This window comes from Somniosus microcephalus, chromosome 3, assembly GCF_052327205.1.
Source record: "Somniosus microcephalus isolate GS21.2 chromosome 3, FLI_Smic_1.0, whole genome shotgun sequence".
NCBI lineage: Eukaryota > Metazoa > Chordata > Chondrichthyes > Squaliformes > Somniosidae > Somniosus > Somniosus microcephalus.
The window spans coordinates 133,010,756-133,082,844 of NC_140989.1; positions in this window are offsets into that span (position 1 = coordinate 133,010,756).

The window sequence follows — 72,089 nt, forward strand, 5'->3', positions numbered from 1 at the left end:
AATAAGGGTGCCTGTCGAATACAACGGCAAGGAAATACAGAAATTGTATCTGTACATACTGCAAGATGGTGGCCCACCGTTACTGGGACGTGAATGGATCAGAAAGATAAGTTTAGACTGGCACTCCATTCAGGCACTGACTGTGGCTGGTAAAAAGAATGACGACGTCACACCTGGATGATTGTCAAAATTCTTAGCTAACGCTAAACAGGTATTTCAACAAGGACTGGGAACTCTTAAAGGCGTAACCGCCTTGATAAAAATAGAAGAGAATGCAATTCCCAAGTTTTTCAAAGCAAGACTGGTACCGTATGCAATTCGCCCAGCCGTCGAGGCAGAGCTGGAGAATCTGGAGAATGCAGGCGTGTTATCTAAGGTAGACTGGAGCGAGTGGGCGACACCCATCATTCCTGTCATGAAGAAAACGTTAAACAATAAGTCTGAGGAGCCAAGGAAGGTTCGCATCTGTGGGGACTTCAAGGTGACTGTGAACCCAATCCTTCACACAGTACAGTATCCTCTTCCGAGGATAGAAGATATTTTCGCCTCACTATCTGGAGGGAAACGTTTTACAAAAATTGACCTAGCGCAAGCATATTTGCAGATGGAGGTTGAAGAATCCTGTAGGAAATATCTCACGATAAACACTCACAAAGGTCTTTACCAGTATAATTGACTGGTATTCGGAGTAGCATCAGCTCCGGCTATATGGCAAAGAGCGATGGAACAAGTTCTGCAAGGGATTCCGGGGACTCAGTGTTACTTGGACGACATCCTAGTGACAGGTGAAAATGACAGTGAACGCCTTGCCAACCTAGAGCAGGTGCTCACTAGACTAAGAGAACATGGGCTACGAGCCAATCGCCCCAAGTGCGAGTTTTTTAAGAAACAAATATTGTATTGTGGCCATGTGATTGATGAAGAGGGGTTACATAAGTCCCCTGACAAAATTGAAACGGTAGTTAAGGCTCCAGTGCCTGAAAATGTGTCGCAACTGAGGTCATTCCTCGGATTGGTGAATTACTACCATAAGTTTTTGCCGAATTTGTCCACAATTCTGCACCCACTGAACACCCTGCTACAAACTGGAGTAGCATGGAAATGGATCGATGAATGTAAGCGGGCCTTTCAGAAGTGTAAAGGCCTGATCACTTCAAGAGAAGTATTGGCTCACTACAACCCATCACTACCGATAAGACTGGCATGTGATGCGTCTCCCTACGGCGTTGGAGCGGTACTGTCACATAAATCCCTTGATGGCTCAGAGAGGCCGATAGCTTTTGCATCACGCTCGTTAACTTCAGCCGAGCGTAACTACGCCCAGATTGACAGAGAGGCCCTCAGCCTGGTGTGGGGGGTGAAGAAGTTCAATCACTACCTGCACGGACAGAAATTTACTCTACTAACTGATCATCAACCTCTTGTCTCCATTTTCAACCCTAAGAAGGGCGTCCCGATAATGACAGCACAACGGCTACAGAGGTGGTCCCTTTTCCTAGGGGCACACCAATATGACATCGAGTACAAAGGAACTAAACAGCATGGGAATGCTGATGGATTGTTGCGCCTACCGTTGCCGACGGTGGAAGAAGCACCTGCAGTGGATCCTGTGGAGATATTCCACTCGACCATAGTCGAATGTCTACCTGTGACGAATGCAAACATAGAAAAGGAAACACGAAATGACCCGACACGCTCCAGGGTCTATGATTTAACGGTGAAGGGAAGGCCAGCACATGGCGAACCACTGTTGCCAGCATTCTTGCCGAGAATAGAACAGCTGTCAGTTTGCCGAGGAACCTTGATGTGTGGATCCAGAGTAGTAATTCCACCCAAATTGAAGGATAGAGTGCTCAATGAGCTTCATGAGGGTCATCTGGGAGGGGTAAAAATGAAGAACTTAGCCAGAGCGTTTGTGTGGTGGCCGGGAATCGATAGGGAAATCGAAGAGATGACCAAGAGCTGTACAGGATGCCAGAAGGTCCAAAATGCCCCACCACAAGCCCCTCTACATCCATGGGAGTGGCCCTCATCTCCATGGCAAAGGGTACACGTTGATTTTGCTGGTCCATTTATGGACTCGATGTTTTTAATTGCGGTGGATGCACATTCAAAGTGGCCAGAGGTAATAAAAATGTCCTCAACCACCACAGAAAAAACTATCACAGTCTTACGAACCATATTCGCCAGAAATGGGCTGCCTGAACAGATTTGCTCCGACAATGGACCATAGTTTGTGTCTGAAGAGTTCCGGAGGTTCTTAAAGAACAATGGTGTTAAGCATTACACATCCGCCCCATATCATCCAGCCACCAATGGATTGGCTGAGAGGTTCATTCAAACATTCAAGAAGGCTATCAATGCAATGTGTAATGAAGACATACCCCTACAACACAAGGTGGATAACTTCTTGTTTGCCTACCGGAATGCGACACATGCGGTTACCAACCAAACTCCAGCCATGATGTTCTTCAATCGAAGACTACGATATCGCTTGGATTTGGTTAAGCCAAACATCAGAAGAGATGTGGAGAACAGGCAGTTTCAGAATATGAATGAAAGGCCAACCAGGAGTTTCAAGATAGGTCAACCAGTTTTGGCCCGGGGCTACCGCACAGAGAAATGGCAGCCAGGAACGATCTGCACACGGCAAGGACCTCTAATGTATACCGTGGACGTTGGAGAGAGCATTGTAAGACGCCATGCTGACCAGATTCTAGAGTCACTGGAAAACGTCAAATCTACACCACGATCCTATACACCTGGTGATGAAACCGAAGTACCAATTGCATCGACCTCAGAATCGGTGATATTGGAAGCAGACGAACCAAACAACGACATTGATCCCGAATCAACTTTGCCAGAAGAACCTGATACCCCAAAGAGGCGTTATCCAGACAGAATCAGGAAGCCTCCTCAAAGACTGAATTTATAATTGATTAACTTCCGCTAATGTATATAGCAACTGTAATTGTAAATATGTTATTTAATTATTAATCGAATGTTATGTACTGTTTAGCTAAAAGGGGAGGAATTGTAGTGTATGTACCTTGAAGAAGGAACTATATTCTGCAGCCCCTGTATACTGCAGTACCAGTAGTGACCACCCCTGTATATAAGCCTGTGTAGTAACTTTGTATAGTAGTTCCAGTTTTGTCTCCATTCAGTAAACACCTGTTATAACCAACTTCTGCAGTCCGTGTCTCAATTACACACGGACATTACAGAGAGGATATTTCCACTTGTGGGCGAGGCCAGAATAAACATAAGATAGTCACTGACAAATCCAATTGAGAATTCAGGAGAAACATCTTTACGCAAGAGTGGTAAGAATGTGGAATTCACTACCACAGGGAGTAGTTGAGGCAAATAGCATAGATGCATTTAAGGGGAAGCTAGAGAAACACATGAAAGAAAAAAAAGACCTGCATTTATATAGCACCTTTCACGACCACCAGATGTCGCAAAGCGCTTTACAGCCAATTAAGTACTTTTGGAGTGTAGTCACTGTTGTAATGTAGAAAACGCAGCAGCCAATTTGCGCACAGCAAGCTCCCACAAACAGCAATGTGATAATGACCAGATAATCTGTTTTTGTTATGTTGATTGAGGGATAAATATTGGCCAGGACACCAGGGATAACTCCCCTGCTCTTATTCAAAATAATGCCATAGGATCTTTTACGTCCACCCGAGAGAGCAGTTTGGTTTAACATCTCATCCAAAAGACGGCACCTCCAACAGTGCAACACTCCCTCAGTACTGCACTGGAGTGTCAGCCTAAATTATGTGCTCACGTCCCTGGAATGAGATTTGAACCCACAACCTTCCGACTCAAAGGTGAGAGTGCTACCCACTTTTTATTTTTTTTATTATATTATACTTTATTGAACATTAAGAACATTTACAACATCGTGATCATTACATTGTATGATACAAATCAATTCCACCACTCTGCACAGCCATTCCGCCACCACCTTTTAACATCAAAACCTGAAGTTTAATTTGTCACCTGCAACATATATTAATCGATTGTACTTTAAAAATTGGTTGTAAAATACTGTCCTTAAATTCCTTTCTGAATAAAACATCCACAGAGCCTTATAATGATCTTTTAGCTTATATTTAAAATACTCTTTTCGATTGATTCTCCTCCCCTTAAAAAACAGAGCATTCCTTCTTTGCACAATCACGAAACTAGCCAAACTGAACATTAAATTAATTGCTGCTCCGCTAGACTCTGGCAGACTCTCCTGCAATCCCCATCTCAAAATTGAGTCCCACGGAATTCCCATTCTCGCTCTTCAGTCCCCACCCAGCAAAAAAGCTTCACACAACTGTCGAACATAGTACTTAAAGTCATTTAACTGCGGACATAACACCAGTAAATGGGACAGAGTCTCATCCTGTGTCCCACACATTGGGCAAGTTGCCGCCTCCACTCGTCCAACTTGCACAAGACCGTCATGGTAAAAATCCGGTTATGAGCCAATTTGAAGTCCAGTTCAATCCATTCTGGGCATTTAAAATTCGCCCACACTCCCTTCCAGATCCTGTTGAAGTCCAGCTGTGGGTATATACTCTGCCAAAACTCCTGACCAGCAGGTGTCTTGAATCTCCATTCTCTGAATACCTCATAGAAATCTTGAGTATTGCAGTTGTCAAATTGAACCAACTCTCCCTTTTTCTCCAGTACAAAGCTTGGAAAAGCAGGACGCATTTTACTTCCTTTGGAGATTTCCGAATTTATTTCTTCCATCCAATCCTGTGGCATTGCCCTCACAATCTTCTCATACATGGTTCCTATTGCTTTTCCTTCTACCTCCTGATCCTCCTCCCACACCATATCCCTCACTATCGCTTCCGGCAACCAACCTGGAATCACCTCGTATAATACATCTTTCACAGATATAATCCCAGCTTTTATAAAAGCTTGATTAAATAAAACCTCTCCTTCGATGTTGACCCACCTATTCAAAAATAAGGGTTGTTCTAAAAATTCCTCAGCCTCCTTGGGCATAAACTGCACACTTTTTAAAAATTGAGCCCAAGTCTCTACAACCCCCTTATAAAACCTAGGGAGAAGTTTAATCGATTTCAAAAGCATATTATTGTATTCCATATACAATATCCCCTGCCCTCCTATCCCACTTCATTTAAAAAAATGCTCAAAACAACTCTTCCAAAAACTTGTATTTGACTTCTGAAGAAATCTCTTCACCCATTTGATTCTAAAGGATTTTTTCTTCAAATCAATATCTGGGAAATTGAGTCCTCCCTGATTTCTCCGTCCAATGATGGTATTGTAAGCCACCAAGGCTGGTTTCCCTTCCCATAAAAACCTCACACAAGCCTCTCGGATGGACTTTTCTGCCCACTCAGGAATATCCTCCACCGTTAATAAGTACCATAGCTTAGATAGCAGGAGAGCAGACACCACTGTCGCTCTTCCTTGCACTTTCAACCACCTTCTTTCCCACCTTCCCAAAATCTTTTTAATTTTCATAACCTTCGGTTCCCAATTTAATCGATCCACTTCTTCCCTATCTTTCTTGCACCCCATGTGCACCCCCAGAACTTCCAAAACCTCCACCACCTTAAAGGGACATACCCCCAACCATTCCCCCCTACCCCTCCCTGCAACCAGGCATTGGGACTTACTATAATTCACTCTGGCACCTGAAGACCTACAATATTCCTCCACTACCTCCATAGCTTTCCTCACTGACTCCCCATTTCTCAATGTTAAGGTTGTGTCATCTGCATATTGGTGTATCACCGACACCAGCCCAGAACTGGGTACCACAATCCCAACTACACCTTGTTTCTTTCGCATCATGTAACCTAATGGTTCTGCTACCAATGTGTACAGCAATGGGGACAGGGGACAACCCTGTCTCACTGATCTCTGTATTGGAAAATACTTGGATAAAAAACCATTATATTTAACACAGCTAAATATGTTTGAATAAAAAATCCTTATCCACTGAATGAAATTTTCCTTGAAACCAAATGCTTCCAAAACCTTCAATAAAAACTCATGAGAGACCCTATCAAAGGCTTTCTCTTGATCTATCTTTAATACATAAGCCTCCCTCCCACTCTCTTCCATGAGCTCTATCGCATCTCGGGTTGAGACCACAGAGTCTGCGATGTCCCGGCCTATGACTCCATAGGACTGAGAGGGCCAAACTATCTCCGGTAACACCTCCTTCAAACGATTTGCCATAACCCGCGCCAAGATCTTATAATCCACATTTAATAGTGTGATTGGCCTCCAATTCTTCAGATCCCGTCTATCCCCTTTATTTTTATAAGCTAAGCTTATGATACCTCTCCTCATAGATGGGGCCAGGCTTCCCTCAATATTAATTTCCTTAAAAATTTCTAAGAGCAATGGACTTAAAATCTCAAAAAATTCCTTATAAAATTCTGCACTTAGTCCATCAGACCCTGGGCTTTCTCCCCCCTTCATTCCACTTATTGCTATTTTTATTTCCGCTAATCCTACTTCTTTATCACACATGCTTCTCTCATCCTCCTTTAAACCCTTTTCAATAAAAGCAGTAACCTTCTCCATCTCCAAATTGGAAATATCTTCTTTTGTATATAGCTCTTGATAAAAGCTGCTAGCCGCCTCCAAAATCTCCTCACTTTCATGAATGATCTTCTCCTCAACCTTCAACTCTTCAATTAACGATAATCTCTGTCGCAGCTTCTCTTGCTCCAGAAAATATCTAGTGCATCTTTCGCCCTCCAATGCATCTCTAGCCTTTGCACGGAGAATGGCCCCCTTGCATTTTTCAGCTTGCAATAATTCCCACTCTTCCTTTAGCACCCGGAACTTAGTCTCAGCTCCCTTATCCCCTCCGTCAACTGCTTTACAGACATCCGTAAACCTTTTGTTTATATTCTCTTCTCAATGCCGGTTAGCTGCCGCCCTCTTTTTCCCATAATGTACCGAAAAAACTTTTACCTCATATTTGAAATTGTCCCACCAAACTCTTCTTTCTTTCAAGAACAAAAGTTCCTTCCGAGCATTCTTTATTATATTTATAATCCCTTCTTTATAAGCACTTTCTTTCAGGTATTGATTGTTTAAAATCCACACCCCTGAACCGGTCTTAACTCTGCTGTTCCTAATTCTAAGAACCAAAGCCGAGTGATCACTAAAAAATACTTTTTTATAATGGCCCAGTAATTCGGGTCCCAACGCGTGGGTACCGACGGGGTACTCACGCGTGGGCCCGATGGAATTGCCGGTTTTCAGCATGCGCAGCGCATGTGCGGAAAACCAGCATTTCCTTTCCTCTGAGCCAAGGGGTTCAGAGGTCGAACGCGTGCGCGCAGGAGTCTGCGCGTGCGCGCTGAAATTCCTTTATTTTTAAAGGTTTGCCCGTGCGTGAAGGCCTCAACTTTTTACGAATGAAAAAAGCAGACGTAAGGACTTAGTTTTCAAAGGTAAGTGGTCTAATAAAGTTAGAATTTTTTTTCCACAGGTTTATTATTTTTAAAGACTTTACAGTAAGGTAAGTGTATTTTTAGACCCGATTTCTTAAAAAAAAAAAATTTCCGAAATTTGAATAATTGTTTAAAATAGTTTTTTTACAGTTATTATTGGTTCATTTAATTAGTGGGATTTTTAAAAACTTTTATTTGAAGTTTAAGTACTGTTTTGGGCGCCCGGAGTTTTCATGAGTTTGACAGTTCTTACTATCAAACTCATGAATGAACTTTTGCAACCTCCAATTGGTTGCCCAGTGCTCACGTGATCCCAGCCGGCTCATCGAACTAACTACACCGCTGGATCACGCAAGCACAGCGCGCCGGGAGCTGAATCGGGCCACAGAGAGGAAATGCACGCAGGCCCAGGCTTCAAATGTTGGCGCGCTAGGTAAGTGTAGGACGGGGGCTTGCACCCGCGGGAAGCCCCCAACACCAATTTCTGGGCCAATAATTCTCCATCACCTCAGAACTTAACCCTTCCCGCATTAACACAAAATCTATTCGGCTCTGTTTTAAAACATCACCCACCCAACCTGCTCTGGAGAACTCCCTTTTTATGGGGTTCCGGTCCCTCCATAAGTCTCTCAAATTTAAATTTGCCATCATTTTTACAATCATCCCTCTGGAGTTATCATCTTTAAAGGTCATCTGGGCTGAAATGTCCATCCAAGATAAAAATACATTAAAATCCCCCACTATACAAGGATTTTCCACCTCTGCCACTTCAGTAAATAACCCCCGAAAAAACTCGCGACGCTTGCAATGGTCGTTCGGTGCATAGATATCAAAGATATTAAATCCCTCCAATTTTACCCTTAGCCATAAAAATCTCCCCTCAGTGTCCTTGTCCACCAAGGCAACGTTCTCTTCTATGGACGGACTCACCAAAACAGCCACCCCTCTACGGTTATTGTTTGCACAACTTGCAAACACCTCTCCCTTCCAGACCTTCTGAACTCCTTCTAGAATATCCTCATCCCAAAAGGTTTCTTGCAGACACAACAAGTCCATGCCTTTAAAACCCTGCAACAACTGCTGCAATTTCTTCTCACCCCTCAGTCCGTTCACATTAATCGAGACCAATGTAATCATGGCTCCAAAGAAGGGAAGTAGGCCCAATAATCTCCCCATCATTTAATCTCTGGCTCTTCCCTCCTCTCATGCTCCTTCTCAACTTTTTGGGCAGCTGTTGCTTTTTCTTGCAGCCTCCGGCTCTTTTTCACCTCCTGTTTAACCCCGCCCCGTTGTTTCAGCCTCTTCCTTGCCTTAAGTTTGGACTCAGGAGCTGCTCTTTCTCCCTCCTTCTGCCCCTCACTAACCTTTCCCTTTCCACATGATGCCACCCCATCCCCGACTTCCATGTCTCTGTCCCCCTCTAATTCCTCACACTCAAGCTCTTCTGCAACCCCCTGTGCCTGCTCCCCATCAGATACATAATCCTGCTCCCCGTCAGATACTTCATCTCCCATAGAGAGTCTTCCTGCTATCGCAGTTTCTCCCACTGTGCCGCCTCCTTCGACCACGTCTCTACCTCTGACCCTTGCACCTTGTTCCCTCACTCCATGGGACAATGGCGCACCTAAATTGTTCCCTTCTGACGGCTCTATCTCGCCGATCCCAACCTGCTGTCCCTTTAAGGCTCCTGCCTCTTGCACCCTCTCCCCGCCCTGCCCCCTCCCGCTCACCAAAATATCCGACTCCCCATCTCTCCCCGGAGCACTCACTTCCACCACACACCCCGCTCCTGCCTCCTCTCCACCCGCAGGCACCAGACTCCCCAGGGGGAGCTGAACTGCACTAAGGCTCGAGTCTGCACTCGACCCTCGCTGCCCGCTGCTGTCTTTTTTCCCCTCCACAGCCCTCGCCGTGTTTTCTGCCATCTCCATCTCGATCTCCGCTCCGCCATCCTCAGCCTCTTCCTGTGCTCCTTTTTCCTTCATTTTACCGGCTGTGTCCTCCGACTGCACCGCACCGCCAGCCATTCCACACTCCTCTCCCGCTCCTTCTCCCATCTCCTCATCACTCATTTCGTTCCCTTCTGCCACACACTCACAGCGGGTGGGGCCTTTACGACACACCCCACAGCTCTCCACCTTGCAGCTCCGCACGATATGTCCCGACTCACCGCAATTGTAACAATACAAATCAGGACAGTTTCTTACGAGATGGTCATGTCCCAGACAATAGTAACACACCTTTACTTGGTTATCGTGCAGCACACGAAAGTACTGCACTCCTTCCAGTGTCTCGAACTTCATACTGTACGGCAAAGGCCTTACCCCCTCTGGGAACCGCACCTTTACATACCGGGTTCCGTCTGCTACCCGTGTTCCCGGATAGTACCTCCTCTTTATTTCGGAACAGATTTTAATGTCCCACAACTCCAACTTTTTGCTCAGCACTTCGTCCTCGATGTACACAGGCAAGTTCAAAAATTAAACCACCACCTCCTCTGAATATAGCAGAGTCACCTCCAAGAATTTCTCCCCAACTTTCAGACTGAGCAGCAGTTTTTCCACCTCCTCACGGCCACTGACCGTCACCTCAAATCCCACATTTGGTTTTGGTCGGCAGGCAAAACAGCTTCCCTCACCACAGTCCTCATGAACCGCCTGGATTATATCCCAGGCTCGAATCTTCTTATCTTCACATTGCACCACCACCGTATTTTCTTTACCAAACCTCCTGAGGTCCCAGCCCAAATCTTTGGGCCTTTTTTTCCCCCTTCCCACCACAGTTTATTCCCTAATAAAATTCCTCTCGGGAATATTGTCCTCTGAGGGGCCCAGCACTCCGGACCCCTCAGCAGACATCTGGCTGTTTTTTGTGGACCAAAAAGGCCCTAAAACCTGAAAACAACACCCCAAAACCCTCCACCAACTTTTTACAAAACTCCCTCCAACACCCAGCTGCAATTAGGCAACCAGTCACACCTGGCTCACTCCTAGCCCCTCCCACCTAGAGAGTGCTACCTACTGAGCCACAAGGATATGTTGATGGGGTGAGATGAAGAGGGGTGGGACAAGGCTCGTGTGAAGCAAAAACGCCTACATGGACCTGTTGGGCCAAATTCCCTGTTTCTGTGCTGTAAATACTTTGTAATACTTTGCAGTTTTGACAGATATTCAGAATTGCCAAGTTTCATTGGTAGCTAACTGTTAGTTTTCTAATTGGCCATTTTAGAACTAGTGAATGTCGTTAGGTTAATTTTCCAAAATAGCTCCCATTTAGGCATCACTTTATCTTGCATTTTGAACCAAGGAACACAGGGCCTAACACCCCAGGTGCACTCCCAGCATAACCCTCAAGTCAATGTGACAGAAAGATGTGCTCATTGTGCCTGGACCTGGAGATGCTGGGTCCTGACCTTGCCCCACAGTTTCTGTCTAGTCTTGTTGGGGCAGAGCCATTGACTATCCCTAACAAGGTCATTGACACAGGAGGGGAAGAGACTGGTTGGGGGGGGGAAAAGACTCTCTAATTCAAGAGTTCCCGCATCATCAGCCTCTGAGAGATCTCTTGGAGCTTCAGAAAACACTGAAACTACGCAAACAGTGTGGCAAATGTGGGGCCACCTTGGGAAGTTCAGGTCAGGGACGTAACTTGGACCCCAAAGAAAGGGGCCCAGTTTCTAAGCTGAACAATGTTTAGGCAGCCCCCTCACAAAGGAGGTCATATCAGCAAGCTTTGATGTTCTGTTGGTGGGTTTGAGGGGGAACCCAGCACGTCATTGATTGGCAACCTTCAGCCGGAATCTCAGGCCTGTGCAACATGGCGGGCACACTAGACAGAGATGTGGAAGCAAAGGTGGCCACCATTCCGAGGACACCCTCCATCGTGTTGTGCAGCACTGACACTGTGCTAAGTGGGATAGATTAAGAACAGATCTAGCAGCACGGTGGCATAGTGGTTAGCACTGTTGCCTCACAGCGCCAGGGACCCGGGTTCGAATCCGGCCTCGGGTGACTGTCTGTGTGGAGTTTGCACATTCTCCCTGTGTTTGCGTGGGTTTCCTCCGGGTGCTCCGGTTTCCTCCCACAGTCCAAAGATGTGCAGGTTAGGTTGATTGGCTATGATAAAAATTGACCCTTAGTGCTAGGGGGATTAAATACATGGGGTTACTGGGATATGTGTTGGGGTAGGGATTACGGGGATCGGGTGGGATATGTGTCGGTGCAGGCTCGATGGGCCGAAATGGCCTCTATCTGCACTGTGGGGTTTCTGTGAAAAAAAAAGCAGTTCAAAACTGGGCATTCATGAGGCACTGTGAGCGATCAGCAGCAGCAGAATTGAACTGTAACCTCATGGCCCAGCATATCCCTCACTCTGCCATTACCATCAAGCCAGGCGGCCAACCCTGGTTCAATTGAAGAGCATGTCAAGAGTAGCAGCAGGCGTACCTGAAAATGAGGTGTCAACCTGGTGCAGCTACAACACAGGTCAACATGCATGCTAAATAGTGGAAGCAGCATGCTATAGACAGACCTAAGCGATCCCACAATCAATGGATCAGATTAAAGCTCTGCAGTCCTATCACATCCAGTTGTGAATAGTAATTGACAATTAAACAACTAACGGGAGGAGGAGGCTCCATGAACATCCCCATCCTCAATGATGGCGGAGCCCAACACATGAGTGCAAAAGTCAAGGCTGAAGCGTTTTCAACTATCTTCAGCCAGAAGTGCTGACTAGATGATCCTTCTCTGCATCCTCCTGAAGTTCCCACCATCACAGATGCCAGTGTTCAGCCATTTCAATTAATTCCACGTAATAACAAGTAATGGCTGAGCGCACTGGATACAGCAAAGGCTACGGGTCCCGACAAAATCCCGGCTGCAGTGCTGAAGACCTGTACTCCAGAATTAGCCATGCCTGTAGCCAAGCTGTTCCAGTACAGCTCTTCTTCTTAGGCAGTCCCTCGGAACCGAGGATGACTTGCTTCCACACTAAAAATGAGTTCTCAGGTGACTGATGAGTCCAATGCGGGACCTATAGTCTCTGTCATAGGTGGGGCAGACGGTGGTTGAGGGGGCGGGTGGGTGGGGTGCTTGGGTTGACGTGCACTCCTTCCGCTATTTGCACTTGGCTTCCACTTGCTCCCGGTGAAGAGACTCGAGGTATTCGGCGCCTTCCTGGATGCTTCTTCTCCACTTTGTGGTCAAACGTGGTCAAAGCTTCGATGCTGGGGATGTTGGCCTGAGCGAGGACACTGACGTTGGTACGCCTATCCTGCCAATGGATTTGCAGGATCTTGCGGAGGCAGTGTTGGTGGTACCTCTTCAGTGCTTTGAGGTACCTGCTGTACATGGTCCATGTCTCTGAAGCATACAGGTGGGCGGGCATCACTACTGCTCTGTAGACCATGAGCTTGGTGCTGAATTTGAGGTCCTGGTCTTCAAACACTCTCTTCCTCAGGCGACAGAAGGCTGCACTGGCACACTGAAGGCGGGGTTGGACTTTGTCACCGATGTCTGCCCTTGTTGACAGTAGGCTCCCTTGGTATGGAAAGTGGTCCACTATGTCCAAAGCCTCGTCATGGATTTTGATAATCGGGATGCAGTACTGTGTGGTGGGGGCAGGTTGATAGAGGACCTTTGTCTTACGGATGTTTAGTGTAAGGCCAATGCTCTCGTATGCTTTGGTGAAGGTTTTGACGATGGTTTGGAGTTCAACCTCAGAGTGTGCACATACGCAAGCGTCGTCTGCATACTATAATTCGATGACAGAGGATGGGATGACCTTGGATCTGGACTGGAGGTTGAACAGTTTCCCATTTGTTCTGTAGATTAGCTCCACTCCAGCAGGGAGTTTACTGAGGGAGAGATGCAGCATTGCAGCAAGGAAGATCGAGAAGAGCATTGGTGCAATGACACAGCCTTTCTTGACCCCGGTCCATACGTGAATTGGGTCTGTGGTGGATCCGTTGATCAGGATCACGGCTTGCATGTCGTCGTGAAGCAGGCAGAGGATGGTGACAAACTTTTGAGGGCAGCCAAATTTGAGGAGGACACTCCATAATCCCTCACAGTTGATGGTGTTGAAGGCCTTTGTGAGGTCAAAGAAGGCCATGTACAGCAGTTGGTGCTGTTCCCTGCATTTCTCTTGTAATTGAAGCTCGGTGAAGATCATGTCCATTGTGCCCCTTAGTGGGCGGAATCCGCATTGAGACTCTGGGAGGAGCTCTTCAGCCACTGGGAGAAGGCGATTGAGGAGGATTCTTGCAATGACTTTCCCTGTGGCAGACAGCAGGGAGACTCCTCTGTAATTACCGCAATCAGACTTGTCACCTTTCTTGAAGATGGTCATGATTACGTCATCTCTGAGATCCCCTGGCATGCTCTCCTCCTTCCAAATAAGAGAAGTGAGTTCATGTATTTGCACCAATTGTGCTTCTCCACCAAGTTTTAGCACCTCGGCGGGGATTCTATCTGCTCCTGAGGCCTTGTTGTTCTTCAGTTGGCGAATGGCCTTTTCAACCTCATGCCGGGCTGGGGTTGTGCTGAGGTGATGGCAGGTAGCATGCTGCGGGATGGAGTTGAGGACACTCGTGCCGAAGACAGAGTCTCGGTTAAGGAGATCTTCGAAGAGCTCCTTCCAGCGGGCACTGACTGCCTCTCTGTCCTTGATGAGTACCTCTCCGTTCTTGGCCCGCAGTGGGTTAGGACCTTGGGTGCTTGGGCCGTAGGTGGTCTTGACTGCGCTAAAGAATCCACGCACGTCATGATTGTGAGCTAGCTGCTGGATCTCCTGCGCTTTCTCCACCCACCATCTCTTCATTAGGTCGCGAGTTTTTTGTTGGACCTCGGCCTTCAGGCATCTGTAGAGCTGCTTTCTTGCTCTCGAGTTCTGTTGCTGTTTCCAGAACAGGAATGTCTTGCGCTTGCGGCTTATTAGCTCCTGGATCTCCTGGTCGTTCTCGTCGAACCAACCTTGGTGTTTCCTAGTCGAGTGACCGAGCATCTCTTCACAGGTGCTGATTATGGCGGCCTTGAGTGCAGACCAGGCGCTGTGGACACTCTGTGTCTCTGAATCAATGGGAGTCATCAGGTTGGTTGTGAGGCGCAGGCTAAATAGGGCTTTCTTAGCAGGGCCTTTGAGTGCTCCAGCATTGATTTTCCTGCGGCATTGTTTCTGTTGTTGCTGCTGTTTTGGGGCTACGTTGATGGAGGTGACAGAGTGGATTAGGCGGTGGTCTGTCCAGCAGTCGTCAGCTCCTGTTATAGCGCGAGTGATGCGGACGTCCTTGCAGTACCTCACTCGAACGACGACATAGTCCAGCAGATGCCAGTGCTTGGAGCGAGGGTGTTGCCACGAAGCCTTGTACTTGTCTCTCTGACAGAACAAGGTATTGGTTATGACTAGGCCATGTTCTAAGCTTTTCGTCAGGAGGAGGGTACCATTGGGGTTGGCTTTCCCTACCCCCTCTCTGCCGATCACAGCTCCCCAGAGGTCTGTCTCCTTTCCAACTCTGGCATTAAAGTCACCAAGAAGGATCAGCTTGTCACCCATTGGTACTCGGGACAGGGATTGCTCGAGGCTGGAGTAGAATTTCTCTTTGGTCTCGTCTGTGGCTTCCAGTGTTGGGGCGTACGCACTGATGACCGTAGCGCACTGACTCCGGGCTCGGGTGAGCCGTAGAGTCATGAGGCGTTCGTTTATTCCACAAGGGGAGTCTCTGAGACGTTCAACTATCTCATTTTTTATGGTGAAGCCGACCCCATGGAGGCGGCGTTCTTCAGGTTTGCCTTTCCAGAAGGAGGTGTAACCACTGCCTTGCTCCTTGAGCTGGCCTTCCCCTGCTCGCCGGGTCTCGCTTAGGGTGGTGATGTCTATGTCGAAATGTCTGAGCTCCCAGGCAACGATAGCAGTACGGCGTTCAGGTCTGACGCTGTTGGGGTTGTCCATGAGGGTCCTGACGTTCCAGGTCCCGAACTTCATTTTAAAGGGCGGAAGATGCCTGTGCGTGAATTCTTTTAGCGTGGGGTGGCTGTTGCACACCAGCTACCACACGGGCTTGACAGAGCAAGGTCTTGGTCCAATGCCAAGGGAATCCAAGATGATTGGAGACTAGGCTCTGCTACACCGGCCTAGCACACACACACAAACATACTCTGACTGTTCTCCTCCCTCCTTCCCACAGGTCCTCTCTGCCTGGGTTTCATAGGCTGCAGTGTGGTCCTCCCGACCCCGCTGCTGGTCCATGCTGCGCCACTCCTGGGCCTCGACCTTGCTGATGGGCTCGTCCTCACTCCAGGGCCTTGTCCTCACCCCTGGGCCTCGTCCTCACTCCTGGGTCCCGACCTCGCCCCTGGGCCTTGACCCAGGAGTGAGGACGGGGCCCAGGAGCGAGGTCGAGGCCCAAGAGCGAGGACGGGACCCAGGAGCGAGGTCGGGGCCCCGAAGCGAGGTCGGGACCCAGGAGCGAGGTCCAGTACAGCTGCAATACTGTTATCTACCTGGCAGAGTGGAAAACTGCCCAGGTATGTCCTGTCCACAATAAGCAGGACAGATCGAACCCAACCAATTACCACCCAATCATCCTACTCTCAATCATCAGCAAAGTGATGGAAGGCAGTTGTCAGCAGTGCTATCAAGCAGCACTTACTCACCAATAACCTGCTCACCGATGCTCAGTTTGGGTTCTGCCAGGACCACTCGGCTCCAGGCCTCATTACAGCCTTGGTACAAACATGGACAAAAGAGCTGAATTCCAAAGGTGAGGTGAGAGTGACTGCCTTTGACATCAAGGCAGCATTTGACCGAGTGTGGCATCAAGGAGCTCTAGTAAAACTGAAGTCAATGGGGAGCAAGGGGAAAACTCTCCACTGGCTGGAGTCATACCTAGCACAAAGGAAGATGGTGCAACTAGCATTAATTTTAAAGTTTTCAACGTATTAGCCCATCCCTCATATCATTATACCAATGGCTGCACTAGCAGCAGGAGCAGTGGCTTTCCTATGGTGCTGACGTGCTGTACATCTACATAAGCAATTAGAATATTAATCACAATACAACCAGACAACCAACAAATATAAAGGGCTGCAGTTCTTTAGTTCGCAGTATTAAAAAAGAACGGAACAAAAACAGGTATCCGTATTTTCAACTTCAATCACTTCCATTAATAAACGTTGGCTTCTTGACCCCCCGCCATGTAACATGTCAGAAATGCAGCACCTATTCGTAAGTGCAGAAAAACACATACACACTTTACATCACCGAATTAAAAACAAAAAGCAGGAAAAGCTACGATTTAACAGAAATAAACATTCATCTTTCTTCCTGGACAGGAGAACCAGACTGACTTGGAAATGCTTACTAATATGGTGATGTAAAGATGTTAATTTACGAATTTCGCTTCTAATGTTTTTCGCTCAAACATTCTCCACAATATTAATCCCTGCTCTTATCACGAAAAGTGTCAAATTATTTTAGGTACTTCACAATTAAATAGCGAGGAACAAACTTCATTGTACTCTCAATTTTTAATCTCCTATTTCAAACATTTATACCAAATCGAAATTGTACATTATCGGTTTAATCAAGTATTTTCTATGTCTTTTTCAATAAACAAAGTAGCTTCCTGCAATTTTTACACATCAATACATAACTTTTCTTTCTATTAACACTCCACTAAATGTTTAAGAGGAAATCTGTATTTATATTATTCCTGGGACTTGTTAGGACTATAGAACAACAGACAAAATAAAATTATTTATGTCTTCCTGTTTTTTGGTTCTCTTCCTAAACGGCTTCATGACATATTTAAAAAAAGTAATATGTAACTCCTACAAATCTTCCCCTCCCCCCACCTTCCTCAACAGCATGGTTGTATGTTTGTGTAAAGCTACTCACTTCACTCGATCGCTCAAAATCAAAGATTGAGAAATTTCAATTTTAAAATGTTTTAAGTATTTCAGAGCCTCATTAAAAGCGCTTGGGCTTCAAAACCTGTTTAGATAAGGGGAAAATTGATTTTTGCTTAATTCTTCCAGAATCATATTTGAAACTTAGGGGAAAAAAATGTTTTTAACACTCATTTTTTGTGAAAAGTTCATTAAAAATCTTTAAAATTCTTAAATGGGTACCATAGTGCCTCCCGTTGGCGCCTCTGGGGGGTGCTAACGGGACGCAAATTATTTTCCACCCGGGCACGGCGGCACTAATGACTCCCGCTAAATTCAGCGGGAGTTTAGCGGCGGCGGTTACCGGTAGCGCCCCGTTCCACTGCGCAGGTGATAACGACGACATCATCATGCGCAGTGCCACGTTTTCACCCCGCCTGCAAAATTGGCCCGTGCCCCCTGAATCTGCACTGGGCGATGACAGCGACTGATTCAGGGGGCGGAAAGGGAGCGGCAGAAGGCTCGTGGGGCGCTTTATAAAGGTGGCGGGCAGGGAAAAAAAAATCAGCCGATTTACTTGTCGTGGCCCATTGCGTTTTTGAATGCGGGGTCCATGCAGTGATCTGGCAGCCTGGCACTCCTCTTGGGGTGCTAAAACTGAATTTCGCAGTCGCTGGTGGTAATTAGCGCCGAGCGCTAAAGTTAACACCCAGGCGATGTTATCACTCCAAAATTGTCGCGACCGAATTTTTCCCTAGTCTCATTGCAGCTTTGACAGAAGCAGTTGCTCCAAATTTCTCTTTCCCGCTTCAACGCTGTCGTTAAACATACAACAAAAAAATAATAAAATAAACTCTAATTCCAAACGGAGCTCAAATAAGGAAGTGATTAAAGTGATTAAACTCCCCAATCCCCAGCCTTGGTGATGAGTTAGGATCAGCTTTGGAGAAGTTGTTTCCTTTTTTTCTCCTGCCGTTCGCTCTATCTCTTACAGACTCTGTGGTACAAATAGGGGCACAAACCTTTTCCCCCTCTCTCACATGATTTAAATAACCCTGATGAGCTCTTTCAAAAAGGGGGCAACACATTGCAAAATTTAACTGGAACTTACTGCGGGGACATTTAACATCAATTTCCCATATTTTTTTCCCAGTTTTAAACAATTTTCTGAATTTTTACATTTTTTATCTCATGTTTTTGTTTCACTGGGGGCCTAAACATTGTTTGCTTTAGCCTCCTTCCAGCAGCCATTGTACATGTGTTGCACCTCCACCTGTGTTGTTCCAAAGTACGGCCGCCGTTCAGTCCCCGGGAACGGATTACACGCGCCTCCACAGAAAAAAGTTACTGACTGAATCCTGAGACAATGCACGTCGGGTTCCAGGGCTCTGTATCTTAGCAAATGCTGTTCCAGTTCGGATCGGCTTTGAGATCACAAGCGAATCTCTGTGAGGATTCCCGGGCCGGGCCTAGAAATTGCCCTATGCCTGCTTGCATCAGCTGTAACACTTATGTGGGCAATTGCTGGCTGGTCGCTGGGCAAATAGCCCAACTCTGCGCCAGTGATTGCTTTTTCATGGCACAATAGCACGAGGGCGCCATGGTACAGTGGGCTTCTTGGATCAATCAGACACCTCCAGGACCTGAGTTTCATTCATAAGCCAGTCATACCCAGTACTGGATGGTGTAATCTTGTTTCAAGTGTATAATCCTTAAAACATCTTAGATACCCAGATAGGCTTATACAGCTGGCTGTATATACTTTAAAGAAACGCAACTCATGGGCAATTTGATCAATAAAATAATGAAGGAACTAGCTTGTATCCACGCTGATTAATTAAATAGGTTGGGAAGGACCAGGGGTTACTTTGAAAAGTTACACAGGTTCGATGTTAGACGGTTGTTCTTTTCCCAGAGAACAGTAGATCTCTGCAACAAGTTGCCTGCTTGTACAGTAAGTGCTCATTTGCTGTATACCTTCAAAAGAGAGCTGGACCACTTCCTAGCTAGGACAGAGATCACATCATACAAGAGGTAGCTACCAAGTAATATAAGTCGTGACCAATGTAGTCTCCTGCACTAGTTTCAATCACCTTGGGGGGGTGGGGTTGGGGGGGGCGGTGGTCGGAGATTAATTTCCCAGATTTCTTTTTCCATTTGGCCTTGGATTTTTATTTGGGTTTTAAACTCTCCCAGGAGATTATATGGGCCTGGGTGGGTAGAGAGTAGCGTAATCGTGAAGCATAAAAAGTCACGACTGTATGGGGCGGGCTGGATGTATCACCTGGTCTTTTCCTTTCTCATTTTTTATATGCTCGTATGTAACAGGCTAGAACGGATTATGGACAGGATAATACACACACTGGAGTGGATTATGGACAGGATAATATACAGACTGGAGTGGATTATGGACAGGATGATTCACAAACCGGAGTGGATTATGGACAGGATAATTTACAGACTGAAGTGGATTATGGACAGGATAATTCACAGACTGAAGTGGATTATGGACAGGATGATTCACAAACTGGAGTGGATTATGGACAGGATAATTCACAAACTGGAGTGGAATATGGACAGGATAATTCACAAACTGGAGTGGATTCTGGACAGAATAATATACAGACTGAAGTGGATTATGAACAGGATAATATACAGACTGGAGTGGATTATGGACAGGATAAAATGCAGACTGGAGTGGATTATGGACAAGATAATGTACAGACTGGAGTGGATTATGGACAGGATAATATGCAGACTGGAGTGGATTATGGACAGGATAATATACAGACTGGAGTGGATTATGGGCATGATAATATACAGACTGGAGTGGATTATGGACAGGATAATACACAGACTGGAGTGGATTATGGACAGGATAATATACAGACTGGAGTGGATTATGGACAGAATAATATACAGACTGGCGTGGATTATGGACAGAATAATGTACAGAATGGAGTGGATTATAGACAGGATAATATAAAGACTGGAGTGGATTATGGACAGAATAATACACAGACTGGAGTGGATTATGGAAAGGATAATACACAGACTGGAGTGGATTATGGACAGGATAATATACAGACTGGAGTGGATTATGGACAGAATAATATACAGACTGAAGTGAATTATTGACAGGATAATATACAGACTGGAGTGGATTATGGTCAGAAAAATATACAGACTGGAGTGGATTATGGACAGGATAATTCACAAACTGGAGTGGATTATGGACAGGATAATTCACAAACTGGAGTAGATTATGGACAGGATAATTCACAAACTGGAGTAGATTATGGACAGGATAATTCACAAACTGCAGTGGATTATGGACAGGATAATTCACAAACTGGAGTGGATTATGGACAGAATAATATACAGACTGGAGTGGATTATGGACAGGATAATTCACAAAGTGCAGTGGATTATGGACAGGATAATATATAGACTGGAGTGGATTATGGACAGGATAATTCACAAACTGGAGTGGATTATGGACAAGATAATTCACAAACTGGAGTGGATTATGGGCAGAATAATATAAAGACTGGAGTGGATTATGGACAGCATAATACACAGACTGGAGTGGATTATGGACAGGATAATTCACAACCTGGAGTGGATTATGGGCAGAATAATTCACAAACTGGAGTGGATTATGGACAGAATAATATACAGACTGGAGTGGATTATGGATAGGATAATATATAGAGTGAAGTGGATAATGGACAGGATAATATACAGACTGGAGTGGATTATGGACAGAATAATATACAGACTGGAGTGGATTATGGACAGGATAATATACAGACTGGAGTGGATTATGGACAGGATAATATACAGACTGAAGTGGATTAAGGTCAGGATAATTCAGAAACTGTTGTGGATTATGGACAGAATAATTCACAAACTGGAGTGGATTATGGACAGAATAATATACAGACTGGAGTGGATTATGGACAGGATAATATATATACTGAAGTGGATTATGGACAGGATAATATACAGACTGGAGTGGATTATGGACAGAATAATATACAGACTGGAGTGGATTATGGACAGGATAATATACAGACTGGAGTGGATTATGGACAGGATAATATACAGACTGAAGTGGATTATGGACAGGATAATTCAGAAACTGGAGTGGGTTATGGACATGATAATATACAGACTGGAGTGGATTATGGACAGGATAATTCACAAACTGGAGTGGATTATGGACAGGATAATGTACAGACTGGAATGGATTATGGACAGGATAATATAGAGACTGGAGTGGATTATGGACAGGATAATTCACAAACTGGAGTGGATTATGGACAGGATAATTCACAACCTGGAGTGGATTATGGACAGGATAATATACAGACTGGAGTGGATTATGGACAGGATAATGTACAGACTGGAGTGGATTATGGACAGGATAAAATACAGACTGGAGTGGATTATAGAGTCATAGGGTCAGAGAGTTATTCAGCACGGATAGAGGCCCTTCGGCCCATCGTGTCCGCGCCGGCCATCAAGCCCTGTCTAATCTAATCCCATATTCCAGCATTTGGTCCATAGCCTTGTATGCTATGGCATTTCAAGTGCTCATCCAAATGCTTCTTAAATGTTGTGAGGGTTCCTGCCTCCACAACCCTTTCAGGAAGTGAGTTCCAGACTCCAACCACCCTCTGGGTGAAAAAGTTCTTTCTCAAATCCCCTCTAAACCTCCCGCCCTTTACCTTGAATCTATGCCCCCTAGTTATTGACCCTTCTACTAAGGGAAAAAGCTCCTCAGTATCCATCCTATCTATGCCCCTCATAATTTTGTACACCTCAATCATGTCCCCCCTCAGCCTCCTCTGCTCCAAGGAAAACAAACCCAATCTGCCCAGTCTCTCTTCATAGCTGAAGCGCTCCAGCCCTGGTAACATCCTGGTGAATCTCCTCTGCACCCTCTCCAAAGCGTTCACATCCTTCCTGTAGTGTGGCGACCAGAACTGCACACAGTATTCCAGCTGTGGCCTAACCAGTGTTTTATACAGCTCCATCATAACCTCCTTGCTCTTATATTCTATGCCTCGGCTAATGAAGGCAAGTATCCCATATGCCTTTTTTACCACCTTATCCACCTGTTCCGCCGCCTTCAGGGATCTGTGTACTTGCACACCCAGATCCCTCTGACCCTCCGTCTTGCCTAGGGCCTTACCATTCATTGTGTATTCCCTTGCCTTGTTAGTCCCCCCAAAGTGCATCACCTCGCACTTTTCCGGGTTAAATTCCATTTGCCACTGTTCCGCCCATCTGACCAACCCATCTATATCGTCCTGCAGACTGAGGCTACCCTCCTCGCTATTTACCACCCTACCAATTTTTGTATCATCCGCGAACTTACTGATCATACCTTTTACATTCATATCCAAGTCATTAACGTAGACCACAAACAGCAAGGGACCCAGCACCGATCCCTGTGGTACCCCACTGGCCACAGGCTTCCAGTCACAAAAACAACCTTCGACCATCACCCTCTGCCTTCTGCCACTAAGCCAGTTTTGTATCCAATGTGCCAAGGCACCCTGGATTCCATGGGCTCTTACCTTCTTGACCAGTCTCCTGTGCGGGACTTTATCGAAGGCCTTACTGAAATCCATGTATACCACATCCACTGCGTTATCCTCATCCACACACCTAGTCACTCCCTCAAAAAATTCAATCAAATTAGTCAGACATGATCTTCCCTTGACAAAGCCATGTTGACTATCCCTGATTAATCCTTGACTCTCCAAGTGGAGACTAATTTTGTCCCTCAGAATTTTTTCCAATAATTTTCCTACCACTGATGTTAGGCTCACTGGCCTGTAGTTCCCCGGTTTTTCCCTACTTCCCTTCTTGAATAATGGTACTACATTAGCGGTTCTCCAGTCCTCTGGCACATCCCCTGTGGCCAGAGAGGTCCTGAATATATGTGTTAGAGCCCCCGCAATCTCTTCCTTTGCCTCACACAGCAGCCTGGGATACATTTCGTCCGGGCCTGGGGATTTATCCATTTTTAGGCCTGATAAAACCACCAATACCTCCTCCCTCTCGATGTTAATATGTTCGAGCATATCACAGTCCCCCCGCCCTATTTCTATGTCTACATCGTCCTTCTCCATAGTGAAAACAGATGCAAAAAATTCATTTAGAACCCCTCCTACATCCTCCGGCTCCACACACAGATTGCCACTTTTGTCCCTAATGGGCCCTATTTTTTCCCTAGTTATCCTCTTACCCTTAATATACTTATAAAACATCTTAGGATTTTCCTTTATTTTGCTCGCCAGTGTTATTTCATGGCCCCTCCTTGATCTCCTAATTTCTTTTTTAAGTATCCCCCTGCACTTTTTGTACTCCTCTTGGGCTTCCTCCGTCTTTAGCCTTTTGTATCTGCCAAAAGCCCTCCTTTTTTTCCTAATCCATTCTCGTATATCCCCCGACATCCATGGTTCCCTGTGGTTTTTGGAACCACCCTTGACCTTTACGGGAACTTGTTGCCATTGTATGATCTCAATCTCCCTTCTGAAAGCCTCCCATTGCTGCGATGCGGATTTTCCTACAAGTAGCTGATCCCAGTCCATTTTGGCCAGATCCTGCCTTATCCTATTAAAATCGGCCTTCCCCCAATTTAGAACCTTTATTTCTGGCCCATCCCTGTCCTTTTCCATGACCACCTTAAATCTCACCATATTATGGTCACTGTCACCAAAGTGCTCACCTACTAGCACTTTTTCCACTTGGCCGGCCACATTCCCTAGAATTAGGTCCAGTACCGCCCCCTCTCTTGTAGGACTTTCTACATGCTGGCTCAAAAAGCTCTCCTGGATGCACTTTAAGAATTCTACACCCTCTGAGCCTTTCACACTCTGACTATCCCAGTTAATATTGGGGAAGTTGAAATCCCCCATTATTATTACCCTATTATTTGCACATTCCTCTGAGATTTGCCTACATATCTGTTCCTCTATCTCCCCCTGACTGTTTGGAGGCCTATAGTACACTCCCAGCAAAGTGCTTGCCCCCTTTTTGTTTTTAAGCTCCACCCATATGGCCTCATTAGAGGGACCTGCTAATATATCATCCCTCCTTACTGCAGTAATTGACTCCTTAATTAATATTGCGACACCCCCTCCTCTTATACCTCCCCCTCTGTCTCGCCTGAAGATTCTGTACCCCGGAATATTGAGCTGCCAGTCTTACCCCTCCCTCAAACATGTCTCCGTGATAGCAACAATATCATACTCCCATGTGTTTATCAACACCTTCAGTTCATCCACCTTATTTGCAAGACTCCTTGCATTAAAATAGATGCCATCCAGCCTTGCCCTTATATATTTGCCCTGTCTACCAAGCTGACTTGTTTTTTTCTTTATAATTGGCAGCACATCACCCCCTATTTCAGCTCCCCTCTGTATCCCATCCCCCTGCCAAGTTAGTTTAAACCCCCCCCCAACAGTGCTAGCAAACCTCCCCGCAAGGATATTTGTCCCGCTCTGGTTCAGGTGCAACCCATCTGACTTGTACAAGTCCCACCTTTCCCAGAAGCAGGCCCAGTGATCCAGGAAAGTAAAACCCTCCCTCCTACACCAACTCTTTAGCCACGCATTCATCTGCTCTATCCTCCTATTCCTATACTCACTAGCACGTGGCACTGGGAGTAATCCAGAGATTACAACCTTTGAGGTCCTGCTCTTTAATCTGTTACCTAGCTCCCTAAATTCTTGATGCAGGACCTCATCCCCCTTCCTACCTATGTCGTTGGTCCCAATGTGGACCACGACCTCTGCCTGCTCCCCCTCCCCCTTAAGAATGCCCTGTAGCCGCTCAGTGACATCCATGACCCTGGCCTCAGAGAGGCAACAAACCATCCTGGAGTCACGTTTGCGGCCACAGAAACGCCTATCTGTTCCCCTTACGATAGAATCCCCTACCACTATTGCTCTCCCACTCTTTTTCCTCCCTTTCTGAGCAGCAGAAGCGTCCCTGGTGCCAGGAAGCTGGCTGCTGCTGCCTTCCCCTGGTGAGTCATCCCCCTCAACAGTATCCAACTTGGTATACCTGTTTGAAAGGGGGATGTCCGCAGGGGTTCCCTGCACTTCCTGCCTGCCTCTGTTGCTCCGCCTGATGGTCACCCAATTTCTTTCTGCCTGTGCAGCCCTACTCTGCGGCGTGAACAACTCGCTAAACATGCTATCCATGACCCTCTCAGCATCGTGCATGCTCCAAAACTCATCCACCCGCAGCTCGAGCACCGCAATGCGGTCTACAAGTAGCTGCAGTTGGATGCATTTCCCGCACATATGGTCGTCAGGGACACAGGCAGCATCCCTGACTTCCCACATGGAGCAAGAGGAGCAGAACACGGGTCTGAGCTCTCCTGCCATGACTTACTCCTTTAATTAATTAAAAAATTTATTCAACACCCCAGTTACAGGTATACTCTAGGGCGCTTTATTTACCAACTGTCCCCACTACAACACAGAGACCCCAGAAATTTAACACCACAGAATTCAAGCTTGTATTGAGAGAAATACTCACCAACCAATCACTTACCTGCTTCCTGCTGACGTCACACTTGGATTACTTTTTACCTCTCTCCCGGAACCTGGATTGGTATGCCTCTGGTTGCTCCCTTTTAACCTCCGCCGCCGCTGGTTGCACCCGCGCAGGTCCGCTGCTTCTCCGGTCTCGGGGCTGTGGGCCTCGCTGGATAATTCACGAACTGGAGTGGATTATGGACAGGATAATTCACAAACTGGAGTGGATTATGGACAGCATAATTCACAAACTGGAGTTGATTATGGACAGGATAATTCACAAACTGCAGTGGATTATGGACAGGATAAATCACAAACTGCAGTGGATTAAGGACAGGATAATTCACAAACTGGAGTGGATTATGGACAGGATAATTCACAAACTGGAGTGGATTATGGACAGGATAATTCACAAACTGGAGTGGATTATAGACATGATAATATACAGACGGGAGTGGATTATGGACAGGATAATTCACAAACTGGAGCGGATTATGGACAGGATAATATACAGACTGGAGTAGATTATGGACAGGATAATATACAGACTGGAGTGGATTATGGACAGAATAATATACAGACTGGAGTGGATTATGGACAGGATAATATACAGAGTGGAGTGGGTTATGGACAGGATAATTCACAACCTGGAGTGGATTATGGATAGGATAATAGACAGACTGGAGTGGATTATGGACAGGATAATATACAGACTGGAGTGGATTATGGTCAGAATAATATACAGACTGAAGTGGATTATGCACAGGATAATTCACAAACTGGAGTGCATTGTGGACAGAATAATATACAGACTGCAGTGGATTGTGGACAGGATAATATACAGACTGGAGTGGATTATGGACAGGATAATATACAGACTGGAGTGGATTATGGACAGGATAATATACAGACTGAAGTGGATTATGGACAGGATAATTCAGAAACTGGAGTGGATTATGGACAGGATAGTTCACAAACTGGAGTGGATTATGGACAGGATAATATACAGACTGGGGTGGATTATGGACATGATAATATACAGACTGGAGCGGATTATGGACAGGATAATTCACAAACTGGAGTGGATTATGGACATGATAATATACAGAGTGGAGTGGATTATGGACAGGATAATATACAGACTGGAATGGATTATGGACAGGATCAAATACAGACTGGAGTAGATTATGGACAGGATAATTCACGAACTGGAGTGGATTATGGACAGGATAATTCACAAACTGGAGTGGATTATGGACAGGATAATTCACAACCTGGAGTGGATTATAGACAGAATAATATACAGACTGGAGTGGATTATGGACAGGATAATATACAGACTGGAGTGGATTATGGACAGGATAAAATACAGACTGGAGTGGATTATGGACAGGATAATTCACGAACTGGAGTGGATTATGGACAGGATAATTCACAAACTGGAGTGGATTATGGACAGGATAATTCACAAACTGAAGTGGATTATCGACAGGATAATTCACAAACTGCAGTGGATTATGGACAGGATAATTCACAAACTGCAGTGGATTATGGACAGGATAATTCACAAACTGGAGTGGATTATGGACAGGATAATTCACAAACTGGAGTGGATTATGGACAGGATAATTTACAAACTGGAGTGGATTATGGACATGATAATATACAGACTGGAGTGGATTATGGACAGGATAATTCACAAACTGGAGCGGATTATGGACAGGATAATATACAGACTGGAGTGGATTATGGACAGGATAATTCACAACCTGAAGTGGATTATGGATAGGATAATATACAGACTGGAGTCGATTATGGACAGAATAATATACAGACTGGAGTGGATTATGGACAGAATAATATACAGACTGGAGTGGATTATGGACAGGATAATATGCAGACTGCAGTGGATTGCGGACAGGACAATATAGAGACTGGAGTGGATTATGGACAGGAAAATTCACAAACTGGAGTGGATTATGGACAGGATAATTCACAACCTGGAGTGGATTATAGACAGAATAATATACAGGCTGGAGTGGATTATGGACAGGATAATATACAGACTGGAGTGGATTATGGACAGGATAAAATACAGACTGGAGTGGATTATGGACAGGATAATTCACGAACTGGAGTGGATTATGGACAGGATCATTCACAAACTGGAGTGGATTATGGATAGGATAATATACAAACTGGAGTCAATTATGGACAGGATAATATACAGACTGGAGTGGATTATGGGCAGAATAATATACAGACTGGAGTGGATTATGGACAGGATAATTCACAAACTGGAGTGCATTATGGACAGAATAATATACAGACTGCAGTGGATTGCGGACAGGACAATATACAGACTGGAGTGGATTATGGACAGGAAAATTCACAAACTGGAGTGGATTATGGACAGGATAATTCACAACCTGGAGTGGATTATAGACAGAATAATATACAGGCTGGAGTGGATTATGGACAGGATAATATACAGACTGGAGTGGATTATGGACAGGATAAAATACAGACTGGAGTGGATTATGGACAGGATAATTCACGAACTGGAGTGGATTATGGACAGGATCATTCACAAACTGGAGTGGATTATGGACAGGATAATTCACAAACTGGAGTGGATTATGGACAGGATAATTCACAAACTGGAGTGGATTATCGACAGGATAATTCACAAACTGCAGTGGATTATGGACAGGATAATTCACAAACTGCAGTGGATTATGGACAGGATAATTCACAAACTGGAGTGGATTATGGACAGGATAATTCACAAACTGGAGTGGATTATGGACAGGATAATTTACAAACTGGAGTGGATTATGGACATGATAATATACAGACTGGAGTGGATTATGGACAGGATAATTCACAAACTGGAGCGGATTATGGACAGGATAATATACAGACTGGAGTGGATTATGGACAGGATAATTCTCAACCTGGAGTGGATTATGGATAGGATAATATACAGACTGGAGTCGATTATGGACAGAATAATATACAGACTGGAGTGGATTATGGACAGAATAATATACAGACTGGAGTGGATTATGGACAGGATAATATGCAGAGTGGAGTGGGTTATGGACAGGATAATTCACAACCTGGAGTGGATTATGGATAGGATAATATACAGACTGGAGTCAATTATGGACAGGATAATATACAGACTGGAGTGGATTATGGGCAGAATAATATACAGACTGGAGTGGATTATGGGCAGGATAATTCACAAACTGGAGTGCATTATGGACAGAATAATATACAGACTGCAGTGGATTGCGGACAGGATAATATACAGACTGGAGTGGATTATGGACAGGAAAATTCACAAACTGGAGTGGATTATGGACGGGATAATTTAGAGACTGAAGTGGATTATGGACAGGATAATATATAGACTGAAGTGGATTATGGACAGGATAATATACAGACTGGAGTGGATTATGCACAGGATAATTCACGAACTGGAGTGGATTATGGACGGGATAATTTAGAGACTAAATTGGATTATGGACAGAATAATATACAGACTGGACTGGATTATGGACAAGATAATTCACGAACTGGAGTGGATTATGGACAGGATAATTCGCAAACTGGAATGGATTATGGACAGGAAAATTCACAAACTGGAGTGGATTGTGGACAGGATAATTCACAAACTGCAGTGGATTATGGACAGGATAATTCACAAACTGGAGTGGATTATGGACAGGATAATTCACAAACTGGAGTGGATTATGGACAGGATAATTCACAAACTAGAGTGGTTTATGGACATGATAATACACAGACTGGAGTGGATTATGGACAGAATAATATACAGACTGGAGTGGATTATGGACAGGATAATTCACAAACTGCAGTGGATTATGGACAGGATAACATCTAGCCTGGAGTGGATTATGGACAGGATAATTCACAAACTGGAGTGGATTATGGATAGGATAATATACAGACTGGAGTCGATTATGGACAGAATAATATACAGACTGGAGTCGATTATGGACAGAATAATATACAGGCTGGAGTGGATTATGGACAGGATAATATGCAGAGTGGAGTGGGTTATGGACAGGATAATTCACAACCTGGAGTGGATTATGGATAGGATAATATACAGACTGGAGTCAATTATGGACAGGATAATATACAGACTGGAGTGGATTATGGGCAGAATAATATACAGACTGGAGTGGATTATGGACAGGATAATTCACAAACTGGAGTGGATTATGGACGGGATAATTTAGAGACTGAAGTGGATTATGGACAGGATAATATATAGACTGAAGTGGGTTATGGACAGGATAATATACAGACTGGAGTGGATTATGGATAGGATAACATATAGACTAAATTGGATTATGGACAGAATAATATACAGACTGGACTGCATTATGGACAAGATAATTCACGAACTGGAGTGGATTATGGACAGGATAATTCAAAAACTGGAATGGATTATGGACAGGAACATTCACAAACTGGAGTGGATTGTGGACAGGATTATTCACAAACTGCAGTGGATTATGGACAGGATAATTCACAAACTGGAGTGGATTATAGACAGGATAATATACAGACTGGAGTGGATTATGGACAGGATAATTCACAAACTAGTGTGGTTTATGGACATGATAATACACAGACTGGAGTGGATTATGGACAGAATAATATACAGACTGGAGTGGATTATGGACAGGATAATTCACAAACTGCAGTGGATTATGGACAGGATAATATATAGACTGGAGAGGATTATGGACAGGATATTTCACAAACTGGAGTGCATTATGGACAGGATAATTCACAACCTGGAGTGGATTATAGACAGAATAATATACAGACTGGAGTGGATTATGGACAGGATAATATACAGACTGGAGTGGATTATGGACAGGATAAAATACAGACTGGAGTGGATTATGGACAGGATAATTCACGAACTGGAGTGGATTATGGACAGGATAATTCACAAACTGGAGTGGATTATGGACAGGATAATTCACAAACTGAAGTGGATTATCGACAGGATAATTCACAAACTGCAGTGGATTATGGACAGGATAATTCACAAACTGCAGTGGATTATGGACAGGATAATTCACAAACTGGAGTGGATTATGGACAGGATAATTCACAAACTGGAGTGGATTATGGACAGGATAATTTACAAACTGGAGTGGATTATGGACATGATAATATACAGACTGGAGTGGATTATGGACAGGATAATTCACAAACTGGAGCGGATTATGGACAGGATAATATACAGACTGGAGTGGATTATGGACAGGATAATTCACAACCTGAAGTGGATTATGGATAGGATAATATACAGACTGGAGTCGATTATGGACAGAATAATATACAGACTGGAGTGGATTATGGACAGAATAATATACAGACTGGAGTGGATTATGGACAGGATAATATGCAGACTGCAGTGGATTGCGGACAGGACAATATAGAGACTGGAGTGGATTATGGACAGGAAAATTCACAAACTGGAGTGGATTATGGACAGGATAATTCACAACCTGGAGTGGATTATAGACAGAATAATATACAGGCTGGAGTGGATTATGGACAGGATAATATACAGACTGGAGTGGATTATGGACAGGATAAAATACAGACTGGAGTGGATTATGGACAGGATAATTCACGAACTGGAGTGGGTTATGGACAGGATCATTCACAAACTGGAGTGGATTATGGATAGGATAATATACAAACTGGAGTCAATTATGGACAGGATAATATACAGACTGGAGTGGATTATGGGCAGAATAATATACAGACTGGAGTGGATTATGGACAGGATAATTCACAAACTGGAGTGCATTATGGACAGAATAATATACAGACTGCAGTGGATTGCGGACAGGACAATATACAGACTGGAGTGGATTATGGACAGGAAAATTCACAAACTGGAGTGGATTATGGACAGGATAATTCACAACCTGGAGTGGATTATAGACAGAATAATATACAGGCTGGAGTGGATTATGGACAGGATAATATACAGACTGGAGTGGATTATGGACAGGATAAAATACAGACTGGAGTGGATTATGGACAGGATAATTCACGAACTGGAGTGGATTATGGACAGGATCATTCACAAACTGGAGTGGATTATGGACAGGATAATTCACAAACTGGAGTGGATTATGGACAGGATAATTCACAAACTGGAGTGGATTATCGACAGGATAATTCACAAACTGCAGTGGATTATGGACAGGATAATTCACAAACTGCAGTGGATTATGGACAGGATAATTCACAAACTGGAGTGGATTATGGACAGGATAATTCACAAACTGGAGTGGATTATGGACAGGATAATTTACAAACTGGAGTGGATTATGGACATGATAATATACAGACTGGAGTGGATTATGGACAGGATAATTCACAAACTGGAGCGGATTATGGACAGGATAATATACAGACTGGAGTGGATTATGGACAGGATAATTCTCAACCTGGAGTGGATTATGGATAGGATAATATACAGACTGGAGTCGATTATGGACAGAATAATATACAGACTGGAGTGGATTATGGACAGAATAATATACAGACTGGAGTGGATTATGGACAGGATAATATGCAGAGTGGAGTGGGTTATGGACAGGATAATTCACAACCTGGAGTGGATTATGGATAGGATAATATACAGACTGGAGTCAATTATGGACAGGATAATATACAGACTGGAGTGGATTATGGGCAGAATAATATACAGACTGGAGTGGATTATGGGCAGGATAATTCACAAACTGGAGTGCATTATGGACAGAATAATATACAGACTGCAGTGGATTGCGGACAGGATAATATACAGACTGGAGTGGATTATGGACAGGAAAATTCACAAACTGGAGTGGATTATGGACGGGATAATTTAGAGACTGAAGTGGATTATGGACAGGATAATATATAGACTGAAGTGGATTATGCACAGGATAATATATAGACTAAATTGGATTATGGACAGAATAATATACAGACTGGACTGGATTATGGACAAGATAATTCACGAACTGGAGTGGATTATGGACAGGATAATTCGCAAACTGGAATGGATTATGGACAGGAAAATTCACAAACTGGAGTGGATTGTGGACAGGATAATTCACAAACTGCAGTGGATTATGGACAGGATAATTCACAAACTGGAGTGGATTATGGACAGGATAATTCACAAACTGGAGTGGATTATGGACAGGATAATTCACAAACTAGAGTGGTTTATGGACATGATAATACACAGACTGGAGTGGATTATGGACAGAATAATATACAGACTGGAGTGGATTATGGACAGGATAATTCACAAACTGCAGTGGATTATGGACAGGATAACATCTAGACTGGAGTGGATTATGGACAGGATAATTCACAAACTGGAGTGGATTATGGACAGGATAATTCACAACCTGGAGTGGATTATGGATAGGATAATATACAGACTGGAGTCGATTATGGACAGAATAATATACAGACTGGAGTCGATTATGGACAGAATAATATACAGGCTGGAGTGGATTATGGACAGGATAATATGCAGAGTGGAGTGGGTTATGGACAGGATAATTCACAACCTGGAGTGGATTATGGATAGGATAATATACAGACTGGAGTCAATTATGGACAGGATAATATACAGACTGGAGTGGATTATGGGCAGAATAATATACAGACTGGAGTGGATTATGGACAGGATAATTCACAAACTGGAGTGGATTATGGACGGGATAATTTAGAGACTGAAGTGGATTATGGACAGGATAATATATAGACTGAAGTGGGTTATGGACAGGATAATATACAGACTGGAGTGGATTATGGACAGGATAACATATAGACTAAATTGGATTATGGACAGAATAATATACAGACTGGACTGGATTATGGACAAGATAATTCAAGAACTGGAGTGGATTATGGACAGGATAATTCAAAAACTGGAATGGATTATGGACAGGAACATTCACAAACTGGAGTGGATTGTGGACAGGATTATTCACAAACTGCAGTGGATTATGGACAGGATAATTCACAAACTGGAGTGGATTATAGACAGGATAATATACAGACTGGAGTGGATTATGGACAGGATAATTCACAAACTAGTGTGGTTTATGGACATGATAATACACAGACTGGAGTGGATTATGGACAGAATAATATACAGACTGGAGTGGATTATGGACAGGATAATTCACAAACTGCAGTGGATTATGGACAGGATAATATATAGACTGGAGAGGATTATGGACAGGATATTTCACAAACTGGAGTGCATTATGGACAGGATAATTCACAACCTGGAGTGGATTATGGATAGGATAATATACAGACTGGAGTCGATTATGGACAGAATAATATACAGACTGGAGTGGATTACGGACAGAATAATATACAGACTGGAGTGGATTATGGACAGGATAATATGCAGAGTGGAGTGGGTTATGGACAGGATAATTCACAACCTGGAGTGGATTATGGATAGGATAACATACAGAGTGGAGTCAGTTATGGACAGGATAATATACAGACTGGAGTGGATTATGGGCAGAATAATATACAGACTGGAGTGGATTATGGACAGGATAATTCACAAACTGGATTGCATTATGGACGGGATAATTTAGAGACTGAAGTGGATTATGGACAGGATAATATACAGACTGGAGTGGATTATGGACAGGATAATATATAGAGTAAATTGGATTATGGACAGAATAATATACAGACTGGACTGGATTATGGACAAGATAATTCACGAACTGGAGTGGATTATGGACAGGATAATTCACAAACTGGAATGGATTATGGACAGGAAAATTCACAAACTGGAGTGGATTGTGGACAGGATAATTCAGAAACTGCAGTGGATTATGGACAGGATAATTCACAAACTGGAGTGGATTATGGACAGGATAATTCACAAACTGTAGTGGATTATGGACAGGATAATTCACAAACTGGAGTGGATTATGGACATGATAATATACAGAGTGGAGTGGATTATGGACAGGATAATATACAGACTGGAATGGATTATGGACAGGATAAAATACAGACTGGAGTGGATTATGGACAGGATAATTCACGAACTGGAGTGGATTATGGACAGGATAATTCACAAACTGGAGTGGATTATGGACAGGATAATTCACAACCTGGAGTGGATTATGGACAGGATAATTCACAAACTGGAGTGGATTATCGACAGGATAATTCACAAACTGCAGTGGATTATGGACAGGATAATTCACAAACTGCAGTGGATTATGGACAGGATAATTCACAAACTGGAGTGGATTATGGACAGGATAATTCACAAACTGGAGTGGATTATGGACAGGATAATTTACAAACTGGAGTGGATTATGGACATGATAATATACAGACTGGAGTGGATTATGGACAGGATAATTCACAAACGGGAGCGGATTATGGACAGGATAATATGCAGACTGGAGTGGATTATGGACAGGATAATTCACAACCTGGAGTGGATTATGGATACGATAATATACAGACTGGAGTCGATTATGGACAGAATAATATCCCGACTGGAGTGGATTATGGACAGAATAATATACAGACTGGAGTGGATTATGGACAGGATATTATGCAGAGTGGAGTGGGTTATGGACAGGATAATTCACAACCTGGAGTGGATTATGGATAGGATAATATACAGACTGGAGTCAATTATGGACAGGATAATATACAGACTGGAGTGGATTATGGGCGGAATAATATACAGACTGGAGTGGATTATGGACAGGATCATTCACAAACTGGAGTGCATTATGGACAGAATAATATACAGACTGCAGTGGATTGTGGACAGGATAATATACAGACTGGAGTGGATTATGGACAGGAAAATTCACAAACTGGAGTGGATTATGGACGGGATAATTTAGAGACTGAAGTGGATTATGGACAGGATAATATATAGACTGAAGTGGATTATGGACAGGATAATATACAGACTGGAGTGGATTATGGACAGGATAATATATAGACTAAATTGGATTATGGACAGAATAATATACAGACTGGACTGGATTATGGACAAGGTAATTCACAAACTGGAATGGATTATGGACAGGAAAATTCACAAACTAGAGTGGATTGTGGACTGGATAATTCACAAACTGCAGTGGATTATGGACAGGATAAGTCACAAACTGGAGTGGATTATGGACAGGATAATTCACAAACTGGAGTGGATTATGGACACGATAATTCACAAACTAGAGTGGTTTATGGACATGATAATACACAGACTGGAGTGGATTATGGACAGAATAATATTCAGACTGGAGTGGATTATGGACAGGATAATTCACAAACTGCAGTGGATTATGGACAGGATAATATATAGACTGGAGTGGATTATAGACAGGATAATTCACAAACTGGAGTGGATTATGGACAGGATAATTCACAACCTGGAGTGGATTATGGATAGGATAATATACAGACTGCAGTTGATTATGGACAGAATAATATATAGACTGGAGTGGATTATGGACAGAATAATATACAGGCTGGAGTGGATTATGGACAGGATAATATGCAGAGTGGAGTGGGTTATGGACAGGATAATTCACAACCTGGAGTGGATTATGGATAGGATAATATACAGACTGGAGTCAATTATGGACAGGATAATATACAGACTGGAGTGGATTATGGGCAGAATAATATACAGACTGGAGTGGATTATGGACAGGATAATTCACAAACTGGAGTGCATTATGGACAGAACAATATACAGACTGCAGTGGATTGTGGACAGGATAAAATACAGACTGGAGTGGATTATGGACAGGAAAATTCACAAACTGGAGTGGATTATGGACAGGATAATTTAGAGACTGAAGTGGATTATGGACAGGATAATATACAGACTGGAGTGGATTATGGACAGGATAACATATAGGCCTAGATTTTCAGTATAGACAGTTTTGGGGCACTAACCTTAGCGCCCGCCCGAAGTTAGCGCCCGCCCCAAAGTAGCGCCCCGTTGCCGGAAATTCAGTGGCTTCGCCCTAAGAGGTTGGTGGAGCGCTAAAAGAGGCGTTCCACTACTATCTTTAGGCGCTAAGCCGGCGGTGCAGAGCGCAACACCCGAGCTCGGGCGCAGCGCACGGCAGACACTCTGGTGCCAGTGAGCTCTTAAAGGGGAAGGGTGCATGTGTTTTTTTCAAAGGCAGAGTCTGGGGGCGAAAAGAGGAAGGAAAGGAGGAAGGAGGAGGAGGAGGAGGAGGAGGAGGAGGAGGAGGTGGTGGTGGTGGCCGGAAACATTAATACACCATTCACAACAACACACTGGAGCCTTCCACACAACACATGCAGACTGCCTTCTATAGAGGAGGCGGAGGGCCCTTTAATTTGCGCTCCTCAGGGTGTGTTGCGTTCCATTTTACGAACGCTCTGGACGCCAGCCGCACAATGGGGCGATCCAACTGAAGTTTGGATTCGGGGCGGCCAAAGGGCGTTGCACGAGGATGTGACGTCATTTTCTGCGCGCGCATCCGGGCGGCCGCTAAACTTTGCGCCGGCGCTAACGGGCAACTTAATTTGGGGCGGGGCGCAAATTGCGCTGCGCCCGGCCGCTACACGCATAGCGCCCGAAAATCACTTCTCTTAAGGCGCTAACTGCTGGCGCAAGCAACTGAAAATCTAGCCCATAGACTAAATTGGATTATGGACAGAATAATATACAGACTGGACTGGATTATGGACAAGATAATTCACGAACTGGAGTGGATTATGGACAGGATAATTCAAAAACTGGAATGGATTATGGACAGGAAAATTCACAAACTGGAGTGGATTGTGGACAGGATTATTCACAAACTGCAGTGGATTATGGACAGGATAATTCACAAACTGGAGTGGATTATGGACAGGATAATATACAGACTGGAGTGGATTATGGACAGGATAATTCACAAACTAGAGTGGTTTATGGACATGATAATACACAGACTGAAGTGGATTATGGACAGAATAATATACAGACTGGAGTGGATAATGGACAGGATAATTCACAAACTGCAGTGGATTATGGACAGGATAATATATAGACTGGAGTGGATAATGGACAGGATATTTCACAAACTGGAGTGGATTATGGACAGGATAATTCACAACCTGGAGTGGATTATGGACAGGATAATATACAGACTGGAGTCGATTATGGACAGGATAATATACAGACTGGAGTGGATTATGGACAGAATAATATACAGACTGGAGTGGATTATGGACAGGATAATATGCAGAGAGGAGTGGGTTATGGACAGGATAATTCACAACCTGGAGTGGATTATGGATAGGATAATATACAGACTGGAGTCAATTATGGACAGGATAATATACAGACTGGAGTGGATTATGGGCAGGATAATTCACAAACTGGAGTGCATTATGGACAGAATAATATACAGACTGCAGTGGATTGTGGACAGGATAATATACAGACTGGAGTGGATTATGGACAGGAAAATTCACAAACTGGAGTGGATTATGGACGGGATAATTTAGAGACTGAAGTGGATTATGGACAGGATAATATATAGGGCTAGATTTTCAGTTGCTTGCGCCAGCAGTTAGCGCCTTAAGAGAAGTGATTTCCGGGCGCTATGCGTGTAGCGCCCGGGCGCAGCGCAGTTTGCGCCCCGCCCCAAATTAAGTTGCCCGTTAGCGCCGGCGCAAAGTTTAGCGCCCGCCCGGATGCGCGCGCAGAAAATGACGTCACATCCTCGTGCAACGCCCTTTGGCCGCCCCGATTGCAAACTTCAGTCGGACCGCCCCATTGTGCGGCGGGCGGCTGGAGCGTTTGGAAAAAGGAACGCAACACAACCAGCGCGGGCCCCGGGGGGCGCTAATTAAAGGGAACGTCCTCTCCAGTATAAAGGCCATCCATTATTTCAGAAAACAGTCTTGTGCAACGCATTTCTGGAGACACAACAAGGAGGATAGCTAACTGGTTTCAAGCAGCAAGAGCCAGGTATTTTTGGACTCAGGCAACAGCGCTGCAAGTGGCCATTTGGAAATTAGAGTGTTTGCCAGGATTTGATGGGGGTTGCATGGGGTGCCAACGCGGAGCTGCAGCTCCATGTCCGTAGGGCTCGCAGACGTATTGTGAGAGGGGCAGCCCTGGCTAGAGGCAGAGGGGGCTACAGGCGTCGGCCACGTAGGCCTTACCCAGTCAGGCTATACCGCCAGCAGCGCTCCTACCTAAACATGAGTGCCGCGCGATGTGTTAAAAGGCTCCGATTCCGGAAGGGGGTGATTGCAGAGATCTGCCACCTGCTTCGCCGAGATCTGCGGCCAAAGCTCAGGTGCAGGACGTCTCTGTCGGTGGAAGTGAAGGTGACAGTGGCATTGAACTTCTATGCCACCGGCTCCTTCCAATACGCTGCTGGGGACATAGCAAACATCTCCCAGTACGGCGCGCATCGCTGCATCCGCCAGGTGACCGAAGCACTGTTCAGAAGGAGAAGCCAATTCATCTCCTTCCCCATGGCCCTGGAGAGCCAGCATCAGCGCGCATTGGGATTTTCCAGACTCGGGGAATTCCCCTTGGTGCAGGGCGCCATTGACTGTACGCATGTGGCTTTGCGGGCCCCTCTGGAGCATGGCGAGCAGTATCGCAACAGGAAGGGCTACCATTCTCTGAATGTGCAGCTGGTCTGTGACCACAATCATGGCAGTCAATGCCAGCTTCCCAGGCAGCAGCCACGATGCCTTTATCCTGCGGCAGAGTACTGTGCATGACATGTTCCAGGCACAGCCTCCCCCAAGAGGATGGCTACTCGGGGACAAAGGCTATCCTTTGTGCACCTGGCTCATGACCCCGCTCCGCGCGCCCAGGACCGCTGCTGAAGAGGCCTACAACGAGAGCCATCAAACCACCCGCAACATCATCGAGCTAACTATTGGGGTCCTCAAGCAGCGGTTCCGCTGCCTTGATCGCTCCGGAGGAGCTCTCCAGTATTCGCCGGACCGGGTCTCCCAATTTGTGGTGGTTTGCTGCATGCTACACAACCTGGCTATCCGCAGGACTCAGGCACTGCCACCTGACGTTGGACCAGCACCTCAGGAGGAGGAGCAGGAGGAGCATGAGGAGGAGGAGGAGGAGGAGGAGGAGGAGCAGGAGTACGTTCCCAGGAGGGAGCGACCAGGGCCAAGGGCCGCACGACGCCACCTTATTACACGGTACTTCTAAGCCCCCTGTCAGGGAATGGCCAGGGGCCATGAGGGAAGATGAATGCAGCCGCTCCGCAAGCCCTCAGCCGGCGAAGCCAACAAACACTAAGAAGAACAACCATGGAGACTGCATGAATAAAGATAATTTTTTATTAAACAAAAATGAAAAGCCCTTCCCACATGAATCCCCAAAAACAATAAACGGGCCCCCACAAAAAGCCCCAACAAACGACTCACTCTCCACAAACTGGGGAGGAGCCACTCCACCTTTATTGAAACCGGGCCTCAACGTCGGCCTAACGCAAAAAAAAAGCCCTCCAAAAGCACAACCATGGGCAAAATAAAGATGGCCACCGCCATATTAAAGGAAAGCTGGCCACACCCTCTACTGAGTGGCCCGCGAGGGCGAGACCTTGGCCAGCATTTTGCCTCCCCTGCCCTGCCTGCTGCTCCTTCGCAAGCTCTGCCCAGTGGCTGCTGCGAGGCTGGGGGAAGCGGCCTGAGGCTCAGATGCCCCTTCCGCCAGATGCCGCTGGGGGGCGGCCTACAACGGCGTTTTGGGCCTCGAGGGGCCGTCTCCTGAGTGGCGCGCCTGAGCCTGGCCACCATCAGCTGCAGCCGCTTGCCCTTGACGCCCCAGAGGGGGAATGGCGGCGACGGATGGTGCAATGTGGGCCAGCTGGCGTCTGGGATGCGCTGGCTGGTGCTGTGGCGCGGTGGCACTCGGCCGGGCCCGCACTGCAGGATCCGCAGCAATCAGCCGACGGCCGGCTTGCTGGGATGGTCCAGCGCGGCGCCTGCCCTGGCGATGCCTGCCTGAGACAGCGCGTGTGGCAGCAGTGAGTGGCCCTGTGGTCCTGGTGTGCGCGTGCATCACATCCGCCAGGGTCTTGACGGCATCAGTTAGCATGCGGCCAGTCGCGGCAGTTGCTGCCCCGAACTCGCGCACAACTGGTCGCCAGCGACTCGATGGCCTCAGGCATGCGCCCCACCATGCTCATGAGCTCCGTGTGGCGCCGGTCCGAGTCGTCGGCCATCTGATCGAGCTTCCGCACCTCCTCCGAAGTGAAGGTGTCCGGACTGGAGTCGCGACTCTCCCGCTGGGGAGGAGGGGGCCGAACTAGGGGACCCTTGCCGCGTTGGTGACGGCGAGTGTGCCGAGCAGCAGCACTCCCCTCTGATCCTTCCCCCCTTTGGGGGGAAGGCCGCGGACCACGCGCACGGCTGCTGGGTGGCTGGACGCCACTGGTCCCAGAAGCTGCATTGCCCTGCGACAGTTCCTCCAGGCACTCGTCCCAGTGAGGAGGTGTCAAGCATTTCCTCCTCTCCTGCGGGACGTGACTGTTCCCCCCGAAGGTCCGGCTTGCTCCTCCTCCTCCTCCTGGTTGGAGGTGCTGTCACTGGCAGCCTCAGGGTCCTGGTCGTCACCAGCTGAAAGCAGGAATGCACAAGAGTAGCTTCAGAGTGAGGAGACGGCGTCAGCGAGGGAGTTAGGACTGGTGGGATTCAGCGCATTGGTGGGACAGTGGCAAAGGAGGTAGCTCGGATGGGCCAGTGCGACGCGAGAGGGCCAAAAGGCGAGGTCCTTACCATTGCCGGGCAGTGGAGGGTCGGATACACCGCACGCTGTGGGGACAATCACACGTGCTCCCATGAGCACACACACGCGCTCCCCTCCAGCCGAGTGAGCTTCTGCAGCTTGGCGCGGCCACCCCTGGCACGGGCCTGGCGATTAAACGCTACTTTAGCCTGCAAGAGAAAGGACGGGCTGTAAGTGCGCAGTGAAGCCCTGATGTAGTGTGCACTGCCTCCCATGGTGGAATAGCTTGGACAGAGTGAAGCCCTGATGTAGTGAGCACTGCCTCCCATGGTGGAATAGCTTGGACAGAGTGAAATCCCTGATGTAGTGTGCACTGCCTCCCATGGTGGAATAGCTTGGAACAGAGTGAAGCCCTGATGTAGTGAGCACTGCCTCCCATGGTGGAATAGCTTGGACAGAGTGAAGCCCTGATGTAGTGTGCACTGCCTCCCATGGTGGAATAGCTTGGACAGAGTGAAGCCCTGATGTAGTGTGCACTGCCTCCCATGGTGGAATAGCTTGGACAGAGTGAAGCCCTGATGTAGTGAGCACTGCCTCCCATGGTGGAATAGCTTGGACAGAGTGAAGCCCTGATGTAGTGTGCACTGCCTCCCATGGTGGAATAGCTTGGACAGAGTGAAGCCCTGATGTAGTGTGCACTGCCTCCCATGGTGGAATAGCTTGGACAGAGTGAAGCCCTGATGTAGTGTGCACTGCCTCCCATGGTGGAATAGCTTGGACAGAGTGAAGCCCTGATGTAGTGTGCACTGCCTCCCATGGTGGAATAGCTTGGACAGAGTGAAGCCCTGATGTAGTGTGCACTGCCTCCCATGGTGGAATAGCTTGGCCAAAGTGTAGAGTGCCGAATGGCCATTTGATGCTCATGACTGTCCCAATGCTGCTGGCTGAGGGCTGGCCAAAAGGACTTTCAGGTCCCTTTGCCCATCATGTCAGGTGTACATGCAAGAATGAGGAGGAGACTGGAAAGGCTACTCACCCTCACAATCCTGGTCAGATCGTTGTACTTCTTACGGCATTGTGTGTGGGTCCTGGGGGCCTCGCCGGTGAACGTCACCCTCTGGGCGATCTGCTTCCAGGCTTTGGTGTAGTCGTGGTGGGTTGGATTCCTCCCACTGTCTGGAAACAAGATCTTGCGCCTCACCTCCAGAGCTGTGAGCATGATGTCCAGATCACCCTCTGAGAAGCGCAGGGCACGCTGACGGGCCTTCTCTGGCGTTGCCATGACTCCCTGGGGCTGAGCAGTAGTGTTGAGGCCTCTTTGCAAGGCTGCAGTGTGCAGGGCGTGGCAGCAGACCAATTCGTCCCTTCCCCCTTTAAGAGCTGGTCGGCACCACGGGGTCTGCTGTCAGTGCAAAAATGACCGCACCCGTGCTGCGCCCCGCCTGGGCGCTATCCCTCTGGACCGCCGGCTTAGCGCCTAAAGAGAGTAGTGGAACGCCTCTTTTAGCGCTCCACCAACCTCTTAGGGCGAAGCCACTGAATTCCCGGCAACGGGGCGCTACTTTGGGGCGGGCGCTAACTTCGGGCGGGCGCTAAGGTTAGCGCCCCAAAACTGCCTATACTGAAAATCTAGCCCATAGACTGAAGTGGATTATGGACAGGATAATATACAGACTGGAGTGGATTATGGACAGGATAATATATAGACTAAATTGGATTATGGACAGAATAATATACAGACTGGACTGGATTATGGACAAGGTAATTCACAAACTGGAATGGATTATGGACAGGAAAATTCACAAACTAGAGTGGATTGTGGACTGGATAATTCACAAACTGCAGTGGATTATGGACAGGATAAGTCACAAACTGGAGTGGATTATGGACAGGATAATTCACAAACTGGAGTGGATTATGGACACGATAATTCACAAACTAGAGTGGTTTATGGACATGATAATACACAGACTGGAGTGGATTATGGACAGAATAATATTCAGACTGGAGTGGATTATGGACAGGATAATTCACAAACTGCAGTGGATTATGGACAGGATAATATACAGACTGGAGTGGATTATGGATAGGATAATATACAGACTGGAGTTGATTATGGACAGAATAATATATAGACTGGAGTGGATTATGGACAGAATAATATACAGGCTGGAGTGGATTATGGACAGGATAATATGCAGAGTGGAGTGGGTTATGGACAGGATAATTCACAACCTGGAGTGGATTATGGATAGGATAATATACAGACTGGAGTCAATTATGGACAGGGATAATATACAGACTGGAGTGGATTATGGGCAGAATAATATACAGACTGGAGTGGATTATGGACAGGATAATTCACAAACTGGAGTGCATTATGGACAGAACAATATACAGACTGCAGTGGATTGTGGACAGGATAAAATACAGACTGGAGTGGATTATGGACAGGAAAATTCACAAACTGGAGTGGATTATGGACAGGATAATTTAGAGACTGAAGTGGATTATGGACAGGATAATATACAGACTGGAGTGGATTATGGACAGGATAACATATAGGCCTAGATTTTCAGTATAGACAGTTTTGGGGCGCTAACCTTAGGTTAGCGCCCGCCCCAAAGTAGCGCCCCGTTGCCGGAAATTCAGTGGCTTCGCCCTAAGAGGTTGGTGGAGCGCTAAAAGAGGCGTTCCACTACTATCTTTAGGCGCTAAGCCGACGGTGCAGAGCGCAACACCCGAGCTCGGGCGCAGCGCACGGCAGACACTCTGGTGCCAGTGAGCTCTTAAAGGGGAAGGGTGCATGTGTTTTTTTCAAAGGCAGAGTCTGGGGGCGAAAAGAGGAAGGAAAGGAGGAAGGAGGAGGAGGAGGAGGAGGAGGAGGAGGAGGAGGAGGAGGAGGAGGAGGTGGTGGTGGTGGCCGGAAACATTAATACACCGTTCACAACAACACACTGGAGCCTTCCACACAACACATGCAGACTGCCTTCTATAGAGGAGGCGGAGGGCCCTTTAATTTGCGCTCCTCAGGGTGTGTTGCGTTCCATTTTACGAACGCTCTGGACGCCAGCCGCACAATGGGGCGATCCAACTGAAGTTTGGATTCGGGGCGGCCAAAGGGCGTTGCACGAGGATGTGATGTCATTTTCTGCGCGCGCATCCGGGCGGCCGCTAAACTTTGCGCCGGCGCTAACGGGCAACTTAATTTGGGGCGGGGCGCAAATTGCGCTGCGCCCGGCCGCTACACGCATAGCGCCCGAAAATCACTTCTCTTAAGGCGCTAACTGCTGGCGCAAGCAACTGAAAATCTAGCCCATAGACTAAATTGGATTATGGACAGAATAATATACAGACTGGACTGGATTATGGACAAGATAATTCACGAACTGGAGTGGATTATGGACAGGATAATTCAAAAACTGGAATGGATTATGGACAGGAAAATTCACAAACTGGAGTGGATTGTGGACAGGATTATTCACAAACTGCAGTGGATTATGGACAGGATAATTCACAAACTGGAGTGGATTATGGACAGGATAATATACAGACTGGAGTGGATTATGGACAGGATAATTCACAAACTAGAGTGGTTTATGGACATGATAATACACAGACTGAAGTGGATTATGGACAGAATAATATACAGACTGGAGTGGATAATGGACAGGATAATTCACAAACTGCAGTGGATTATGGACAGGATAATATATAGACTGGAGTGGATAATGGACAGGATATTTCACAAACTGGAGTGGATTATGGACAGGATAATTCACAACCTGGAGTGGATTATGGACAGGATAATATACAGACTGGAGTCGATTATGGACAGGATAATATACAGACTGGAGTGGATTATGGACAGAATAATATACAGACTGGAGTGGATTGTGGACAGGATAATATACAGACTGGAGTGGATTATGGACAGGAAAATTCACAAACTGGAGTGGATTATGGACGGGATAATTTAGAGACTGAAGTGGATTATGGACAGGATAATATACAGACTGGAGTGGATTATGGACAGGATAATGTATAGACTAAATTGGATTATGGACAGAATAATATACAGACTGGACTGGATTATGGACAAGATAATTCACGAACTGGAGTGGATTATGGACAGGATAATTCACAAACTGGAATTGATTGTGGAAAGGAAAATTCACAAACTGGAGTGGATTGTGGACAGGATAATTCACAAACTGCAGTGGATTATGGACAGGATAATTCACAAACTGGAGTGGATTATGGACAGGATAATTCACAAACTGTAGTGGATTATGGACAGGATAATTCACAAACTGGAGTGGATTATGGACATGATAATATACAGAGTGGAGTGGATTATGGACAGGATAATATACAGACTGGAATGGATTATGGACAGGATAAAATACAGACTGGAGTGGATTATGGACAGGATAATTCATGAACTGGAGTGGATTATGGACAGGATAATTCACAAACTGGAGTGGATTATGGACAGGATAATTCACAACCTGGAGTGGATTATGGACAGGATAATTCACAAACTGGAGTGGATTATCGACAGGATAATTCAAAACTGCAGTGGATTATGGACAGGATAATTCACAAACTGCAGTGGAATATGGACAGGATAATTCACAAACTGGAGTGGATTATGGACAGGATAGTTCACAAACTGGAGTGGATTATGGACAGGATAATTTACAAACTGGAGTGGATTATGGACATGAAAATATACAGACTGGAGTGGATTATGGACAGGATAATTCACAAACTGGAGCGGATTATGGACAGGATATTATACAGACTGGAGTGGATTATGGACAGGATAATTCACAACCTGGAGTGGATTATGGATATGATAATATACAGACTGGAGTCGATTATGGACAGAATAATATCCAGACTGGAGTGGATTATGGACAGAATAATATACAGACTGGAGTGGATTATGGACAGGATATTATGCAGAGTGGAGTGGGTTATGGACAGGATAATTCACAACCTGGAGTGGATTATGGATAGGATAATATACAGACTGGAGTCAATTATGGACAGGATAATATACAGACTGGAGTGGATTATGGGCAGAATAATATACAGACTGGAGTGGATTATGGACAGGATAATTCACAAACTGGAGTGCATTATGGACAGAATAATATACAGACCGCAGTGGATTGTGGACAGGATAATATACAGACTGGAGTGGATTATGGACAGGAAAATTCACAAACTGGAGTGGATTATGGACGGGATAATATAGAGACTGAAGTGGATTATGGACAGGATAATATATAGACTGAAGTGGATTATGGACAGGATAATATACAGACTGGAGTGGATTATGGACAGGATAATATATAGACTAAATTGGATTATGGACAGAATAATATATAGACTGTACTGGATTATGGACAAGGTAATTCACAATCTGGAATGGATTATGGACAGGAAAATTCACAAACTGGAGTGGATTGTGGACTGGATAATTCACAAACTGCAGTGGATTATGGACAGGATAATTCACAAACTGGAGTGGATTATGGACAGGATAATTCACAAACTAGAATGGTTTATGGACATGATAATACACAGACTGGAGTGGATTATGGACAGAATAATATTCAGACTGGAGTGGATTATGGACAGGATAATTCACAAACTGCAGTGGATTATGGATAGGATAATATATAGACTGGAGTGGATTATGGACAGGATAATTCACAAACTGGAGTTGATTATGGATAGGATAATATACAGACTGGAGTTTATTATGGACAGAATAATATACAGACTGGAGTGGATTATGGACAGAATAATATACAGGCTGGAGTGGATTATGGACAGGATAATATGCAGAGTGGAGTGGGTTATGGACAGGATAATTCACAACCTGGAGTGGATTATGGATAGGATAATATACAGACTGGAGTCAATTATGGACAGGATAATATACAGACTGGAGTGGATTATGGGCAGAATAATATACAGACTGGAGTGGATTCTGGACAGGATAATTCACAAACTGGAGCGCATTATGGACAGAACAATATACAGACTGCAGTGGATTGTGGACAGGATAAAATACAGACTGGAGTGGATTATGGACAGGAAAATTCACAAACTGGAGTGGATTATGGACAGGATAATTTTGAGCCTGAAGTGGATTATGGACAGAATAATATACAGACTGGACTGGATTATGGACAAGATAATTCACGAACTGGAGTGGATTATGGACAGGATAATTCACAAACTGGAATGGATTATGGACAGGAAAATTCACAAACTGGAGTGGATTGTGGACAGGATAATTCACAAACTGCAGTGGATTATGGACAGGATAATTCACAAACTGGAGTGGATTATGGACAGGATAATTCACAAACTGGAGTGGATTATGGACAGGATAATTCACAAACTAGAGTGGTTTATGGACAGGATAATTCACAAACTGGAGTGGATTATGGACATGATAATACACAGACTGGAGTGGATTATGGACAGAATAATATACAGACTGGAGTGGATTATGGACAGGATAATTCTCAAACTCCAGTGGATTATGGACAGGATAATATATAGACTGGAGTGGATTATGGACAGGATAATTCACAAACTGGAGTGGATTATGGACAAGATAATTCACAAACTGGAGTGGATTATGGGCAGAATAATATTTAGACTGAAGTGGATTATGGACAGGATAATATACAGACTGGAGTGGATTATGGACAGAATAATATACAGATTGGAGTGGATTATGGACAGGATAACATACAGACTGAAGTCGATTATGGACAGGATAATTCAGAAACTGGAGTGGATTGTGGACAGAATAATTCACAAACTGGAGTGGATTATGGACAGACTAATATACAGACTGGAGTGGATTATGGACAGGTAATATACAGACTGGAGTGGATTATGGACAGAATAATATACAGACTGGAGTGGATTATGGACAGGATAATATGCAGACTGGAGTGGATAATGGACAGGATAATTCAGAAACTGGAGTGGATTATGGACAGGTTAATTCACAAACTGGAGTGGGTTATGGACAGGATAATATACAGACTGGAGTGGATTATGGACAGGATACAATACCAACTGGAGTGGATTGTGGACAGGATAATATACAGACTGGAGTGGATTATGGACAGGTTAAAATACCGACTGGAGTGGATTATGCACAGGATAATTCACGAACTGGAGTGGATTATGGACAGGATAATTCACAAACTGGAGTGGATTATGGACAGGATAATTCACAAACTGGAGTGGATTATGGACAGGATAATTCACAAACTGCAGTGGATTATGGACAGGATAATTCACAACCTGGAGTGGATTATGGATAGGATAATATACAGACTGGAGTGGATTATGGACAGAATAATATACAGACTGGGGTGGATTGTGGACAGAATAATATACAGACTGGAGTGGATTATGGACAGGATAATATAAAGAGTGGAGTTGGTTATGGACAGGATAATTCACAACCTGGAGTGGATTATGGATAGGATAATATACAGACTGGAGTCGATTATGGACAGGATAATAGACAGGCTGGAGTGGATTATGGGCAGGATAATATACAGACTGGAGTGGATTATGGACAGGATAATTCACAAACTGGAGTGCATTATGGACAGAATAATATACAGACTACAGTGGATTGTGGACAGGATAATATACAGACTGGAGTGGATTATGGACAGGAAAATTCACAAACTGGAGAGGATTATGGACGGGATAATTTAGAGACTGAAGTGGATTATGGACAGGATAATATATAGACTAAAGTGGATTATGGACAGGATAATATACAGACTGGAGTGGATTATGGACAGGATAATATATAGACTAAATTGGATTATGGACAGAACAATATACAGACTGGAGTGGATTATGGACAAGATAATTCACGAACTGGAGTGGATTATGGACAGGATAATTCACAAACTAGAGTGGATTATGGACAGGATAATTCACAAACTGGAGTGGATTGTGGGCAGGATAATTCAGAAACTGCAGTGGATTATGGACAGGATAATTCACAAACTAGAGTGGTTTATGGACATGATAATATACAGACTGGAGTGGATTATGGACAGATTGATATACAGACTGGAGTGGATTATGGACAGGATAATTTACAAACTGCAGTGGATTATGGACAGGATAATATATAGACTGGAGTGGATTATGGACAGGATAATACACAAACTGGAGTGTATTATGGACAAGATAATTCACAAACTGGAGTGGATTACGGGCAGAATAATATATCGACTGAAGTGGATTATGGACAGGATAATATACAGACTGGAGTGGATTATGGACAGAATAATATACAGATTGGAGTGGATTATGGACAGGATAATATACAGACTGAAGTCGATTATGGACATGATAATATACAGGCTGGAGCGGATTATGGACAGGATAATTCACAAACTGGAGTGGATTATGGACATGATAATATACAGAGTGGAGTGGATTATGGACAGGATAATATACACACTGGAATGGATTATGGACAGGATAAAATACAGACTGGAGTGGATTATGGACAGGATAATTCACGAACTGGAGTGGATTATGGACAGGATAATTCACAAACTGGAGTGGATTATGGACAGGATAATTCACAACCTGGAATGGATTATGGACAGAATAATATACAGACTGGAGTGGATTAGGGACAGGATAATATCCAGACTGGAGTGGATTATGGACAGGATAAAATACAGACTGGAGTGGATTATGGACAGGATAATTCACGAACTGGAGTGGATTATGGACAGGATAATTCACAAACTGGAGTGGATTATGGACAGGATAATTCACAAACTGGAGTGGATTATGGACAGGATAATTCACAAACTGCAGTGGATTATGGACAGGATAATTTACAAACTGGAGTGGATTATGGACAGGATAATATACAGACTGGAGTGGATTATGGACAGAATAATATACAGATTGGAGTGGATTATGGACAGGATAATATACAGACTGAAGTCGATTATGGACATGATAATATACAGACTGGAGCGGATTATGGACAGGATAATTCACAAACTGGAGTGGATTATGGACATGATAATATACAGAGTGGAGTGGATTATGGACAGGATAATATACACACTGGAATGGATTATGGACAGGATAAAATACAGACTGGAGTGGATTATGGACAGGATAATTCACGAACTGGAGTGGATTATGGACAGGATAATTCACAAACTGGAGTGGATTATGGACAGGATAATTCACAACCTGGAATGGATTATGGACAGAATAATATACAGACTGGAGTGGATTAGGGACAGGATAATATCCAGACTGGAGTGGATTATGGACAGGATAAAATACAGACTGGAGTGGATTATGGACAGGATAATTCACGAACTGGAGTGGATTATGGACAGGATAATTCACAAACTGGAGTGGATTATGGACAGGATAATTCACAAACTGGAGTGGATTATGGACAGGATAATTCAGAAACTGCAGTGGATTATGGACAGGATAATTCACAAACTGCAGTGGATTATGGACAGGATAATTCACACACTGGAGTGGATTATGGACAGGATAATTTACAAACTGGAGTGGATTATGGACATGATAATATACAGACTGGAGTGGATTATGGACAGGATAAATCACAAAGTGGAGCGGATTATGGACAGGATAATATACAGACTGGAGTAGATTATGGACAGGATAATTCACAACCTGGAGTGGATTATGGATAGGATAATATACAGACTGGAGTCGATTATGGACAGAATAATATACAGACTGGAGTGGATTATGGACAGAATAATATACAGACTGGAGTGGATTATGGACAGGATAATATGCAGAGTGGAGTGGGTTATGGACAGGGTAATTCACAACCTGGAGTGGATTATGGATAGGATAATATACAGACTGGAGTCAATTATGGACAGGATAATATACAGACTGGAGTGGATTATGGGCAGAATAATATACAGACTGGAGTGGATTATGGACAGGATAATTCACAAACTGGAGTGCATTATGGACAGAATAATATACAGACTGCAGTGGATTGTGGACAGGATAATATACAGACTGGAGTGTCTTATGGACAGGAAAATTCACAAACTGGAGTGGATTATGGACGGGATAATTTAGAGACTGAAGTGGATTATGGACAGGATAATATATAGCCTGAAGTCGATTATGGACAGGATAATATACAGACTGGAGTGGATTATGGACAGGATAATATATAGACTAAATTGGATTATGGACAGAATAATATACAGACTGGAATGGATTATGGACAAGATAATTCACGAACTGGAGTGGATTATGGACAGGATAATTCACAAACTGGAGTGGATTATGGACAGGAAAATTCACAAACTGGAGTGGATTGCGGACAGGATAATTCACAAACTGCAGTGGATTATGGACAGGATAATTCACAAACTGGAGTGGATTATGGACAGGATAATTCACAAACTGGAGTGGATTATAGACAGGATAATTCACAAACTAGAGTGCTTTATGGACATGATAATACACAGACTGGAGTGGATTATGGACAGAATAATTTACAGACTGGAGTGGATTATGGACAGGATAATTCACAAACTGCAGTGGATTATGGACAGGATAATATATAGACTGGAGCGGATTATGGACAGGATAATTCACAAACTGGAGTGGATTGTGGACAGAATAATTCACAAACTGGAGTGGATTATGGACAGAATAATATACAGACTGGAGTGGATTATGGACAGGATAATATATAGACTGAAGTGGATTATGGACAGGATAATATACAGACTGAAGTGGATTATGGACAGGATAATATACAGACTGGAGTGGATTATGGACAGAATAATATACAGACTGGAGTGGATTATGGACAGGATAATTCAGAAACTGGAGTGGATTATGGACAGGATAGTTCACAAACTGGAGTGTATTATGGACAGGATAATATACAGACTGGAGTGGATTATGGACATGATAATATACAGACTGGAGCGGATTATGGACAGGATAATTCACAAACTGGAGTGGATTATGGACAGGATAATATACAGACTGGAGTGGATTATGGGCAGGATATTTCACAAACTGGAGTGGATTATGGACATGATAATGTACAGACTGGAATGGATTTTGGACAGGATAATATAGAGACTGGAGTGGATTATGGACAGGATAATTCACAAACTGGAGTGGATTATGGACAGGATAATTCACAAACTGGAGTGGATTATGGACAGGATAATTCACAACCTGGAGTGGATTATGGACAGAATAATGTACAGACTGGAGTGGATTATGGACAGAATAATTCACAAACTGGAGTGGATTATGGACAGAATAATATACAGACTGGAGTGGATTATGGACAGGATAATATATAGACTGAAGTGGATTATGGACAGGATAATATCCAGACTGGAGTGGATTATGGACAGAATAATATACAGACAGGAGTGGATTATGGACAGGATAATATACAGGCTGGAGTGGATTATGGACAGGATAATATACAGACTGAAGTGGATTGTGGACAGGATAATTCAGAAACTGGAGTGGATTATGGACAGGATAGTTCACAAACTGGAGTGGATTATGGACAGGATAATATACAGACTGGAGTGGATTTTGGACATGATAATATACAGACTGGAGCGGATTATGGACAGGATAATTCACAAACTGGAGTGGATTATGGACATGATAATATACAGAGTGGAGTGGATTATGGACAGGATAATATACAGACTGGAATGGATTATGGACAGGATCAAATACAGACTGGAGTAGATTATGGACAGGATAATTCACGAACTGCAGTGGATTATGCACAGGATAATTCACAAACTGGAGTGGATTATGGACAGGATAATTCACAACCTGGAGTGGATTCTGGACAGAATAATGTACAGACTGGAGTGGATTATGGACAGGGTAATATACAGACTGGAGTGGATTATGGACAGGATAAAATACAGACTGGAGTGGATTATGGACAGGATAATTCACGACCTGGAGTGGATTATGGACAGGATAATTCACAAACTGGAGTGGATTATGGACAGGATAATTCACAAGCTGGAGTGGATTATCGACAGGATAATTCACAAACTGCAGTGGATTATGGACAGGATAATTCACAAACTGCAGTGGATTATGGACAGGATAATTCACAAACTGGAGTGGATTATGGACAGGATAATTCACAAACTGGAGTGGATTATGGACAGGATAATTTACAAACTGGAGTGGATTATGGACATGATAATATACAGACTGGAGTGGATTATGGACAGGATAATTCACAAACTGGAGCGGATTATGGACAGGATAATATACAGACTGGAGTGGATTATGGACAGGATATTTCACAACCTGGAGTGGATTATGGATAGGATAATATACAGACTGGAGTCGATTATGGACAGAATAATATACAGACTGGAGTGGATTATGGACAGAATAATATACAGACTGGAGTGGATTATGGACAGGATAATATGAAGAGTGGAGTGGGTTATGGACAGGATAATTCACAACCTGGAGTGGATTATGGATAGGATAATATACAGACTGGAGTCAATTATGGACAGGATAATATACAGACTGGAGTGGATTATGGGCAGAATATTATACAGACTGGAGTGGATTATGGACAGGATAATTCACAAACTGGAGTGCATTATGGACAGAATAATATACAGACTGCAGTGGATTGTGGACAGGATAATATACAGACTGGAGTGGATTATGGACAGGAAAATTCACAAACTGGAGTGGATTATGGACGGGATAATTTCGAGACTGAAGTGGATTATGGACAGGATAATGTATAGACTGAAGTGGAATATGGACAGGATAATATACAGACTGGAGTGGATTATGGACAGGATAACATATAGACTAAATTGGATTATGGACAGAATAATATACAGACTGGACTGGATTATGGACAAGATAATTCACGAACTGGAGTGGATTATGGACAGGATAATTCACAAACTGGAATGGATAATGGACAGGAAAATTCACAAACTGGAGTGGATTGTGGACAGGATAATTCACAAACTGGAGTGGATTATGGACAGGGAAATTCACAAATTGGAGTGGATTGTGGACAGGATAATTTACAAACTGCAGTGGATTATGGACAGGATAATTCACAAACTGGAGTGGATTATGGACAGGATAATTCACAAACTGGAGTGGATTATAGACAGGATAATTCACAAACTAGAGTGGTTTATGGACATGATAATACACAGACTGGAGTGGATTGTGGACAGAATAATATTCAGACTGGAGTGGATTATGGACAGGATAATTCACAAACTGCAGTGGATTATGGACAGGATAATATATAGACTGGAGTGGATTATGGACAGATTGATACACAGACTGGAGTGGATTATGGACAGGATAATTCACAAACTGGAGTGGATTGTGGACAGGATAATTCAGAAACTGCAGTGGATTATGGACAGGATAATTCACAAACTGGAGTGGTTTATGGACATGATAATATACAGACTGGAGTGGATTATGGACAGATTGATATACAGACTGGAGTGGATTATGGACAGGATAATTCACAAACTGCAGTGGATTATGGACAGGATAATATATAGACTGGAGTGGATTATGGACAGGATAATACACAAACTGGAGTGGATTATGGACAAGATAATTCACAAACTGGAGTGGATTATGGGCAGAATAATATATAGACTGAAGTGGATTATGGACAGGATAATATACAGACTGGAGTGGATTATGCACAGAATAATATACAGATTGGAGTGGATTATGGACAGGATAATATACAGACTGAAGTGGATTATGGACATGATAATATACAGACTGGAGCGGGTTATGGACAGGATAATTCACAAACTGGAGTGGATTATGGACATGATAATATACAGAGTGGAGTGGATTATGGACAGGATAATATACACACTGGAATGGATTATGGACAGGATAAAATACAGACTGGAGTGGATTATGGACAGGATAATTCACGAACTGGAGTGGATTATGGACAGGATAATTCACAAACTGGAGTGGATTATGGACAGGATAATTCACAACCTGGAGTGGATTATGGACAGAATAATATACAGACTGGAGTGGATTAGGGACAGGATAATATACAGACTGGAGTGGATTATGGACAGGATAAAATACAGACTGGAGTGGATTATGGACAGGATAATTCACGAACTGGAGTGGATTATGGACAGGATAATTCACAAACTGGAGTGGATTATGGACAGGATAATTCACAAACTGGAGTGGATTATGGACAGGATAATTCACAAACTGCAGTGGATTATGGACAGGATAACTCACAAACTGCAGTGGATTATGGACAGGATAATTCACAAACTGGAGTGGATTATGGACAGGATAATTCACACACTGGAGTGGATTATGGACAGGATAATTTACAAACTGGAGTGGATTTTGGACATGATAATATACAGACTGGAGTGGATTATGGACAGGATAATTCACAAACTGGAGCGGATTATGGACAGGATAATATACAGACTGGAGTAGATTATGGACAGGATAATTCACAACCTGGAGTGGATTATGGATAGGATAATATACAGACTGGAGTCGATTATGGACAGAATAATATACAGACTGGAGTGGATTATGGACAGAATAATATACAGACTGGAGTGGATTATGGACAGGATAATATGCAGAGTGGAGTGGGTTATGGACAGGATAATTCACAACCTGGAGTGGATTATGGATAGGATAATATACAGACTGGAGTCAATTATGGACAGGATAATATACAGACTGGAGTGGATTATGGGCAGAATAATATACAGACTGGAGTGGATTATGGACAGGATAATTCACAAACTGGAGTGCATTATGGACAGAATAATATACAGACTGCAGTGGATTGTGGACAGGATAATATACAGACTGGAGTGGCTTATGGACAGGAAAATTCACAAACTGGAGTGGATTATGGACGGGATAATTTAGAGACTGAAGTGGATTATGGACAGGATAATATATAGACTGAAGTGGATTATGGACAGGATAATATACAGACTGGAGTGGATTATGGACAGGATAATATATAGACTAAATTGGATTATGGACAGTATAATTCACAAACTGGAGTGGATTATGGACGGGATAATTTAGAGACTGAAGTGGATTATGGACAGGATAATATATAGACTGAAGTGGATTATGGACAGGATAATATACAGACTGGAGTGGATTATGGACAGGATAATATATAGACTAAATTGGATTATGGACAGGATAATTCACAAACTGGAGTGGATTATGGACAGGATAATTCACAAACTGGAGTGGATTATGGACAGGATAATTCACAAACTAGAGTGTTTATGGACATGATAATACACAGACTGGAGTGGATTATGGACAGAATAATTTACAGACTGGAGTGGATTATGGACAGGATAATTCACAAACTGCAGTGGATTATGGACAGGATAATTCACAAACTGGAGTGGATTATGGACAGAATAATATACAGACTGGAGTGGATTATGGACAGGATAATATATAGACTGAAGTGGATTATGGACAGGATAATATACAGACTGAAGTGGATTATGGACAGGATAATATACAGACTGGAGTGGATTATGGACAGAATCATATACAGACTGGAGTGGATTATGGACAGGATAATATACAGACTGAAGTGGATTATGGACAGGATAATTCAGAAACTGGAGTGGATTATGGACAGGATAGTTCACAAACTGGAGTGGATTATGGACAGGATAATATACAGACTGGAGTGGATTATGGACATGATAATATACAGACTGGAGCGGATTATGGACAGGATAATTCACAAACTGGAGTGGATTATGGACAGGATAATATACAGACTGGAGTGGATTATGTACAGGATATTTCACAAACTGGAGTGGATTATGGACATGATAATGTACAGACTGGAATGGATTTTGGACAGGATAATATAGAGACTGGAGTGGATTATGGACAGGATAATTCACAAACTGGAGTGGATTATGGACAGGATAATTCACAAACTGGAGTGGATTATGGACAGGATAATTCACAACCTGGAGTGGATTATGGACAGAATAATGTACAGACTGGAGTGGATTATGGACAGAATAATTCACAAACTGGAGTGGATTATGGACAGAATAATATACAGACTGGAGTGGATTATGGACAGGATAATATATAGACTGAAGTGGATTTTGGACAGGATAATATACAGACTGGAGTGGATTATGGACAGAATAATATACAGAGAGGAGTCGATTATGGACAGGATAATATACAGGCTGGAGTGGATTATGGACAGGATAATATACAGACTGAAGTGGATTGTGGACAGGATAATTCAGAAACTGGAGTGGATTATGGACAGGATAGTTCACAAACTGCAGTGGATTATGGACAGGATAATATACAGACTGGAGTGGATTATGGACATGATAATATACAGACTGGAGCGGATTATGGACAGGATAATTCACAAACTGGAGTGGATTATGGACATGATAATATACAGAGTGGAGTGGATTATGGACAGGATAATATACAGACTGGAATGGATTATGGACAGGATCAAATACAGACTGGAGTAGATTATGGACAGGATAATTCACGAACTGCAGTGGATTATGGACAGGATAATTCACAAACTGGAGTGGATTATGGACAGGATAATTCACAACCTGGAGTGGATTCTGGACAGAATAATATACAGACTGGAGTGGATTATGGACAGGGTAATATACAGACTGGAGTGGATTATGGACAGGATAAAATACAGACTGGAGTGGATTATGGACAGGATAATTCACGACCTGGAGTGGATTATGGACAGGATAATTCACAAACTGGAGTGGATTATGGACAGGATAATTCACAAACTGGAGTGGATTATCGACAGGATAATTCACAAACTGCAGTGGATTATGGACAGGATAATTCACAAACTGCAGTGGATTATGGACAGGATAATTCACAAACTGGAGAGGATTATGGACAGGATAATTCACAAACTGGAGTGGATTATGGACAGGATAATTTACAAACTGGAGTGGATTATGGACATGATAATATACAGACTGGAGTGGATTATGGACAGGATAATTCACAAACTGGAGCGGATTATGGACAGGATAATATACAGACTGGAGTGGATTATGGACAGGATAATTCACAACCTGGAGTGGATTATGGATAGGATAATATACAGACTGGAGTCGATTATGGACAGAATAATATACAGACTGGAGTGGATTATGGACAGAATAATATACAGACTGGAGTGGATTATGGACAGGATAATATGAAGAGTGGAGTGGGTTATGGACAGGATAATTCACAACCTGGAGTGGATTATGGATAGGATAATATACAGACTGGAGTCAATTATGGACAGGATAATATACAGACTGGAGTGGATTATGGGCAGAATAATATACAGACTGGAGTGGATTATGGACAGGATAATTCACAAACTGGAGTGCATTATGGACAGAATAATATACAGACTGCAGTGGATTGTGGACAGGATAATATACAGACTGGAGTGGATTATGGACAGGAAAATTCACAAACTGGAGTAGATTATGGACGGGATAATTTAGAGACTGAAGTGGATTATGGACAGGATAATGTATAGACTGAAGTGGATTATGGACAGGATAATATACAGACTGGAGTGGATTATGGACAGGATAACATATAGACTAAATTGGATTATGGACAGAATAATATACAGACTGGACTGGATTATGGACAAGATAATTCACGAACTGGAGTGGATTATGGACAGGATAATTCACAAACTGGAATGGATTATGGACAGGAAAATTCACAAACTGTAGTGGATTGTGGACAGGATAATTCACAAACTGGAGTGGATTATGGACAGGAAAATTCATAAACTGGAGTGGATTGTGGACAGGATAATTCACAAACTGCAGTGGATTATGGACAGGATAATTCACAAACTGGAGTGGATTATGGATAGGATAATATTCAGACTGGAGTCGATTATGGACAGAATAATATACAGACTGGAGTGGATTATGGACAGAATAATACAGAGACTGGAGTGGATTATGGACAGGATAATATGCAGAGTGGAATGGGTTATGGACAGGATAATTCACAACCTGGAGTGGATTATGGATAGGATAATATACAGACTGGAGTCAATTATGGACAGGATAATATAGAGACTGGAGTCGATTATGGGCAGAATAATATACAGACTGCAGTGGATTGTGGACAGGATAATATACAGACTGGAGTGGATTATGGACAGGAAAATTCACAAACTGGAGTGGATTATGGACGGGATAATTTAGAGACTGAAGTGGATTATGGACAGGATAATATACAGACTGGAATGGATTATGGACAGGATAATATATAGACTAAATTGGATTATGGACAGAATAATATACAGACTGGACTGGATTATGGACAAGATAATTCACGAAATGGAGTGGATTATGGACAGGATAATTCATAAACTGGAATGGATTATGGACAGGAAAATTCACAAACTGGAGTGGATTGTGGACAGGATAATTCACAAACTGCAGTGGATTATGGACAGGATAATTCACAAACTAGAGTGGTTTATGGACATGATAATATACAGAGCGGAGTGGATTATGGACAGGATAATATACAGACTGGAATGGATTATGGACAGGATAAAATACAGACTGGAGTGGATTATGGACAGGATAATTCATGAACTGGAGTGGATTATGGACAGGATAATTCACAAACTGGAGTGGATTATGGACAGGATATTTCACAACCTGGAGTGGATTATGTACAGAATAATATACATACTGGAGTGGATTATGGACAGGATAATATACAGACTGGAGTGGATTATGGACAGGATAAAATACAGACTGGAGTGGATTATGGACAGGATAATTCACGAACTGGAGAGGATTATTGACAGGATAATGCACAAACTGGAGTGGATTATGGACAGGATAATTCACAAACTGGACTGGATTATCGACAGGATAATTCACAAACTGCAGTGGATTATGGACAGGATAATTCACAAACTGCAGTGGATTATGGACAGGATAATTCACAAACTGGAGTGGATTATGGACAGGATAATTCACAAACTGGAGTGGATTATGGACAGGATAATTTACAAACTGGAGTGGATTATGGACATGATAATATACAGACTGGAGTGGATTATGGACAGGATAATTTACAAACTGGAGCAGATTATGGACAGGATAATATACAGACTGGAGTGGATTATGGACAGGATAATTCACAACCTGGAGTGGATTATCGATAGGATAATATGCAGACTGGAGTCGATTATGGACAGAATAATATACGGACTGGAGTGGATTATGGACAGAATAATATACAGACTGGAGTGGATTATGGACATGATAATATGCAGAGTGGAGTGGGTTATGGACAGGATAATTCACCACCTGGAGTGGATTATGGATCGGAAAAAGACAGACTGGAGTCAATTATGGACAGGATAATATACAGACTGGAGTGGATTATGGGCAGAATAATATACAGACTGGAGTGGATTATGGACAGGGTAATTCACAAACTGGAGTGCATTATGGAAAGAATAATATACAGACTGCAGTGGATTGTGGACAGGATAATATACAGACTGGAGTGGATTATGGACAGGAAAATTCACAAACTGGAGTGGATTATGGACGGGATAATTTAGAGACTGAAGTGGATTATGGACAGGATAATATATAGCCTGAAGTGGATTATGGACAGGATAATATACAGACTGGAGTGGATTATGGACAGGACAATATATAGACTAAATTGGATTATGGACAGAATAATATACAGACTGCACTGGATTATGGACAAGATAATTCACGAACTGGAGTGGATTATGGACAGGATAATTCACAAACTGGAATGGATTATGGACAGGAAAATTCACAAACTGGAGTGGATTGTGGACAGGATAATTCACAAACTGCAGTGGATTATGGACAGGATAATTCACAAACTGGAGTGGATTATGGACAGGATAATTCACAAACTGGAGTGGATTATGGACAGGATAATTCACAAGCTAGAGTGGTTTATGGACATGATAATACACAGACTGGAGTGGATTATGGACAGAATAATATACAGACTGGAGTGGATTATGGACAGGATAATTCACAAACTGCAGTGGATTATGGACAGGATAATATATAGACTGGAGTGGATTATGGACAGGTTAATTCACAAACTGGAGTGGATTATGGACAGGATAATTCACAACCTGGAGTGGATTATGGATAGGATAACATACAGACTGGAGTCGATTATGGACAGAATAATATACAGACTGGAGTGGATTATGGACAGAATAATATACAGGCTGGAGTGGATTATGGACAGGATAATATGCAGAGTGGACTGGGTTATGGACAGGATAATACACAACCTGGAGTGGATTATGGATAGGATAATATACAGACTGGAGTCAATTATGGACAGGATAATATACAGACTGGAGTGGATTATGGGCAGAATAATATACAGACTGGAGTGGATTATGGACAGGATAATTCACAAACTGGAGTGCATTATGGACAGAATAATATACAGACTGCAGTGGATTGTGGACAGGATAATATACAGACTGAAGTGGATTATGGACAGGATAATATACAGACTGAAGTGGATTATGGACAGGATAATTCAGAAACTGGAGTGGATTATGGACAGGATAGTTCACAAACTGGAGTGGATTATGGACAGGATAATATACAAACTGGAGTGGATTATGGACATGATAATATACAGACTGGAGCGGATTATGGACAGGATAATTCACAAACTGGAGTGGATTATGGACAGGATAATGTACAGACTGGAGTGGATTATGGACAGAATAATTCACAAACTGGAGTGGATTATGGACATGATAATGTACAGACTGGAATGGATTTTGGACAGGATAATATAGAGACTGGAGTGGATTATGGACAGGATAATTCACAAACTGGAGTGGATTATGGACAGGATAATTCACAAACTGGAGTGGATTATGGACAGGATAATTCACAACCTGGAGTGGATTATGGACAGAATAATGTACAGACTGGAGTGGATTATGGACAGAATAATTCACAAACTGGAGTGGATTATGGACAGAATAATATACAGACTGGAGTGGATTATGGACAAGATAATATATAGACTGAAGTGGATTATGGACAGGATAATATACAGACTGGAGTGGATTATGGACAGAATAATATACAGACAGGAGTGGATTATGGACAGGATAATATACAGGCTGGAGTGGATTATGGACAGGATAATATACAGACTGAAGTGGATTGTGGACAGGATAATTCAGAAACTGGAGTGGATTATGGACAGGATAGTTCACAAACTGGAGTGGATTATGGACAGGATAATATACAGACTGGAGTGGATTATGGACATGATAATATACAGACTGGAGCGGATTATGGACAGGATAATTCACAAACTGGAGTGGATTATGGACATGATAATATACAGAGTGGAGTGGATTATGGACAGGATAATATACAGACTGGAATGGATTATGGACAGGATCAAATACAGACTGGAGTAGATTATGGACAGGATAATTCACGAACTGCAGTGGATTATGGACAGGATAATTCACAAACTGGAGTGGATTATGGACAGGATAATTCACAACCTGGAGTGGATTCTGGACAGAATAATATACAGACTGGAGTGGATTATGGACAGGGTAATATACAGACTGGAGTGGATTATGGACAGGATAAAATACAGACTGGAGTGGATTATGGACAGGATAATTCATGACCTGGAGTGGATTATGGACAGGATAATTCACAAACTGGAGTGGATTATGGACAGGATAATTCACAAGCTGGAGTGGATTATCGACAGGATAATTCACAAACTGCAGTGGATTATGGACAGGATAATTCACAAACTGCAGTGGATTATGGACAGGATAATTTACAAACTGGAGTGGATTATGGACACGATAATATACAGACTGGAGTGGATTATGGACAGGATAATTCACAAACTGGAGCGGATTATGGACAGGATAATATACAGACTGGAGTGGATTATGGACAGGATAATTCACAACCTGGAGTGGATTATGGATAGGATAATATACAGACTGGAGTCGATTATGGACAGAATAATATACAGACTGGAGTGGATTATGGACAGAATAATAGACAGACTGGAGTGGATTATGGACAGGATAATATGAAGAGTGGAGTGGGTTATGGACAGGATAATTCACAACCTGGAGTGGATTATGGAAAGGATAATATACAGACTGGAGTCAATTATGGACAGGATAATATACAGACTGGAGTGGATTATGGGCAGAATATTATACAGACTGGAGTGGATTATGGACAGGATCATTCACAAACTGGAGTGCATTATGGACAGAATAATATACAGACTGCAGTGGATTGTGGACAGGATAATATACAGACTGGAGTGGATTATGGACAGGAAAATTCACAAACTGGAGTGGATTATGGACGGGATAATTTAGAGACTGAAGTGGATTATGGACAGGATAATGTATAGACTGAAGTGGATTATGGACAGGATAATATACAGACTGGAGTGGATTATGGACAGGATAACATATAGACTAAATTGGATTATGGACAGAATAATATACAGACTGGACTGGATTATGGACAAGATAATTCACGAACTGGAGTGGATTATGGACAGGATAATTCACAAACTGGAATGGATTATGGACAGGAAAATTCACAAACTGGAGTGGATTGTGGACAGGATAATTCACAAACTGGAGTGGATTATGGACAGGAAAATTCACAAACTGGAGTGGATTGTGGACAGGATAATTCACAAACTGCAGTGGATTATGGACAGGATAATTCACAAACTGGAGTGGATTATGGACAGGATAATTCACAAACTGGAGTGGATTATGGACAGGATAATTCACAAACTAGAGTGGTTTATGGACATGATAATACACAGACTGGAGTGGATTGTGGACAGAATAATATTCAGACTGGAGTGGATTATGGACAGGATAATTCACAAACTGCAGTGGATTATGGACAGGATAATATATAGGGCTAGATTTTCAGTAGCTTGCGCCAGCAGTTAGCGCCTTAAGAGAAGTGATTTCCGGGCGCTATGCGTGTAGCGCCCGGGCGCAGCGCAGTTTGCGCTCCGCCCCAAATTAAGTTGCCCGTTAGCGCCGGCGCAAAGGTTAGCGCCCGCCCGGATGCGCGCGCAGAAAATGACGTCACATCCTCGTGCAACTCCCTTTGGCCGGCCCGATTGCAAACTTCAGTCGGACCGCCCCATTGTGCGGCGGGCGTCCGGAGCGTTTGGAAAAAGGAACGCAACACAACCAGCGCGGGCCCCGGGGGGCGCTAATTAAAGGGAACGTCCTCTCCAGTATAAAGGCCATCCTTTTTTCAGAAAACAGTCTTGTGCAACGCATTTCTGGAGACACAACAAGGAGGATAGCTAACTGGTTTCAAGCAGCAAGAGCCAGGTATTTTTGGACTCAGGCAACAGCGCTGCAAGTGGCCATTTGGAAATTAGAGTGTTTGCCAGGATTTGATGGGGGTTGCATGGGGTGCCAACGCGGAGCTGCAGCTCCATGTCCATAGGGCTCGCAGACGCATTGTGAGAGGGGCAGCCCTGGCTAGAGGCAGAGGGGGCTACAGGCGTCAGCCACGTAGGCCTTACCCAGTCAGGCTATACCGCCAGCAGCGCTCCTACCTAAACATGAGTGCCGCGCGATGTGTTAAAAGGCTCCGATTCCGAAAGGGGGTGATTGCAGAGATCTGCCACCTGCTTCGCCGAGATCTGCGGCCAAAGCTCAGGTGCAGGACGTCTCTGTCGGTGGAAGTGAAGGTGACGGTGGCATTGAACTTCTATGCCACCGGCTCCTTCCAATACGCTGCTGGGGACATAGCAAACATCTCCCAGTACGGCGCGCATCGCTGCATCCGCCAGGTGACCGAAGCACTGTTCAGAAGGAGAAGCCAATTCATCTCCTTCCCCATGGCCCTGGAGAGCCAGCATCAGCGCGCATTGGGATTTTCCAGACTCGGGGAATTCCCCTTGGTGCAGGGCGCCATTGACTGTACGCATGTGGCTTTGCGGGCCCCTCTGGAGCATGGCGAGCAGTATCGCAACAGGAAGGGCTACCATTCTCTGAATGTGCAGCTGGTCTGTGACCACAAGCAGCGCATCATGGCAGTCAATGCCAGCTTCCCAGGCAGCAGCCACGATGCCTTTATCCTGCGGCAGAGTACTGTGCATGACATGTTCCAGGCACAGCCTCCCCCAAGAGGATGGCTACTCGGGGACAAAGGCTATCCTTTGTGCACCTGGCTCATGACCCCGCTCCGCGCGCCCAGGACCGCTGCTGAAGAGGCCTACAACGAGAGCCATCAAACCACCCGCAACATCATCGAGCTAACTATTGGGGTCCTCAAGCAGCGGTTCCGCTGCCTTGATCGCTCCGGAGGAGCTCTCCAGTATTCGCCGGACCGGGTCTCCCAATTTGTGGTGGTTTGCTGCATGCTACACAACCTGGCTATCCGCAGGACTCAGGCACTGCCACCTGACGTTGGACCAGCACCTCAGGAGGAGGAGCAGGAGGAGCATGAGGAGGAGGAGGAGGAGGAGCAGGAGTACGTTCCCAGGAGGGAGCGACCAGGGCCAAGGGCCGCACGACGCCACCTTATTACACGGTACTTCTAAGCCCCCTGTCAGGGAATGGCCAGGGGCCATGAGGGAAGATGAATGCAGCCGCTCCGCAAGCCCTCAGCCGGCGAAGCCAACAAACACTAAGAAGAACAACCATGGAGACTGCATGAATAAAGATAATTTTTTATTACACAAAAATGAAAAGCCCTTCCCACATGAATCCACAAAAACAATAAACGGGCCCCACAAAAAGCCCAACAAACGACTCACTCCCACAAACTGGGGAGGAGCCACTCCACCTTTATTGAAACCGGGCCTCAACGTCGGCCTAACGCAAAAAAAAAGCCCTCCAAAAGCACAACCATGGGCAAAATAAAGATGGCCACCGCCATATTAAAGGAAAGCTGGCCACACCCTCTACTGAGTGGCCCGCGAGGGCGAGACCTTGGCCAGCATTTTGCCTCCCCTGCCCTGCCTGCTGCTCCTTCGCAAGCTCTGCCCAGTGGCTGCTGCGAGGCTGGGGGAAGGCGCCTGAGGCTCAGATGCCCTTCCGCCAGATGCCGCTGGGGGGCGGCCTACACGGCGTTTGGGCCTCGAGGGGCCATCTGCTGAGTGGCGCACCTGAGCCTGGCCACCATCAGCTGCAGCCGCTTGCCGTCGACGCCCCAGAGGGGGAATGGCGGCGACGGATAGCGCAATGTGGGCCAGCTGGCGTCTGGGATGCGCTGGCTGGTGCTGTGGCGCGGTGGCACTCGGCCGGGCCCGCACTGCAGGATCCGCAGCAATCAGCCGACGGCCGGCTTGCTGGGATGGTCCAGCGCGGCGCCTGCCCTGGCGATGCCTGCCTGAGACAGCGCGTGTGGCAGCAGTGAGTGGCCCTGTGGTCCTGGTGTGCGCGCGCATCACATCCGCCAGGGTCTTGACGGCATCAGTTAGCATGCGGCCAGTCGCGGCAGTTGCTGCCCCGAACTCGCGCACACTGGTCGCCAGCGACTCGATGGCCTCAGGCATGCGCCCCACCACGCTCATGAGCTCCGTGTGGCGCCGGTCTGAGTCGTCAGCCATCTGATCGAGCTTCCGCACCTCCTCCGAAGTGAAGGTGTCCGGACTGGAGTCGCGACTCTCCCGCTGGGGAGGAGGGGGCCGAACTAGGGGACCCTTGCCGCGTTGGTGACGGCGAGTGTGCCGAGCAGCAGCACTCCCCTCTGATCCTTCCCCCCTTTGGGGGGAAGGCCGCGGACCACGCGCACGGCTGCTGGGTGGCTGGACGCCACTGGTCCCAGAAGCTGCATTGCCCTGCGACAGTTCCTCCAGGCACTCGTCCAGTGAGGAGGTGTCAAGCATTTCCTCCTCTCCTGCGGGACGTGACTGTTCCCCCGAATGTCCGGCTTGCTCCTCCTCCTCCTCCTGGTTGGAGGTGCTGTCACTGGCAGCCTCAGGGTCCTGGTCGTCACCAGCTGAAAGCAGGAATGCACAAGAGTAGCTTCAGAGTGAGGAGACGGCGTCAGCGAGGGAGTTAGGACTGGTGGGATTCAGCGCATTGGTGGGACAGTGGCAAAGGAGGTAGCTCGGATGGGCCAGTGCGACGCGAGAGGGCCAAAAGGCGAGGTCCTTACCATTGCCGGGCAGTGGAGGGTCGGATACACCGCACGCTGTGGGGACAATCACACGGGCTCCCATGAGCACACACACGCGCTCCTCCAGCCGAGTGAGCTTCTGCAGCTTGGCGCGGCCACCCCTGGCACGGGCCTGGTGATTAAACGCTACTTTAGCCTGCAAGAGAAAGGACGGGCTGTAAGTGCGCAGTGAAGCCCTGATGTAGTGTGCACTGCCTCCCATGGTGGAATAGCTTGGACAGAGTGAAGCCCTGATGTAGTGTGCACTGCCTCCCATGGTGGAATAGCTTGGACAGAGTGAAGCCCTGATGTAGTGTGCACTGCCTCCCATGGTGGAATAGCTTGGACAGAGTGAAGCCCTGATGTAGTGTGCACTGCCTCCCATGGTGGAATAGCTTGGACAGAGTGAAGCCCTGATGTAGTGTGCACTGCCTCCCATGGTGGAATAGCTTGGACAGAGTGAAGCCCTGATGTAGTGTGCACTGCCTCCCATGGTGGAATAGTTTGGACAGAGTGAAGCCCTGATGTAGTGTGCACTGCCTCCCATGGTGGAATAGCTTGGACAGAGTGAAGCCCTGATGTACTGTCCACTGCCTCCCATGGTGGAATAGCTTGGCCAAAGTGTAGAGTGCCGAATGGCCATTTGATGCTCATGACTGTCCCAATGCTGCTGGCTGAGGGCTGGCCAAAAGGACTTTCAGGTCCCTTTGCCCATCATGTCAGGTGTACATGCAAGAATGAGGAGGAGACTGGAAAGGCTACTCACCCTCACAATCCTGGTCAGATCGTTGTATTTCTTACGGCATTGTTTGTGGGTCCTGGGGGCCTCGCCGGTGAACGTCACCCTCTGGGCGATCTGCTTCCAGGCTTTGGTGTAGTCGTGGTGGGTTGGATTCCTCCCACTCTCTGGAAACAAGATCTTGCGCCTCACCTCCAGAGCTGTGACCATTATGTCCAGATCACCCTCTGAGAAGCGCAGGGCACGCTGACGGGCCTTCTCTGGCGTTGCCATGACTCCCTGGGGCTGAGCAGTAGTGTTGAGGCCTCTTTGCAAGGCTGCAGTGTGCAGGGCGTGGCAGCAGACCAATTCGTCCCTTCCCCCTTTAAGAGCTGGTCGGCACCACGGGGTCTGCTGTCAGTGCAAAAATGACCGCACCCGTGCTGCGCCCCGCCTGGGCGCTATCCCTCTGGAGCGCCGGCTTATCGCCTAAAGAGAGTAGTGGAACGCCTCTTTTAGCGCTCCACCAACCTCTTAGGGCGAAGCCACTGAATTCCCGGCAACGGGGCGCTACTTTGGGGCGGGCGCTAACTTCGGGCGGGCGCTAAAGCTAGCGCCCCAAAACTGCCTATACTGAAAATCTAGCCCATAGACTGGAGTGGATTATGGACAGATTGATATACAGACTGGAGTGGATTATGGACCGGATAATATACAGACTGAAGTGGACTATGGACAGGATAATTCAGAAACTGGAGTGGATTATGGACAGAATAATTCACAAACTGGAGTGGATTACGGACAGAATAATATACAGACTGGAGTGGATTATGGACAGATTGATATACAGACTGGAGTGGATTATGGACAGGATAATTCACAAACTGCAGTGGATTATGGACAGGATAATTCACAAACTAGAGTGGTTTATGGACATGATAATATACAGACTGGAGTGGATTATGGACAGATTGATATACAGACTGGAGTGGATTATCGACAGGATAATTCACAAACTGCAGTGGATTATGGACAGGATAATATATAGACTGGAGTGGATTATGGACAGGATAATACACAAACTGGAGTGGATTATTGACAAGATAATTCACAAACTGGAGTGGATTATGGGCAGAATAATATATAGACTGAAGTGGATTATGGACAGGATAATATACAGACTGGAGTGGATTATGGACAGAATAATATACAGATTGGAGTGGATTATGGACAGGATAATATACAGACTGAAGTGGATTATGGACATGATAATATACAGACTGGAGCGGATTATGGACAGGATAATTCGCAAACTGGAGTGGATTATGGACATGATAATATACAGAGTGGAGTGGATTATGGACAGGATAATATACACACTGGAATGGATTATGGACAGGATAAAATACAGACTGGAGTGGATTATGGACAGGATAATTCACGAACTGGAGTGGATTATGGACAGGATAATTCACAAACTGGAGTGGATTATGGACAGGATAATTCACAAACTGGAGTGGATTATGGACAGGATAATTCACAAACTGCAGTGGATTATGGACAGGATAATTCACAAACTGCAGTGGATTATGGACAGGATAATTCACAAACTGGAGTGGATTATGGACAGGATAATTCACACACTGGAGTGGATTATGGACAGGATAATTTACAAACTGGAGTGGATTTTGGACATGATAATATACAGACTGGAGTGGATTATGGACAGGATAATATGCAGAGTGGAGTGGGTTATGGACAGGATAATTCACAACCTGGAGTGGATTATGGATAGGATAATATACAGACTGGAGTCAATTATGGACAGGATAATATACAGACTGGAGTGGATTATGGGCAGAATAATACACAGACTGGAGTGGATTATGGACAGGATAATTCACAAACTGGAGTGCATTATGGACAGAATAATATACAGACTGCAGTGGATTGTGGACAGGATAATATACAGACTGGAGTGGCATATGGACAGGAAAATTCACAAACTGGAGTGGATTATGGACGGGATAATTTAGAGACTGAAGTGGATTATGGACAGGATAATATATAGACTGAAGTGGATTATGGACAGGATAATATACAGACTGGAGTGGATTATGGACAGGATAATATATAGACTAAATTGGATTATGGACAGAATAATATACAGACTGGAGTGGATTATGGACAAGATAATTCACGAACTGGAGTGGATTATGGACAGGATAATTCACAAACTGGAGTGGATTATGGACAGGAAAATTCACAAACTGGAGTGGATTGTGGACAGTATAATTCACAAACTGCAGTGGATTATGGACAGGATAATTCACAAACTGGAGTGGATTATGGACAGGATAATTCACAAACTGGAGTGGATTATGGACAGGATAATTCACAAACTAGAGTGCTTTATGGACATGATAATACACAGACTGGAGTGGATTATGGACAGAATAATTTACAGACTGGAGTGGATTATGGACAGGATAATTCACAAACTGCAGTGGATTATGGACAGGATAATATATAGACTGGAGCGGATTATGGACAGGATAATTCACAAACTGGAGTGGATTATGGACAGAATAATATACAGACTGGAGTGGATTATGGACAGGATAATATATGGACTGAAGTGGATTATGGACAGGATAATATACAGACTGGAGTGGATTATGGACAGAATAATATACAGAGAGGAGTGGATTATGGACAGGATAATATACAGGCTGGAGTGGATTATGGACAGGATAATATACAGACTGAAGTGGATTGTGGACAGGATAATTCAGAAACTGGAGTGGATTATGGACAGGATAGTTCACAAACTGCAGTGGATTATGGACAGGATAATAGACAGACTGGAGTGGATTATGGACATGATAATATACAGACTGGAGCGGATTATGTACAGGATAATTCACAAACTGGAGTGGATTATGGACATGATAATATACAGAGTGGAGTGGATTATGGACAGGATAATATACAGACTGGAATGGATTAAGGACAGGATCAAATACAGACTGGAGTAGATTATGGACAGGATAATTCACGAACTGCAGTGGATTATGGACAGGATAATTCACAAACTGGAGTGGATTATGGACAGGATATTTCACAACCTGGAGTGGATTCTGGACAGAATAATATACAGACTGGAGTGGATTATGGACAGGGTAATATACAGACTGGAGTGGAT